Below are 70,355 nucleotides of genomic sequence, written 5' to 3'. Positions count from 1 at the left end.
GCTATGCTGTCCCATCCCCCATGCTTAGCTTAGCATTTCCCAACTCAGCGAGGCCTTTCTCCCACCCCTCGCCAAACTATCAACACAAACATCCAGGGTGCCTAATTGTGTTCATCAGGAGCAGAGTTGAGAGCCTTCCTTCCCAGCTTCAAGCAAGCAAATGTGTCTATTTCCTCTTCCTTCTTTGATTCCATGTCATTCAGCGCAAATTTAGAAACCTAAGAAGAGCCCTGCTGGATCACACCAAAGGTCCACCTAGTCCAATATCCTGCTTCCAACAGATGGCTAAACAAGATGCCTTTGGGACGTTCCCAAGCAGGACATGGAGGCCATAGCTCTCACTTGCTCCTCAGATTGGTCACTACAAAGTTCCCAGCAGAGCTCCTTAAACTCTGGACCATCTAGGCCTTATCTCACCATTAGGGATGGGAGAGAACAGAGAAATTCAATTCAGTTTACATTTCGAGCTGAATCTATCAAATTCACACTTTCTGAAGCAAATACAGGCATCCTTTGAAACTGGCACATATCCAAATTTTGTGATGCAGTTCTTTCACCCAGCAATGCTTACAAAAATGCATATATTACGGAAAAGTGTGCAGAAAATGAATACATTGGTGAAAATCACATACAAAAATGCATTGTATTAGGAGAAATTGCTTGCAAAAATGTGTACATTAGTCAAAACTAGGGATGGGAAACCCCCCACCCCGGAAAAAAAAACAGAAAAAGGATTTTTCAAGTTTTTTCCTGGGCTTGCACAGTCTAGTGAAAACTACCTGCAAAAATGCGTACTGGGAGAAATTCACACTGAAATGTTGGCGAACCTTTGTGAGAATTAAAAAAAGAAATTGCTGCAGAGATATGGAGAACTGAATTTTAAATTGGAAAAATGGAAAACGGAGAGAACCAAAATTCACATATCCTTCCATCCCAACTCACCATTGTACTTTCCTTGTTGAATTCTTGGCTTGTTGCACACCTCTTTGAGGCCCTGTAGCCTTGCCAGAAAGGGAGGAAATCTTACTTTGTCATAAGCATCTGTATTGATTTATCAGTAGCCAAAGGGTGGGACGACTGTGCTCTGCAAACCTCACAGAGGCTCCCCATGGACTCTAATCCTCATGGTTCTGTTCTTACATCAGACTTGTCCACCTGCATCCCCTGGGTCAGCTATTCCTCCTCTCCACTAATTTTACGAATGGACTTTTTTTTCCAGTCGAGGACAACCGTGGCTTGCAATTCCTGAATTAATGGCTACCATATCTTTTGATGTTGGATGGTGTGTGTTTCCGACGCTGGAGACAGACAGTAGTGCTTTTGTTTCGGGTGTCACAGTCAAGGCACCATTCGCCCATAGTGTGCACACCACCCTCTTCTTCTGTCACCTCTGCTCAAAGCATTTGCCTGCTGTTCGTAGTGCCTTTGGCCTGAAACAGATGGCCCCTCACCTTGGTCTCTCACCTTGCCTTTTTAGAGGATCTAAAGTAGATCCTTTCCTCTCCCCTTCTTTACTTTTTTCTCATCTTCCTGCACTTTCCTAGCCTCTTCTTTCTTGATAGCTTGCTTCCAATTTCTACCTCACTTTTCAATCCAGAAGGCTTTCCAAGGATGTTTACCCAAAATAATAACACACAGTTGCATCAGAGCTGCTTCCATGCCCTCTAACATGCACCATTATTTTATGACTGAATCCCTCCCCCTCCCCAGACAATAATCCAGATCCGACTGGGTTGTTTCGGCCGCTCCCATCCCCTTTCACTCCCACGACTGCTTGCAACTGGGTGAGCAGTTACCTGACTGTACCTCCCTTCAGAGTGTTGCAGCTTTTCTCACTGTCCAAGGGTAGGCAGGGAGGAGCCAGGTGCAGCAGCTATGTCTCAAGGATGGGGAAGAAATTTGATTCACTTTGCATGTAAAGGCAAACTTTCCTAATTCACACTTTCCAAAACAATACAAATTTTCAGTGCAGCTTTCAGACAAGGCAATGGGCTACAAAAATGCGTGAAATGGAAATGGACTGTCTTCAAGTCGATCCTGGCTTACGGCGACCCTATGAAGAGGGTTTTCATGGTAAGCGGTATTCAGAGGTGGTTTGCCATTGCCTTCCTCTGAGGCTGAGAGGCAGTGACTGGCCCAAGGTCACCCAGTGAGCTTCATGGCTGTATGGAAATTCGAACCCTGGTCTCCCAGGTCGTAGTCCAACACCACACTGGCTCTCACAAAAATGCGTAAAGTTGGCCTAAGTGCACATATTCTTGAAAATAACGTAGAAAAATACATTACACTAGGGGAAAATGCTTTGCGAAAATGTGTATATGAGGCAAAATTGCATACAAAACTTATTAGGAGAAATTTGCACTAAAATGATGGTAAAGTTTCAAGAGGACTTTAAAAAAAGCAAGCTGATGTGGAAATGTGGCAAACTAAACTTAAGACTGGACATATAATAAACTGAGAGAATCCTAAATTGCCAGATTCATTCATTCCTAGTCTCAGGGGAGCTGCTTATGGTTGATGGGATGGGTCAGTTGGCTGCCTTTAAAATCTTAGGCATACATCAAATAATAATAATGATAATGATGATGATGATGATGATAATAATAATAATAATAATAATTTCAGCACCTACTGAAGACCTCTTTCAACAAGCCTTTTAAATAGAGACCTTATCCCAGTCTGTGTCTGTGCTGGAATTGTTTTTTTAGAAGTTTTTAAAGTTGCTTTTTTTTTAAAAAAAGAGAGAGATGTTTTAAGATATTTTTGTTTTAATATGTTTTTGAAGATGTTTTGTTTTAAGATGTTTTAAAGTCTTTTGTTCTTAAGATGATTTAAAGTGCTTTTAGTGGGGTTTTTTGCCAACCAGGGGCTCCTTCTGGGGGGAAGGGCAGTGTTTATAATCATAATCATAATCATGGATAAAAAAGCCCTTAGAAGTAAGAGACCATTAACTTTTGTATCCTCTTCCATGGAAGCTGCTTCAAGCCCATTGTAGCTGTTCTTGCGAAGTGATTACAACCAATCACAAGGTACGTTTCTAATAATTTCAACCACTAAAAACCATCAAAGTGAAAAATAGATTCTCATTGGTGGCTAAGATTTTCATTGGTGTGGAGCTGTGGCCATTTCTTTAGACTACATTTCCTTAAACCCAAGGCCCCGCTCTTCCCTTATAGATTTCCACTGGCTGATAGATGTGGGAACTGGGACTGCAATCAAAGACATGCGACCTCCACCTTTCCTTGTATTCAACACCTCCTAGTCCAGCTGCAGGGTGTCAAGTAGAAAGGTCAACACAAAGGGCAAGTTTTAGCAGCTCCAGGTCATCCCTGGGGGCCTGCCATTTCAAAGAGGGAATCATAAACCCCAGTAAAGATTAAGTGCTTTAGCCCTTGTTCTTGCTGGAGCTGTGTTGAGGTCAGTGTAATGGCAGCAAGAGAGAGATGCCTTAGTCCAAATATTTTTTGCTGTGTACCTTTGTAGATCTTTTTTTGAAACGGATGTTTCTTATAGGACAATGTTCAGGCAAGCTCTGACAAGGTGTCGGTAGCAAGTCAGGGCCATAGCTAGGGATGGGGGCAACATTCAATTCAGTTTAAAGGCAAACCTACCTACTTTGCACTTTCCAAAACAAACACAAACCAAAGCGCAGTCATCCTTCAAAATTTTCATTTCTCTTTTGCAATGCATTTCTTCAGCAGAGTAATGCCACCCTGGACTCCTGCTGGGAGGAAGGGTGGGATATAAATCAAATAATAAATAAATAATGTGTTCAAAAATGCATATGCTATGGTAAAGCGTACATACAAATATATATATTAGAGAAATACTAACAATTAAAATGTATTATATTAGAGGAAAATTGTTTTGCAAATATATGTATATCAGGCAAAATGGCATACAAAAATGTGTATATTAGGAGAAACTCACTCTGAAATGCTGATGATGTTCATGGAGAATTTTAACATATATATTTATAAACTAATTTTCTCTCAAAATACACATTTTAAAAATAGCGATTGTTTGTTGTTGTTGCATTTTGGAGCTGAGAGCTGCATTGGAAAATTCAGGAAGTCTGAAAGCTGGTAGATAACTACGTTCCAGTCCCCACATTAGGCCCAGAGGAGCAAATCAGATCAGTTCATATTGAAATTTGTGATGGCTGAATTCCTCAAACATCCGTAGTACAGGCCAGCTATGTGAGCACATGCCTATATCACCTCACAGGCACAACCAGTTAATTCAACACTGCTGTGGTATAGACCAGAGGTAAAATCCAGGGGGGACTCGCCAGGCAGGCCCAGACTACCTAGGTCACCTCTGCACCTTACACTTAAAGCACTATTATACCACTTTCACAATCATGGCTTCCACCAAAGAATCATGGGAACTATAGCCTGTTAAGGGTGCTGAGAGCTCACAACTCCTATCCTATTCTCACAGAGCTACAATTTCCATGGTTCCCTGAGAAGAGGGATTGTTAAACCACTCTAGGAACGGTAGTTCTGTTAGGAGAATAAGGGTCTCCTAACACCGCTCAGCACCCTTAACAAAGTACGGTTTCCAAGATTCTTTGACAGAAACCATGACTGTTGAAGTGGTATAGCAGTGCTTGAAATGTAAGGTGCAGATGTTAATTATTAATTATTTTAAAGAGTGAGCCTACCAGGTTATTATCTTAAGAGTCCCAACGGATAACCTTTTACGTGTGTTATGTTAACAGACAACACTAAAAATATTTTAAAAACCTACTTTTATTGATTTTAATCACACGCCACTACTGCAGCAGGCTTTGGGAAATGCCTCAGTTTTTGTTATTCTTATTGATTATATTTATCAGTCACTTTTTTTCCAAACCGAAAACTCAAAGCGGCTTACAAATCAGGAGGGTTGTAGAGCCCCTTGCCCTGCCCTACAGCACAGCCGACCCAGCTCAGTGGCAGTTTCACCACTCAGCTACAGGTTCCTTCCTTTGCCGGTAGGAGGTGGAGGAGGCGGTAATGGAAGCAGTGGAGCTAGCAAGTGAATTCCCAGCATGTGAGGTGGTAAGAGTGGAGGAGCCCACAAATAGGGGGCTCACTCATCTATTCCCCCCCTTGCTGTTGCTTAGGGCCCATCCATACCTAAATGCAACATCCATCTTTTCCATATTCAGTTGGTGGCCTTGAGATCCACACATGTCCTGTTTGTGGTCGGATTATTGTGAAAACCCGATTATCAAGCATCCATACTTGTGGGTTTATTTATTTATTAGCTTTAGCATTGGCCATTCCCCTAAGTCAGTGATTCTCAAACGGTGCGCCCAGGCACACTGGTGCGCCCTAAGAGGTGGCGAGGCGTGCCTCAAATATTATGAAAGTATATTTTAAAAATATACCCATTTGTATAGGGTAAGTAATAGTTTTCTATAGTTCATTATTTTTATTCATAGTTTAAAAGATACTGTTTTTTTAATTTTGTACACGAAGTGCGCCAGAAATGTTTTGTATGTTTTACAGTGCACTGCAAACCAAAAAAGTTTGAGAACCACTGCCCTAAGTCCACCTCTTTTCAGTGATTAGTCCATAACGGTTGCTTTTCATGTGCTTTTTCTGAAGAGCACAGAAACTTTTTTTTTAATTCCCACACATGCTCAGGTTTATGCATGTGCTATTGGGTGGGAAGGAGACAGGGAGCTTGGCATATGATGGAGGAATGCCCATGGGCCACCTATTGCAGGAAAGTCTGCGGCGTTGCATCCAAGCAAACTAACATTAACATGATTGATTATCGATACAGGAAAGCATATCAGTTTTTCGGTGGTATTTCTAATGTGGATTTGTGAACGTGAAAATCCGTACTAGCTTGCAACATCATATGGACAACGGTGAATTCATGGGGACACATTAATATTATTTTATATTATGCATATTATACAGTCATGTGGACAGACCCTTACTCTCTTCTTCCTGATACAGGGAAACAAAACGTTCTCCCACCTCCACTTGTCTCCGGTTGTGGAGGGTTTTGCTCCTCAACAGGAGAAGGGGCAGAAGAAGGCGGTGGCAACAGAGCGGCCAGCCAATGACTGTGTTGGATTCGCTACTCAGTTACAGAGAAGACACATGTGCATTAAAAAGAGCACTCAGAGCACATTCTTGGTGGTGTATGAGCCTCTTCTGGGTGTTCACCTGTCTTTAAGTCCTTCGCGATACGTCTGAGGCAATATTTTCATGAGGGAAAAAACGCTGCATAGCCAGTGTTGCTCTTGCTCAGTTTTGGCAAGTGTCCTGAAGCTCACAAATTTTCCTTCGCCCAGCGCAGGGCCGCTTTCAATAATGTACAATAAGACCATTTTCTGTAGCAAAAGGAGGTCAGTCCCCCTGAAAGATTTATATTCTTTTGTGGGAGTTTTCCTGCTTTTGCACACTGTTGACAAAAGCATTTACATTTCTTTGGCCTCGAATTTTGTGTTGGGTCATTCCTTAGATTTCTTTTCTTTTTTTGCAATCCACAGACTTTTTTTTTTTTTTGCTAACTTCTTTCCAGCCTCACCTGCTAGACTTTGGGCATTTCCCTCCAAGGTTTTGTTTCAATACAAGCACTTTTCCTCCAGCACTTTTGATTTCTCCTCAACGTTTATGAGAAATATCGTTATTTTAGGTTGTGTTTGGATGAGAGTCATAAATCCAGCACTTCCATAGCATGTTTTGTCAAAGAACTGCAATTGTTCCTTCAAAAATGTAGATTTCTTTACCAGCTGGAAAACACGTTTTCAGATCCAGAATGTGGACTGCAGCATTATGTACAAATTCAATACATCCTAGGATGGGGTAGGCAAAATGAGACAAGGAGGAGTACATCTATGGACACCCTAACAAAAGCTTTTAACTGGCACTCCCCAAATGGTGATTTACCAATAGGGATGAGCAAATCTGTCAATTTAAGTCTTGAATCAAGTTAAGACTTAGGTCCCATTCTCCACATTTCCACATCAGTTTGTAAATCTTGTTTTAAAATGCCTCGTGAAAATTCTTCAGCATTTTTGTATGCAATTGTGCCTTTAATGCACATGTTTTTGCAAAGCAAATCTCCCTTATATGATGCATTTTTATTGCTGTTTATTTTTACAAGAACACTTTATACTAGTATATGCATTTTTGTTACACATTACTTGGCTCGATAACGGCATCACAAAATTTGGAGAAGTATGAATTTCGAAAGACGGCTGCGTTTCAGTCTGCACATTGTTTCAGGCAATGTGAATCAGGTTCAGCAGTAAATGTGAACTGAATCAAATTTTTTCCCCATCCCTATTTACTAGGAACAGGTACTAGAAAACAGGGGCTGTCCGTGACAAACATGGAGGCTTGAAGTGTCCTTCAGAACCGGAGAAGAACCTTTAAATGAGCCAATGCCAACCCTCCCCACTGCCTTCCCTGCGCTCATGTGTGTGGTTGGTTTCCCTCCCTTTGCTTTTCACCTGTGAACCCAGCCCAGTGGGAGCTGCGGAGACACACTCCAGCCTAGCAGGCAGGTAGTCTCGGCACAACTGCGAGCAGCGTGAGCCTTTTTTCTCCCCGAGTGACCTTTAAATCGGTCCCTAATCATCCCAACAGGAGGACAGGCCTTTTTCAATGCTTCCTGAGGAGAAGCCATTTTCTCCCCCCCCACCCTCCACCACAGAGGCCTTTGTTTGGGGCCTGGTTTGCATTCCAACAGGCTTCAGAGCCAACAAAGTGGGAAGCAAAGCACATCAAGGTCTGTATCCAAAAGGGGGAGAAAGTAAGAAATCCCCCTCCTTTGTGCCTCTGTCCACCTCCCACCTCCTCCCTGCAGGTGAGCAATGTCAAGGAGGGCATGGCATTTTCCGGGACCTGGTACTCCTCCACCCCCCCTCTTGGCAGCCTCCACATGATCCCCATAGCAACCACTCCCTCATGCTTCCCTCCCTCCACCCCCAGTTCTCATCCCTCCTCCAGCTCCTTCAACCTCCTTGCTGCCAAGCCTAAACTTATGAAAAGAGAAATAGAGTCTGCGGATGTTTCCCTGAGTTAGTTAAAGCAGAAAGTACGTCTCATTTGCGGGGCAGGCCTAGCAAAAGGGAAGCGTGTCTAAGGAGAAAGAGCTGGCCTTGGGAGGAGGTTTTTGTTGTGCTGCGTTAGGGGGAAAAGAGAGGGGGGGCTTCTGCTTGACTGCAGCTCAATGGAGGCGGCCCAGGCTCCAAGGGGAAGGGGCTTCTTTTTGTGACTCATTCCCAGCTGGCACTGAACAAAAGCAAGGCTGCCCAGAACCCCGGGTCTAATACTGATCCAGCTCTGCTTTGTTCCAGTTATTTTCCCACTCTGTGAGGAATGATTTTGGGGGGTGGGGGAGAGAGGGAGAAGGGGAGGGGGAGAAAAAAGAGAAATGGGCTGCTTTTCAGCACATTCAGGGGAAGAAGGAGCCTTAGAAAGGGTCTCAAAAGCCCTTGCTGGGCGGTTTCCTATGCAAGGCAGCCAGAGGACAGAAAGGAAACGGAGGTTATCCAGTGTTTTTAGGGAGGGAGCTGTGCAGGTAGCACAGCAAATAGGCGCCAGCACCGTTCTTGAAACTCAAAGCTACATGGAAGCCTCCCTGCTTTCCACATTGTTCTGTGCACCTCTAAAGCTTGCTACCTTTGCTTACCAGTTAACAGAAAGGATGGCCCAGCTGCACTAAACATTTAAAGCTGTATCATAGCACTTGAAAGAGTCATGGCTTCCTCCCGTGGATCCTGGGAACTATAGTTTGTTAAGGGTGCTGAGAGTCGTTAGGCACAGGGCCGGCTCCAGACATGCCGGGGCCCTTTGGCACCAGCTTGCCCTGGGCTCCGGCATGTACACACATGCGTGCGCACATGCACCTACCTGCCTCTTGCAGGGAGGGAGTGTCTTCCACTCGCCCTTTTGCTGGTTCCGTCTCTGTGTCTTTTGCGGCTGCTCAGGGTGCTACGTGCGTGCATCCCTGCCATCCATCAAGATGGCGCTGGAGGCTTCAGCCTCTTAGGGAAACCTTGGCTGCCATCTTGGTTAATGGCAGTCCTGCACAAGCAGCCCGCACAGCCTCAAAAGACAAGAGAGACGGGCGGGTGGAAGAAGCTCCCTCTCTGCGATCCACGGCAGCTACTCTCTGCCGCAGATTGTGGAAAAGGAGTGCTACTCCTCCCCCATCTTATTGAGAGGCCCCTCAGGGGCCTCTGTGGCTCCAGGGGCCCACAGCCAGGGCTCAACCTGGCTGCCCTTTGGGACCGGCCCTGGGTAGGAGACCCCTGTTCCCCTCTTAGAACAACAATTTCCAGAATTCCCTGAGAAGAAAGATTGATACAACCCCAGAGTCAGCTCCAGGGTTGAGGGCCTCCTCAGCAATGCTCCCTCCTATATCAGTGGGCCCTGTCCATGGGCTTAGGGGACGGTAGTGACAGGTGTCTAGGAGCCAGCATTTTAAATTCCCTACAGTCAACGGTGCAGCTAGGTAAATTCAGACTCTGGTCATAATGGTCTTGTGGGGGGAGGGGGCTTGAGCTGGCCATGTGTAAGAACATAAGAGCCCTGCTGGAACAGGCCCAAAGGCTCAGGTAGTCCATCATTCTGTTCTCACCAAGGTAGGGCTGGAAAGATCTGTCAATTTTGCTTCTCTTAATTTCTCATTTTTTTCAATCTTAAATTCAGCTCTCCACATTTCTGCAGCAATTTGCTGTGTTTTTTCTATTTTTCAAAAAGTCCTCATGAAAATTCTCCAGCATTTTAGTGTGAATTTCTCCTAATAAACACATTTTTGTAGGCAGTATTTTTTTTTACTAATGTACACATTTTTACAAGCCATTTCTCATCATTTAATGTGTTTTTGCATGTTATTTTCATTCATATATTCATTTTTATGCTTGCTTTCCCTAATATATGCATTTTTATAAACATTGGTTGTTTGGTGAACTGCATTGCAACTTTCAAACAAGTGTGAATTTTGAAGGATGGCTGTGTTTCGGTAAGTGCAAATTTGGTATATTCTGCCTGAAATGCAAATTGAATCGAAATTCTCGCCCATCCCTACATTATGGCCAACCAGATGGCAATGGGAAGCCCTTAAGCAGGACCTGAATGAAACAGCAGTCTTCTCACTTACAGTTCCCAACTGGTATTCAGAGGCTCACTAAAATTGTGTTTTAAATTGTTTTTAAAATATGTGTTTTAAATTGTATATTTGTTTTAATGTTTTTGATTGCTGTAAACTGCTCAGAGAGCTTCGGCTATGGGGAGGTATACAAGTCCAATAAATAAATAAATAAATAACTCCGACAGGGGAGGCAGAACATAGCCATCATGACTAGCAGCCATTGATAGCCTTATCCTCCATGAACTTGTCTGATCTTCTTGTAAAGCCATCCAAGTTCGAGGCCATCACTACATCTTATGGGAGCAAATTCCATAGTTTAACTATGGCCACATTCACACCATACATTTATTCCACTATGATTCCACTTTAAACAGTCGTGGCTTCCTCCAAAGAATCCTGGGAACTATAGTTTGAGAAGGGTGCTGAGAGTTGTTAAGAGAGACTCTATTCTTCTCACAGAGCTACAGTTCCCAGAGTGGAACAATTCTCTTTTTCTACCCCTTCTCACACCCTCTGTTCCATGTTCCACAGCTACTTCGACATTCCTGATACGACAGAGGAAAACAAAAATAAGTTTGCCAACCTTGATTTTAAAAAAGGAAATATTCTGAGCATGTCAGTTTCACATTTTAAAAACTCACTTAAATCGTAGCACCATACGATTACAGTAATAAAATGGAATTGATTCTCCTGGCCTGGTGCTGAACACATTTACTTGGGAATAAGTACCATGTTATTGCTGGAAAGGATAATACATATTTTAAAGCAAATATAATATAGTGAGCATCTATAACCATGTTCATTCCCGGCTGGCTCCCCTGACTATGACATGCTTTTTAAAAGGAGGAGAAAGGGTGCTGCAGTGACCAGCATCGGTCCTGTTGGTCCCAGCATGCCCATGCTTGCCAAGGTGCTGATCACTGGGTCTGTTTGCATTTGGGGAGGGGCTGGGCTGTTGGGCCATGGACTTTGACCCTAAGGTCCAGCCCTAGATGCATCATCATGCCTTGGAATGACACTACATTGGAAGCACTGCAATAAATTTAAAATACCAGCAAGCAGAGCCAGCTGTCTAGCATGTGAGGCCCAGGGCAGGTATCAGTGCTGGTGGGCTCTGCCAGGGCACTGTGACCCTGCCCACTGCCCAAGGGTGCCAGATTCAATGTGAGGCATGGCTTCTATTTTAGGTTAGCCATGTGTCCTACTTTACAGAGGACAGTCCTCTACTTGAAGGAGTCCTGTGTTTGAAGAGCTGTCTGGTCCGAGCCCAGTTTAAAGATCAAGAACCCTAAGAAGGGAGAATATGAGAAGGCTTGATGTTGCCCATCAGCAGGGAGCACTGAGAGAACAGACAGAGCAGGCACCCACAGCTCCCTTGGTCACTGAGACCATCCCACTGTGGTGCAATGCCTTGTATTTCAGTTTATAAATCAGCATCCTCTTTTGTCCTGTTTCTTGGCAATGCACAAGTGGAGTTATTCTATTTCAATCTTTTTATTCTGTTTGGATGTACTTTCATCTTAATGTAAATGGCTTCAGTTGTCTTGACAGGAAAAAAGCAGCATATAAATATGGAGGTCCATTCTGCACAATCTAGGAATGGCCTTTAGTGTGATGGCACTTGCCCTTTGAATTCTCTCCTGTTACGTATCAGACAAGCACTACCTCTATTATCTTTTTGCCACCTACTGAAGACCTTCCTTTTTCAACAAGCTGGTCGCTGTACGGGATCTGAAATTGTTTTAACATATAAAAATATATTTTTATACATGCAATTCTTTTGTTTGTATATTTGGAATTGTTTTTAATAGTTTTGTTTTTACTGTGAATTGCTTCAACATATTCTATAGGAAGCAATTCTTAAATTGAGAGAGAGAGAGAGAGAGAGAGAGAGAGAGAGAGAGAGAGAGAATGTGCATTAAAATGTTGGCTAATTTTTGTGAGTGCTTAACAATAATCACAAACTGATGCACATGTGGGAAACTGAGATTAAGATTGGAAAAATAAGAAAGGTAGAGAAACCAAAATTGACCAATTTGCTCATCTCAACTTTTAACATGCACTATGATTTTCTTATTTCTCCATGGCACCGTTGTCCCAATCCAGTGGGATCTCTTGTGGCTGCAGACATTCTTCAGGCAGTGCCAGAGTTTTGTTGCAGACAGACATGCTTCTCCCAGACAGATCCCAAGACCTGGGAGAGGGAACATGTGTCTGTGAGATTGGACATGCCTGTCGTATCCTATCACCATTGCTGATAAATACAGCTCTAGTGACTGTTCCTCTTGGCAGCCTCAATTAGACCACCCAGCTGCCACAGACATTTATTTCCCTTTGTGAATGAAATGCTGGTCAGCAACATCCCAGGATCCTTTGGGATGTCTCAAGAGGGAAGAAGGAGAATAGATACATTACATTTCTTGACATCAGGTTGGATTCGGACCAAGGTAGTTGAACTCAGTTTCCATTGGGTTATCTCCAACTAAATTCTATTCACAATAGACTTACTGCAATTAATAAACCTCAGTGAGTCATGTCCATTAATTTCCATGGGTCTGCCTTGAGTAGGACTAGCATTAGCTACAACCCATTGAAATCAATGGGACACATGATTTCAGGGGGAATTAAGCCAACATGGCCAATAGTCAAGGCTGATAAGCACTGTAGTCCAACAACACCTGGAGGGCCAAAGGTTCCCCACTCCTGCCCTAAGCCAATCTGATCCTAAAATCTTACTCTTTATGTTGCATCTAGATGGGTCTAACTAAGCAGAATGGGTGTCCTTTTCACCAGCACAACTTTGCAAATCCAGTCTGCAAGTTCTTTAGCCCACTTTGGTCCCATTCCACTCACCACAAAGCTGTTAGGAGTCAGCAAAGAGTGCAGTCTATATATACCTTGCTACCCACAGCGAGTATAAATGTAGCCTACCTTTCTCTAGGACATTCCATGTGCAGTTGGTTGTGTGCCACAGTTGTGGTTTTTCAACCTGTGTTCCTGAGCATCTTGGAGTTCCTTGAGTGCTTCTATGGAATTCCTTGATGAGAAGATGGGGCATGACAACCATGTACCCCTCAAAATAACATATTTACCAGTGTAGATCTTCCCCACAGTGCACAGCCATGGGGGTGTTTGACATACTCTAGGAGAGGTATGAGCAAAAAGGTAACTAAAAATCTACTAGTAGTTCTCTGAGTGATATGCAATAGACTGGCAAAGGGCTCTCTGTTGTCGAACAATAGCAACAGATATAAAGTTCCTTCCCCAAATTAGGCTGCTGGAAAAATGCATGGGGGGAAAGCTGGAGGCTGTATTGAGTGTTCTCTATCTGCCGGTGCAAGGGTGAGTTTTAATGTTTGCGCAACAGAGAAATGCAGCGCAACAGTTGCACTAACAAAAACTGTTGTGCAACAGATTAAACCATGTATTGTGCAACAAAGTTACCAGCAACCTGCTTATGCATGCTTTAGGGCAACAACGTTCTGATAGTGCAAAATATTTTTCCAGCACAACAAGTATACTGCTAAGTGACTGTAACTTAGCTCTACATGATTGGAGTGGATTTTTGTGTGAAAGGTTTTGTGAACTTGGTTCTGGTACCGATCACAAATTCCTGGGCTAATCATGTTCTCAGAGGTGTCCTGTCCCTTAATTTTTAGTAGAATGTCCACCCCCTTGAGTCACTATTTTCATAGAAGAATAGTAGAGTTGGAAGGGGCCTATAAGGCTATTAAGTCCAACCTCCTCCTCAGTGCAGGCTCCAGCTGGTGGATCTCCTCTTAGCACTCTCAATCAGCAAAAAACAAAATGGATCCCCCAAGCTTGAGGTCTGCCCAGCCTTGTTCTATGACACACAGCTTCCATGGGGCCCAGCAGTGCACACTACTGCCCAGACCACCCAAAGAGCCAATTTATATGCTCCAAAAAAGCAACTGATACAGCCTACCAGGGTATAAGGTACTGTAGCCCTTCTTAATGCCGATCAGGAGGCAGTAATCACCAGATTAAAAACAAAACACCTCCAGGCACATAGAAAGCTAACACACCAGGGACTAGGACTAGGGGAGAAGTTCACTTCGGTTTGCATTTTAACGCAACCTTTACCTAATTCTCAGTTCCTGAAACAATTCGCAAACTGAAACACAGCTATCCTTTGAAATTCCCCCTTTTCCTTATTTGGCAATGCAGTTCTCCAACCACAATAATCACCTTGAGATGCTTCATAGGAAGGGATGCATAAATGAAATAAATAAATACTACTGCTAATAATAATAAATGTGTAAAAACGATAAATGTCTTCAAAAGCACGGAGACTCGAGAGGTAACTGAGGTTAAGTGATTTACCAAAGGCTACTCAGCCACTCAGTGTCAGAGATGAGAACAGAGTCAACGCCTTGTTCATTGGGCCATGATGCTTTCCCAGCAGACAGTACTAAGCAATGGCGCAGCTTCCCGCACCCACATGCCCACACATTCCTCTGCAGCGCTGGCAAATGCCTCCTCCTCTTCTCTATCCCACCATCTCTACCTCAAAGCCATACAGGCCAGAACTAATAGGATTGACTCTGTTTCATTAATTCCCTTTCATGTGCTCCAGTTGCGTATCCACCACACGGAACACCATCTTTCCCAACATTTATCATGGATTAAGAAATGCAGTGAGCTAATGTGAATGGCGATACACTCTTCAAGCTGAGGCACAGGAAAGGAGGCACTCAAGTTTGGGGGGGGGGTTAAGGAAAAGATTAAATACTGCACCCGCTCCTTCCCACTCCCACCCTGATGCTCCCTTCTCCCACACAATAGTCTTTTCATAAGCAGTTTTAAATTCCTCTTGTTGTCCCCCACACTCTGCACAGTGGAACATTTTGAAAGGCAGGCAGGAAATTCTAATGGGAAGAACAGCAGGTGAGGTGTTGACAGCATAGCTGAGTATTTACACAAAGCAAAACTGAGCGGTTAGAAACTTACCCGGCTACTGCCAAGGTAGAAATGAAATGATTTGATCCCAAAATCCTCCTCTGAAAATGCTGGTATCCAGCATCCACCAGATATTTATTAAATACTCTGGCATTTGCTCCAGAAATTATCTGTATTTAATATCTGACAATGCTTATTTTCAAGTTCCAAAGCTAGCTGATAGTTTCACTGGTGGCGCTTGATAAATGGCATGCAATGGAATGTCATATTTGAACACATTCAATTATTAGAATGTTATGTTTAATTACTAAATAGTCAAATATTATTGACAGGCAATGGTATTTTGTCTCTAACAGCAGATGTGCAATGGTATGCAGTGTTTGACAGTGTTTGATAGCCAATAGCTTGTACCCAGTTCATAACTGATGCCACCCAAATTGAAAAGTATTTGCCAATGTCTAAACCACTTAAATGTAAAATTCAAAAATTGCATTATGAAGTCACATTGTAAATGTGGATGGAAATTTTGAAGATTTGGCAGATGGAGAACATTTGCAAATATCTATTTTAAGTCTATACCATTTGAAATGTTTCTCCAGAAGAACGTGAATGGAGGCCTGTAATTGTGTTGGTTAAACACATGTGGAATCTTCTACAGATTTTTGCACATCATTAACAAATGCCTCATCGTCCAATGAAAGTGTTACTGGATTTTACTGGTGGATGAGACATTCACCATTACAGTAAATTATGGCATTTTAAAAAAATTGCCTGGAACTTTCCCATTTACCACACATTTGATCATCCAAATGATGGAATTCCCTTCCTAAGTATCTGTGCCTTCCACCTTTTAGGTGCCATATGAAATTTGTCCTCTTCCTTTGGACTTCGAAAGGCATTTGATCTGCCTTTTAGGATATTTGCTCCCCCATTTCTGAGTTTTTTTACTGGCTCCCAATTTGTTATATTTATTCCATTATATATGGTGCTGTTTTCCGAAACTGCCTTGTATTGATCCATCTGTGCATTATAGCGGCCTATCTAGCTCAGTATGTTCTACCTATAAGGGATTCTGGAGAGGCTGAGGATGGGATCTTCTACGTGCAAAAGCATGCACTCTACCACTGAGCTGCAGCCCTTCCAACTCTTTTATTGTGCTTGATTATTTGCCACCTTGAATTTGCAAAAAGTCAGGATTTAGGAACATAAGACGCTGCCTTATAATGAGTCAAACCATCAGTGTATCTAACTCAGTATTGCCTGCACTGACTGGCAGCAGCTCTCCAGGGTTTCAGGCAGGGTCTGTCCCAGCCCTACCCAGAGATGCCAGGGATTGGATTTGGGACTTTTAGCATGCAAGGCTGTTGCTGTACCATTGAGCTATGGCCCTTCCAATGCATAAATAAGTAACAATAATCTTTATTGTTTCTTGTCTTTCTCTCTGTTGTGCATTAGTACTGATTGCAAATCATCTTTATCCCAATTATGACTTCATGGATACTATTTTTTTTTTTAGAAAAACCCACTGCACTGTACCCAATAACAATATTGACTTCTTGGGAGTGGGGAAACCTTTAAACATTTATGGAAACAATGATACAACTTCCTTAACCATTTCTGAAGATGTTTACGCTGAATTCAGGGTTTGGTAAGGTTTTACTGACATTTATTTTAATGTCGTCATCTTTCTCCATTCTCACCCCTCTTTATGGGCAAACAAATCTCTCAAGCAGTAGCAGCAAGAGAACCCTCTTTGCCTGAGTTTCTTACAGGAAAGGGCTCATGTGTCCATTCTATAACTGAAGATGTGGCATGATAGCGTTGATGAGATATGACTGATGAAGGGCATTGCTGCCCTAGCTCATCCGTCGCCCACCAATAATCTGCTGCTGCACAGTCAGGCCTGTAATACTCCAGATACCCTCTCACAGCATTCCTCTTGCCGTTTTCCAGCTCAGTAGAGGAGAGGCAAAACCACACTAAGGTATGTCAGTTTTCCTTTCCGTTTCTCATTTTTCCAGTCTTCAGTTCTCCTCATTTCCACATCAGTTTGCAATTTTTTTTAAAAAAAGTTCTCATCAGCATTTTACTGCAAATTTCTCCCACTATGCACATTTTCACTCGCAGTTTTGCCTGATGTACACACGTTTGCAAGCAATCTTTCCTAATATCATGCATTTTTGTTTTTATTTTCACCGTCTGCATTTTTATGCAAACTTTTCATTAATATATGCATTGTTGTGTGCATTATTGGGCTGGAGATCTGCATCACAAAATCTGCAGTGTTGCATAGTTTGAAGGATAGGTGTGTTTTGTTTGCATATTGTTCAGAGAGTACATATTGGGTAGAGTTACACTGAAATTCTACTAACTGAAGTGAATTTCTCCTCCATCCCGAATAAGGTACAGCAATCTCATAAGGGATGTAGTGTAAGCTAGAGTTGCACTACTTCGTGCTTTGGGCTTCACCACCTGATTTGGCAAAAAGTTTTGAGACCACTGGCCTATCTGCTCATACAGCTGTGAGCTGCTGATTCATGGTAAGTGCTGTGAATTTAGAACACAAGAATGTATGCAGAGCCTTCCTGGATCACGACTTTAAAAGCTCATTTGTTTTAGCACCCTGTTCCCCACAGTGGCCAATCAAATGCCTCATAGGAAGCCTGCAAGCAGGGCATACATGCAATAGCCCCTTCTCACTTGTCCCCCAGTGACAGGATGCTGTCTCTGAACCTAGAGGTTGGACAACATTGCACATGAGTTTGTACAACATTGCCACCTGCTGTTACCAATGACTGTCGTGAATGGGCAAGTGTGTGTAGAGGAGAGGAAAAAGGGAGAGATGGAGGACAATATGAACATAGGAAGCTGCCCAATACTGAGTCAGACCACTGGTCCATCTAGCTCAGTATTGTCTGCACTGACTGGCGGCAGCTCTCCAGGGTTTTAGGCAACAGTCGCTCTCCGCCCTACCTAGAGATGCCGGGGATTGAACTTGGGACCTTCTGCATGCAATGCATGTGCTCTCCCACTGAGCTACAGCCCTTCCCTTAAATATTTCATGCACCTGATAAAGAAGGCTCACTTTCACAAAAGATTTATGACACAATAAATTTGTTAGTTTTTAAGGTGCTACAAGACTCTTTGTTTTTTGTTACAACAGAGGGCTACAGCTCTAAAATTTGCAGCCTTTTGTCGAAGTTTATAAATGGAGCAATCCTAAAACTAGCCGAAGGGAATCAAGTGAGTCCATTATATCTTGGACTCTGCAGAGATCCAATCAACCTCCATTCTAAATGCACTAATTATATCGTAAGGATATAGTTGGATCTTTTGTGCCCCAAGTTGGAAAGCAGCTGGATCGGGTGATTTGGGGTGGAAAAAATGGACAATGGGGACAGGGTTAAGCATTCCCCCTCCCCTCTGCTGCTTTTACACTCCTGATTGTTGCCTCCCAAAGTTCCTTTTCATTTTCAAAAGCTTGTCAAGGGGACATTTAATTTACATTTAATTTGGTCCTTACAGCCACATTACACATTTTCCCCTACGCATCATTCAGTCACAAAAATGAGGTCTCACAGGCACTTTCTTCACTAACGTTTAATGCAATATATAACTTATGTTCATCTGACAAATACTGCAAAGCACATGTCTGCTTGGTATTTCATTCAAGCTAATGTCTACCCCATAGCCCTTCCTGCCAGGGTGAGGTGGGGAAAAATAAGCATGGCTGCTTGGTTGGCATCTTCAGCCACTGCATGGCTCCAGGGTCAAATCTGTTCCTGAATTGCTATCACAAGCCGGCTCTGCCTTCCACCTCACGAGTCCCAAGGAGCACCAGGCACCACCACTGCCTTCCCCTTCACGACAGATAAACCCAAGTGAACCATGAAATAGCTGAAATAGCTGCTATTACAGTAGTGGCTGATGCCCAATGGGACTGGCAGGGCAGACGGTAGGGAGCCCCAATTTGTGAAGCCAGAGTCAATGGCAGGTGGAGCCAACTAATTCCAGCTTTGCATCCCTCTCTCTGTTGAGTTCTACAATGGCAACACTGAGACTAAGCAGGAGGAAGCTGACAACCAGTGCCAGCCCCTGGACCGGTTGTAAGTAACAAGGCAGGCAGATGGGGGCTGAGCGAGGCTGGTGGGGCAGTGTCCCTTTTGCCCTAATGGATGAGCCTCCGCTGCTGCTATGGCTGGCGCATATGAACACATGAAGCTGCCTCGAACCATTTGTCCATTTAGCCTGGCATAATCTACCAGGGTTAGCTTTAAGGGTCAGCATCACACATCTCCCCAGACCTGCCCTTGCTCTCCACTGCTGCAACCAGCTTGCTTGCTCATCCACCTCTCACTCTGGCCCAGACAGCAATGGTGGCGAGACGGAGAATCGGGATATGTCGCTGCCTGCTTGCTCATAAGCTCTCTGCCTGACAAGCAAGCAGTCGGTAGTGATGCTGAGGAAAAGGAGGGGAGGAGCTGATAATAGTGGTGGTGAGGAGGTAGACTCACTGAGCAATGGGGTCCCATGGAGGACCTCCTGCTCAAGGTGACCCGCAGCAGGGCAACTGTTGTCCACTCTGATTGGCAGTGACTCCCCAGGTCTCAGCCAGGGTCCTCCTTTCCCAGCACTGCTACCTGAGATAGTTTTCTAAGTGGAGACATCAGGGTCTCAACCTGGGACCTTATGCATGCACAGCTAGGGGGCCTTCTGTGCTTGTGAAAAGACGAGCTTCAGCTTCTCTCTGCAGCGATCCAGCTCGGAAACCAGCATTCCATTTTTTTTGCAAAAGCCTGCGCTGTCTAGCACAAAAAGTCAGCCCCTGTGGGCATGCGTGCCCCCGCAGAAATAAGCTTACAGTCACACAAAACCTCCTTGCATGCAGTCTTATGGATGTCCCCAGGTCAATATGGGTCACCACACTTTCAGAAATGCCCCTTGACTCTGGCTGGATGCTAAACGGCAGATTGCCATGTGGGAGTCAGGTAGTGCACAGTGTGTCGGACTAGGTTCAAATCTCCACCTAGGAATAAAGCTCATTGGGTAAACTTTTGACCTAACCTGCCTCACAGGGTTGCTGGGAGGATAAAAGAGGGACCATCTATCCTGAGTTTTGGGAAGAAAGGGGTGATAAAAAAGTGAATAATAGTAAAATCATAGACGGTGTGCCTTGAAATAAAGGCCACATTCTCTGAAGTAAAATACCCTATTTTTGTTTTTAAAGAAAAGTATACTGCCTGGAGAGTGTGGGTAGAAAAACAGAAGCTGCCTTGTACTCTTTCAAATTATTTGTCCAACCAGTCCACTATTGTCTACTCTGACAGGCAGGGTCTGTAGACAAGCTTCTTCCCAAACTGAAGATACCGGGGATGGAGCCTTCTGCATGCAATCCCTGTGATTTTCCACTGAGCAGTGATCCTGTCCCAATAAATGCTTGCAAGGTATGAACAATGGTTGGACTGTCTTGCTCATGACTTGAGTCATGATCTGTTTCAAGAGGCTTTATAAAGCTAGGCACCTCTAGTCCAGGGCTCATGGACATTCTGAAACGGGCTGCATTTTCTTAACATTCTTCTGAATAAGGACAGGACAAGCTTGCAAGCATGTGAAGGTGGTGCCCCATATTAGTTTTTCACAGTACAGCTACAATGGTTTGTGCAGCCAACAACGGTTTGTAGCATTCCATGGGCTTGTAAGCAACTCATAATGAACAGGAGGGCATGGGGATATTTCAAGGCTGAAAGGGAAATCCTAGCCTTCAGAAAGAATTAGGTTTAGCTTTAGGGCATCCCTGATAACACCGAAGGCCAGAAGGCCACCAATGTGCATTGAGACATGTGACTTGTGGATGCATTCCCAATGGTTGCATTCTCCCATGCATCCCTGATGCATTGAAAAGTCTCAAAAGGCTTGGGCAGAAACACCAGACTTTAAGGCAATTAGTTGGGTGTCATTCCCGAACGCAACAGCTTTAATAACACCTGTGTGCTACTCTTTGGGTGTTACAAATAGCAAGTTAGTGCCTTTAGATCATATGGAAGCAGGAGCATTGAACCTACTGTAAACCTTTTAAAGTGGGTCCATCCAGCCAGTGGAACACTGTGTGATTCACCTTTTATCTACAAGCAGAGCCCAGGCACCTTCCCTTAAAAAGGAAACATGCGTTTGCATGTGCAAAAAAACGCCCAGCGCAAACCCACTGCTACCTCTGGAAACATTTGCAGGCACAGTGCGGCTTCCTCACTACATACACATAGACAGACACACACTGCCGGCTGCATTCAGGCATTGATTTCTGCAGTGCTGGCCTCCCCCTGCTGATCTCGAATGATATGAACTCCAGCAGTCCGCACCAAGAGTGTGGTGTTTGAGGTGCGCCCCAGCGAGCTGGGGGACCTAGTAGGAGATATGTGTGTTCTGGAGGTGGCCAGAGACCTGACTGGGGAGCGATGGTATCGACGAGCAGACCGCACAGGCAGTCCAGGTGATCTTCCAGGAGGAGGCGGAGAGCTAGAGTAGTTGGGTAGCGATGGTTCGGCAGCATTCCGGGACTCGGGAACAGATTCCTCTTCAGCTTCTGGAGAGTCCTTGTGGAAAGCAAGGGAACACAGTCAGAAGCTGGGTACAGAACCACAACCCACTCCAATGAGCTTCATTAGATCTTTGGAAGGGCAATTTATTTTATTTTTTATTTATTAAATTTATTAGTCACCCATCTGGCTGGCTGTCCAGCCACTCTGGGCAACGTACAAAATAAAAACATACAAATACATTAAAACATTAAAAATCTCAACAATAATAATAAAACCTAACCCACCCCAAGAGCCTGCCTGAAGAGCCAGGTCTTCAAGGCCTGGAAGAAGCTCATCATAGAGGGGGCATGGCGGAGATCATTTGGGAGGGAATTCCACAAAGTGGGGGCCACAATTGAAAAAGACCTCTCCCTAGTTCTCACCAGTCTAGCTGTTTTAACTGGTGGGATAGAGAGAAGGCCTTTTGAGGCTGACCTTGTTGAGCGGCATCCCTGATGATGTTGGAGGCGCTCCGTCAGATAGACTGGGCTGAAACCGTATAGGGTTTTAAAGGTCAGAAACAACACCTTGAATTGGGCCCAGAAAACAACCGGTAACCAGTGCAACTCCTTCAGCACTGGAGTGATGTGATCTCACCAGCGGCTGCCTTTAATCAGGTGAGCCGCTGCATTCTGTACCAGTTGCAGCTTTCGGACCTTTTTCAAGGGTAACCCCACGTAAAGCGCATTACAGTAGTCTAGGCGAGAGGAGACCAGGGCATGTACCACAGATGGGAGCAGATGGTTGGGAAAGTAGGGGCGCAGCCTCCATATCAGATGGAGTTGATACAGCGCTGCCTGGCTCACAGCTGAGACCGGAGCCTCCATGGACAGCTGGGAGTCAAGAATGACCTCCAGGCTGCAGACCTGGTCTCTCAGGGGCAATTGTACCCCATTGAGCACCAGGTCAACATCCCCCAATCTTCCCTTGTCTCCCACAAACAGTACCTCGGTTTTGTCAGGGTTCAGCTTCAGCTTATTCCTTCCCATCCAGCCACTCACCGACTCCAGGCACTTGGATAGGGTTTCTACAGCCAACCTCAGTGAAGATTTGAATGAGAGATAGAGCTGCGTGTCATCAGCATACTGGTGACACTGCAGCCCAAATCTTCTGATGATAGCCCCCAGCGGCTTTATATAGATGTTGAACAGCATCGGGGAGAGGATGGAGCCCTGTGGCACCCCACAAGTGAGAGGCCAAGGATCCGAAACCTCATCCCCCAATGCCACTCTCTGGTACCTACCAGAGAGGAAGGAACGGAACCACTGCAATACAGTGCCCCCTATGCCTAACCTCTTCAGGCGGTCCAGAGGATACCATGGTCAACGGTATCAAAAGCCACTGAGAGATCCAGGAGGATAAGGAAGGTGCATTTGCCCCTATCCAATGCCCTCCTCATATCATCCACCAAGGCCGTTTCAGTCCCATGTCCAGGCCTGAAGCCCGATTGAAATGGATCCAGATAATCCGCTTCCTCCAAATGCACTTGCAACTGCTTTGCCACCACTCGCTCAACCGCCTTGCCCAGGAATGGCAGATTTAATGTAAAAAAGATATAAATTTGCAGAGCCAGCCCTACCATTTGGCAAGATGAGCCCTCAGGCACAAGATCTTCAGTGTTGTGAGAGGGCAGCAAAAATGTAAGTTTTTTAATTTGTTATTGTTGTGCCAGGGAGGAGGAGAGCTGCTTGTGGGGTTTTCTGCCTGTGGGACCAAAATAATATGGCTGGCCTGGGGTATTATGGACTTTGACTTGTTGGGGTGGGGACAGGGTGCCATTTGGTGTTCTGTTTGATGAAGGGTGTTACTGTTATTCTGCAAACAGTCCGGTAGCACAGATGGCAGGCAGTCTGTGTTCAGCACAGTGAATGGTTATAAGAATTGCTACCAGAAGATGTCACTCATGCGTCATGGGAAAGTAGCTGATAAACATCTAGGGGACATACATATTGTACCATACATTTAAAGCACATTTAAAGCACATTTGAAGCACATCACTTCCCTCCCCCCCCCAAAAAAAAAAATCCTGGGAACTGTGGTTATTTAACTGGAAATCACAGCTCTGTAAAGGGCAAACTACATTTCCCAGAATACTTTGGGAGAAGGCGTGTGCTTTTAAGTGGAGGGTGGGTACACAGGCCAAGTAATGGGAACCCAATTTCTCAGTTTAATGTAATAAGACATTTAAATGTGAACTGAATCAAAACTCTCCCCCATCCCTATTTCTCTTGTCCGAATATTCTTAAATTACTAGATCATGAGCCTGAAGCATCCCCAAAGCACGGCACTTGAAACTTACTTTGTCTTTCAGGATGTACAAAGCAACAGGATTCTTCCGTTCATTCTCTCCACTCCTAGGAACAATCTCCACTGCGTTAAAGGGAAAATGGAAATAAGGTTTTTTTAAAAAAAGAATCATGTCTGAAAAGGATGCTGTAATATGAGTGAGCATGGGAAAGAGACAGGCAAACATAACAGCCTTGGTAGATTAGACCAAAGGGTCCCCCCCTCCAGATTTGTGGATTCCATCTTTTAAACTGAAGAACATTAAGAAGAGCCCTGCTGGTTCAGACCAAAGATCCATCTAGTCCAACATCCTGTTCTTGACATTGGCCAGCTAAATGCCTCCTGGAAAGCCTTTTTGTGCATTCCCTAACAAGTGTTATTCAGAGGTACACTGTCTCAAATGGGGCAATTTCATTTTCAGCTATTGCAAAGAGCCATCGATAGGCCTTTCCTACATGAGTTTGGCTGCATTCAGGCAAGGGGTTTATTGCATTAGTTTTGCTGATTATAATGGGAGAGCTTCTGTCCTGCTTCCTAAAATTCCTTTCACACTGCTGAAGCTCTTGCGTTATGGAACTGTGGCTTTTTAACCAATGCACTGCCATGCTGCGCTCAATTTTATTCACACCAATGGGCATTGTGACACAACAATGAATGTCATTGGACGTATTGCTATTCCCCTACTCTTTCTGCATATACGCACTTCTATTCCCCCATGGTTCAACCATGAAAATGGCAAGAAAGAACTCTATGCCGGTATACCACCCCAAATTCTGTCACTTCACTCTTTTCTGGGTTAATGAGGCTGCAAACAGATTTTTTTTCTGGAAGCAAATGACAGAAATGAGCACTAAACTTCCACTCAGGTACCACTGCCTCATCTGATGGACATGTTTCCAGAGCTGGCCCTGCATGCCCTCCCCCCTTCTGCTTCAAAGTCCTCATCCTCATCCCCTGAAGATGACAAATCTGACTCCAGAGTCATGACAACAACTCCCATCATCCTTGACCATTGGCCATGTTGGCTGGGGCTGATGGGAGTTGGAGTCCAAGAACATCTGGAGAGCCACAGCTTCCCTATTCCTGCTTTGATCTTTTGTTGTACATTCCCCTTGATCATGTCACCAGCTCTATGATATTCCAGACTGCAAGAACCTTATAGATAACTAATCTGGCTCCATTCCTCAGGTCAGATCCCCAATTCCTAGTTCCCTTCTGATTGCTACCTACAACCTAGCACTGATAATCATAAACCAGGCTCTGCAGATAACACGTGGCCAGTTCCCAGAAGATGCCAGGCCAAGATTCACAATTCAGAGACAATTCAGAGAAGGGACAATTGTTTACCATCCTGCTTTAAATGCTCTTCATTCTGACCCACATATTCGGAGGAACTTTGCTTCTCCATTTTCTGTTTGTTCCTAAAACAAAGACCCAAGAGTTTGCATTAGTCTGCTCAGCTTTGGAAGAGGCATCCTCACAGTTATTTGGTCTGCCACATGGGCACAACATGGGACCATCACCGCTGGCTCCTGGAAGTTTGCAAATCAATATCACATGTTACCATCTCCCAGCAAAGCTTCCCAAAAGTGAGTGGAATAGTGATGCATGGTAAATGCAGGGTGAGATGGAAATTCGGTGACACAATCGCATGATTGCTTCGTTAACATGTTGTATTCTGCAAAGAGCCATTCAACACACCTCTTCTTTGCTACAACTGGGTCATAATGGCCAACTGACAGAGGTTATGCATCTTTTCCCTTTGCAGCGAAAAGCAGCTAGAGGGAAAGGGGGTGATTTGGGGGGAAAGTGCTGGAATGGAAAGAGTTAAGAAAACCTCTCCAGTCTTCACTACAGATTGCAACTTCTGCAGCTACAAAAAAAGAAAAAAATATTGGTGGGAAACCACACAGAGCTGAGCATCAGTGCTCAAATCAGCTGCCCCGAAGTCCCAACTACCATATGCTTTGTGATAGCTTCTGTTTTTAAAAAGATTGTGGAGAGCATCACTGAGCAAAAATTACAGGAGACAGGGATCTCTGCAGGCTGTTTTTCAGTTTGAGTAAATATACATAGGCTATATGCAATTTGTATATAATCAATTTAGTTTGTTTTTAAATATTGACCATTCGTGTGATATATTGTCTTTGTTTTTATAGCCCCTGACGCAGGTCTTTAAATAACAATCAGCCAAAATGCATTGGGCTGTTTTGAAAATAAAATCCCCATTTCTTCAGCATCCTGAGATAACATCTCCTTTATTTTACAGATTTTACAGTGGGCATAATTCAAGCACTGGCTAAGTGTCCTGTGTACTTTTACCCTCGATCAAACTGCTGTGTTTGAGAAAGGAAGTCAGCAACAGTAAGCGGAGCAATGGCCTAAGTAAGGAGACTGTTTCAACCAGCACTGACTCAATTGCATCAAGCTGTCCATGGCATTTGAGGGGCATCAACTGAGCAGTCTGCTATAACTGATCAATTCAAACTACATTTTGTTAGAGAATGCTGGTCACTTCTGTGACATTGCATGGGATCTTCAGGGGGACAGAGACCCCTTGAAAGCAGTGGAGACTGGTGGCTCCAATGTCAGTAGCACAGTGAATCTTCTCCAGGTTTTAGTCTGAACTTTCAAAGAGCTATCCCAAGGTGCTGAACCTATTTTGGGAATAGGTTTCAGCACCCTGGACAACACCTTGAAAGTTTGGATTAAAACCCTGAGTGGATTCTCTGTCCCACTGGATATCAAAGCCACTAGTCTCAACTGTTTGAAGGTGACAGTTGCCTTCCCAATCATAAGCCATTTTATTCATGTTATCAGACACGCATATATTTTAAACTTCATACTTTTTGGATGGTTTCCAACAGGCACAGACAGTCACTAAGGTAACCAAAAGGAAAATGCCCCCAGTAGAGAGGATTATATAGAGGGAGCTCCTTCCTATAGAGACACAAAAGAGAAGCATTAGAGTAAATTCTCCATCTTAACATTTGCTTGTTCGTGGGAATTTCTATACCACTCAGTATATAAAATACCAGAACAGTGTATGTTTTATGATTTGAAAGCAGACACAAAATAAAATGCAGAAAAACATATGTTGGGAAACATCTTAAGCATCTACTTAAAACGTTTTTCTAGACACATAGATGCTGATGTGTTTTTAATCTCTTTTTAGTCTACTATTGGTTTTAATCACTCATTTTTGACTGTTTTTGTTTATCATTTTAATGTGTTTTGTAAACTGCTTAGAGCAGCCTTTTCCAACCTTTCAGCCCCCACATGTTGTTGGACTACAACTTCCATCAGCCCCAGCCAGCATGGCCAATGGTCAGAACTATGGGAACTGCAGTCCAGCAACATCTGGGGACCCAAAGGCTGGCTTACAGGTTTTTCACAATCAAGTTGCATATAAATTTTGTTAAATAAATACATAAATAAAAATACCCTACAACTCCCATCATCCCAGACTATTGGCCATGCCGGCTAAGGCTGATGACAATTGTCATTCACCAACATCTGGAGGGCCAAAGATTCCCCACACCTGCAATAAAACATCTTCAATAGTATGGACAATATGGATGGGTCACATTACGGGAAACCTGTTTATTGCAATTCATTCTGATCTTTTTGCAGGGAGATTAGATGATGCTTCATCAAAGCAAGTGCTACCCCACACTTTCTAGTGCATTTCCCCATCACTTTCCTTATCACAAGAAGTCCAAACTTTTGGGGAAGCGGGTTTGTTGCACAAGACCTCTCTTTCAACTCTAATTACATGACCTGAATTTGCCAGTATGGCATTGAATCCCACCCAAAAATAGCAACCGTCTGGAAGCACCTAAGTCTTTATCTATAGCAGGGAATGAGTGGCCCTCCAGATGTTTTTGTACTTCAACTCCCATCAGCTCCAGGCAACATGGCCAACGCTCAGGAACGATAGGAAAGGAAGTCCAATAACATATGAAGAGCCCCAGGTTACCCATCCCTAGTCTCATCCACCATTATAGACACTTGCTGGGTGTCCAAATGAGGGCATTCCACAAAATAGGTGCAGCAATGCTAAAAGCTCTACCCTGTGTAGCCACGGAGTGGAGCACAAGACCATGCCACACAGTCAAAAGTGATTCTCCCGAAGACTGCAGTGACTGGATAGGCACATGTGGAATAAGGCAGCTCTTCCAATAGGCTGGTCCCAAGACCTTAAACCATCAGCAAAACCTTAAATCTGGCCCGGTAGTTACAAATGGGTGAATCTGTCAATTTCGGCTTCTCTGTTTCTCATTTGTCCAGTCTTAAGTTCAGTTCTCCACATTTCCACGTCAGCATTTTGGTGCAAATTTCTCCTAATATACACATTTTTGCAAACACATTTCCTTCATATGATGCATTTTTGTATGTTATTTTCACTAACATATAAACTTTTATACACACTTTACCCTAGTAGGTGCATCTTCTGCACACGTTACTTTGCCAGAGAACTGCATTTCAGCACTCAGAAGTACATATTGGGAACGACGGCTGTGTTTCAGTTTGCGTATAGTTTCAGAAAGTGCTAATTAGGAAAGTTCACCTTGAAATATGAACTGAATTTCTCCACCATCCCTATCAGGAGCATATATGTTGTAGGAAATTCTATCCAACCTATTTGACCCAATCTGTCTCTGTGCTGGAATTGTTTTTTAAGATGTTTTCTTTTAATATGTTTTAAAGTGCTTTTAATGTTTTCGTTTGCCGCTCGGGAGGAAGGGCGGGATATAACTTTAATAAATAAAATAATAAAATAACAAGAACAATAATTTCCTTCAGCAAACATAGGTTCATACTCCATGAGAATCCAGTGAAGGAACGCTCACTGCCTGGTACCATCTGGACAAGGTCTGCACAGATCCAGCCTCAACCCTGATTTATAACTGCAGCCTGAGTTTTATAGGCAGTATTTCAAGCTGCTGTTCTTAAGGATGCCATGGAGACCCTGCCCACTGCCAGCTAGAAGCAATGGAGTTTCTCAGGGTTGACCCATTCTGCATGATGGTGCCAAGGGAGGTTGTACTTGGGTTACTTTCAAGCTCTTGAAACAAAAACGTTTGAGTGCTACCTTTTCTTTTCATGTTTTGCGTGTGCTGTCATGGTAGTGATGGTTTCCCAGCTGTAGAAAATGGAGCATGAGCAAAACGAAGAGAGTTGTTGTGACTAGGAATAGGTGAATCTGTCAGTCTTGGTTTTTCTGTTTCTCTTTTTTCCACTTTTAAGTTCAATTCTCCACATCAGTTTGACAATTTGTTTTTTAAAGAAGTCCTCATGAAAATTCATCAGCATTTTCATGTGGTGAATTTTGCCTAATATACACATTTTTGCAAAGCAATTTTACCTAACATAATGAGTTTTTTGTATATCATTTTCACTAAGAATATGCTTAGCTGGACAACTGCATTGCAAAAATTTGGAGAAGGGTGAATTTCGGAGGATGGCTGTGTTTCGCTTCATATATTGATCCATGAAGTGCACATTAGGTAGGTTCATCTTGAAATGGAAACTGAATCCAGTTTCTCCCCCACCCCTGGTTGTGACAAGCAAAGCACACCACTTATTTGAACAGGAGTGAGGGAGTGTCAGCTGCTCCTCCCACCCACCACACCAAGGCAACGGGTCACGAGGATGGGTAGATACCAGAAGAAGAAGGTGAAGGAGAGAGGAGGCTGAGTCAAAGGGTTGAACTGCAAAGGAAGCAGCAGCATAGCTGGGTAAGTAGTTCATGGGTGTCTGAAACATTTTCACATCATGCTATAAATCACAATCAAGGCAGATCCTGTTCCTGGTTTTCCCCATATCGCCCCTGCTGTGTAGGGTGTCTGCACCGACCATACTTACTGTACACGGTAAGTTTTATGGGGACGCTGCGTCCGTTGCTGATGGGGTTCTCCACCAGGCAACTGTAGGTGTCGTCATCAGACATCAGGACTCTGGTGATGGTCAGCACCTTCTGGTCGTGGGACAGGATCAGCCGGGAGTCATTGCTGAGGGGTTTGCTGTCCTTCAGCCACGTGTAGGTGGGCTTTGTGCCGTTTTCATGGGAGCAGTTTAGAGTGAAATATTCACTGAGCTCCAGCACGGTGGAAGAGGCCAGGGCAATGTGAGGTTTCGAAATGGGAACTAGAAAGGCAAGGAGAAAAAAACAAGCAGAGATGCTTTGCAAAGCAATCCCCCATCTGCACCATACATTGAAAGCACTGTTATAATACTTTGAACAGTCATGGCTTCCCCCAACAAATCCTGGGAGCTGTAGTTTGTTAAGAGTGCTGAGAGTGGTTCGGAGACCCCTATTCTCCTCGCAGAGCTACAATTCCCAAACTTCTCTGGGAAGAGGGATTGATTGTTAATCCACTCTGGGAATTGTAGCTCTGTGAGGGGAAGAGGGGTCTCCTGTTTGTAATTTTGATACAGTTGTAAACTGCCCTGAGAAACGGGGTTTTTTTTGGTGGTAAATAAATTTATCAAATAAATGTGAATGGCCAGAAGCTTCAGAGGCAGGGCAAGCATGTCAGATGTGAGAGGAGGTAAAACATGCTCTCACTCCTCACCAGGGATGTGCTAGAATTCTGCCCAATTTGGATGTGGTACCAAATTTTCCATTAATTTGCTTATTCGCTATCGTGGATCGGATTTTTATGTAGAGATTGTCTGTGGTTATTTTCAGAATCGGATTTTTTTTAAAATCCACATCTAAAATATTGATAGCAATAATAATTTTACCAATATTTCCTTTAAATATATCAGTATTAATATCAATATTTTTTTTTCCTAGGAGGAAAAAAATGATGGGTAAAAGCAGCAGCTTACCAACACAGAACAAACTGAAATTGGTACCAGCCTGTTAGATCAACGGAATGCTTTTGAACCGGCAACGGCCAATGGATCCCATCCCTACTCCTCACTAAGGATGGGTGAATCTGTCACTTTTGGTTTCTCTCAGTTTCTCATTTTTCCAATCTTAAGGTTAGTTCTCCACATTTCCACATCAGTTTGTGATTTAAAAAAAATTCACCATTTTGCTGTGAACTTCTCCAAATGGCCACAAAGCCCACTGGGTGATCTTAGGCCATTCACTACCTGTCTGCCTAACCTACCTCACAGGGTTGTAGTGAGGATAAAATGGAGTGGGGGAGACATGTATGGTACCTTGAGTTCCTTTGAGGAAAGGAGGTCTTGTAAATGTGATCATAAATGAATAAATAAGAGAAGAAAAATGTCCATTTCCCCCAAGGTCATGCTTACCATCCACTGTCAGGTTAATGTTCATCTCCCCTGTAAAAGTGTCATCTGTAATGGAGATCTCCACTTCATACATTCCCTCATCAGACAACTGCAACTCATTGATCAGCAGGGAGCCGTTCTCAAAGATTTTAATCCGATCCCTGTACTCTGGGCGCAAGTTACCAATGATCCCAGTGCCGATGGACTGAACTACCGTCACTGCCTTGTCACGCTTCACTTGCCATTTGATCACAGGTTTGTCACTGCTGGTGCTGGTGTATCTCACGGAGAGCAAGGCAGACTTGCCGACTGTACCGTGAATTAACAGCACTGGGCTGGTGATGTTGACTCCCTCCAGCAGATCTAGCGAGAAGAAGCAAATAAACGCTCGTCATTAGCAATAAGGGGGTAGATCACCTGAACATGAATGGTATGTGCACCCATGCTACCAGGCAAGGCAGGGTCTGAAACAAAGAGGGGTAGAACCAGGAGTCACCAGGTTGGTGCATGAGACCCCCCACCTGAGCAACAGGACAGAGCGGGCATGAGCCTTCCATATCTACAGTGCCCCCACCAGAGCTACAGGTTAGAGCTGATGTGGGGCCTCCAGAACTTTTTAAATTTATATATATATATATATATATATATATATATATATATATATATATATATATATATTATTTGATTTATATCCCACCCTTCCTCCCAGCAGGAGCCCAGGGTGGCAAACAAAAGCACCAAAACCACTAAAACATAAAAACAGATTTTAAAATACTTTAAAATTAAAACAAAACATCTTTAAAAACATTCCTTTAAAAAAGCTTTCCAAACATCTTTGAAAAAAAGGTTAAAAACATATTTTAAAAAAGGTTTAAAAATGTATTTATCTATTTATTTATTACTTGATTTATATCCCGCCCTTCCTCCCAGCAGGAGCCCAGGGCGGCATATTAAAAAGCAATTCCATCACAGACGCAGACTGGGATAAAGTCTCAACTTAAATGGCTTGTTGAAAGAGGAAGGTCCTCAATAGGCGCCGAAAAGATATCAAAGATGGCGCCTGTCTAATATTTAAGAGTAGGGAGTTCCACAGGGGAGGTGCTGCCACACTAAAGGTCCGTTTCCTATTTTGTGCAGAACGGACCTCCAGATAAGATGGTACAGTAGGGCCCCGCTTTCTGGGGCTTCCCTTCTCAGCACTTCGCTAATGCGGTGGTTTTCCCCGCGCTACAGCTGATTGATGTTCCACTTTTCTGCGGTTTTCACTTTTCAGCAGGGGTCTGGTCCCTAACCTGCCATATGAGTGGGGCCCTACTATATCTGCAGGAGGCCTTCACTTGCAGAACACGACTGGGTATATAAGGGGTAAGACGGTCTTTCAGGTATCCTGGTCCCGAGCTGTATAGGGCTTTGTACACCAAAACTAGAACCTTGAACTTGGCCCGGTAGCAAATGGGCAGCCAGTGCAATTCTTTCAGCAGCGGGGTGACATGTTGGCAATACCCTGCCCCAGTGAGCAGTCTCGCCGCCACATTTTGCACCAGCTGCAGCTTCTGGACCAACCTCAAGGACAGCCCCACATAGAGGTCATTACAGTAGGACAAGAGTGGTCAGGCTATCCCAGTCCAGAAACGGCCACAGCTGTCTTACCAGCCAAAGCTGGTAAAAGGCACTCCTAGCCACGGAGGTCACCTGGGCCTCTAGCAACAAAAATGGATCCAGGATCCCCATACTACAGACCTGCTTTTTCAGAGGGAGTACAACCCCATCCAAAGCAGGCAACTGACCAATTATCTGAACTCAGGAACCACAAACCCACAGCGTCTCTGTCTTGCTAGGATTCAGACAGTTTATTGGCCCTCATCCAACCCACCACCAAGTCCAGGCAGCTGTCCAGGGCTTGCATGGCCTCTCCCGATTGAGATGTTACAGAGAAATAGAGCTGGGTATCATCAGCGTACTGCTGACATCTTGCCCCAAAGCTCCTGATGACCACTCCCAAGGGCTTCATACAGATATTAAACAGCATGGGGGACAAGATAGTACCCTGTGGAACCCCACAGCACAACTGCCAGAGGGCTGAATGACAATCACCCAATGTATTCTCTGAAAACGATCTTGGAGATATGATCTGAACCACTGTAAAACAGTGCCTCCAATATCCATCTCACCAAGTCAGCCTAGAAGGATACCATGGTCAATGGTATCAAAAGCCGCTGAGATCAAGTAAGAGTAACAGGGTCACATTCCCCCTGTCCTTCTCCCAATAAAGGTCATCCATCAGGGCGACCAAGGCCGATTCAGTGTCATAACCAATCCTGAACCCAGACTGGAATGGGTCAAGATAATCTGTTTCATCCAAGAGTACTTGCAATCGCTGCACCACAACCCTCTCAATCACCTTCCCTAAGAAGGAGGTATTTGCAACCGGTTGGTAATTGTTGCAGACCAATGGGTCCAGGGTGGGCTTTTTCAGGAGTGGTCAGATCACTGCCTCTTTCAGGGTAGCTGGAACCACTCCCTCCTGCAATGATGCTTCAACCACACCCTGGATCCACTCGGTCAGACCCCCTCGGCAAGTTTTAATAAGCCAAGAAGGGCAAGGACACATTGCTGGCCGCATCATTCCAAGCACCTTGTCTACGTCATCAGGCTGCATCAACTGAAACCGCTCCCAAGGAGTTGCAGCAGACATTGCACTGGACACCTCATTGGGGACTACAGTAGATGTGGATGGGGCATCAAGACTGCTACGGAGGCAAACAATTTTACCCTCAAAGTGCCTTGCAAACAATTCACAGTGGGTCCGAAGGGTCTAAAACTCCATCTCCTGGAGTTGATGTCAACAGACCCGACAATACGGAAAAGCTCCACTGGATGGCTACTTGAGGATGCGACGGTAGCAGAGAAGTGAGCCTTCTTCGCAGCCCTCACCACCACACAGTAGGCATGGTCATGACGTTTTGCTCATGCCCAAACAGCCTCACAGCACGTCTTTCACCACTTGCACTCTAGCCGTCATCCAGCCTGTTTCATTGCCCTTAGCTCACTGGTGTACCAAGGTGCAAACTGGGCTCCATAATGCCAGAAAGGGCGTTCGGGGGCAACTGTGTCAAGAGCCTCGCTGTTCCATAGCATGACAAGGGCTTCAACAGGATCACTTGCTCTATCTACTGGGAACTCCCCCAGGGCATTCAGGAATCCTGTGGAAGCACAGCCATCCTTCAAAATGTGTACTTATTCGAATTTTGCAGTGCAGTTCGCCAACCAAGGCTTAAAAAAATGTCTATGTTAGGGGAAAGTGTGCATAAAAATGCATAAATGAGTAAAAATAACATACAACAAATGCATTACAGCACGAGAAATTGTTTGCAAAAATGTGATCATTGGTCAAAACTGCAGACAAACATTTGTTTATTAAGAGAAATTCGCACAAAAAATGCTAGAAATATTTTCATGAGGATTTTAAAAAACACACAAATTGTTGGATTTTTTATCCTGGCTTTGGTCCTTAATTTGCAAGGCTTTAGGTATCAATGGCCTCTTTTAATGTGGCCGGTCTTGCAAGACCTGTCTTTATGTGTACTGATCTGCTTTTCGGTTGTGCTGTGTCTGTTGTTTTAATAGGTTTGTTTGTTATAATTGGGTTAATCTTATTGTAGCTAGTTGCTCTGCAAGGAAAGTAACTAATGAATATAAATAGTAATAATGTTAGTCATGTCTATTCAGCTGATCTATTCTGAGCAGGGCTAACATGCAAGACCATCTAGTACTTATACTGTGATATTGACACAGCACATATTTCATTTTATCGTACTTTAGCTTTGTGATTTTATAATAATGATAATAATAATAAATTTAATTTATAAGTCGCCTATCTGGCCAATGGCCACTCTAGGCGACGTACATAAAAGAATTAAAATACAATACAGTAAAATACAATAATACAAATGACAATGCAGCAGCAAGTAATAATAATACAGGGTACGAGGCATTTAATCATAAGAGTTAACCCTCCCCGGAGGTCCCAAAGGCCTGTTGAAAGAGCCAGGTCTTTAAGGCTTTGCAAAATGCATTTAGGGAAGAGGCGTGCCGTAGATCTTGTGGGAGGGAGTTCCAAAGAGTGGGGGCCGCCACTGAGAATGCCCTCTCTCTAGTTCCTGCCAATCTAGCTGTTTTTGTCAGCGGGATTGAGAGAAGGCCCTGTGTGGCCGATCGTGTCGGGCGGCATAATTGGTGGCGTTTCAGGCGCTCCTTTAGATAGACTGGGCCGAAACCGTATAGGGATTTGAAGGTTAATACCAACACCTTGAATTGGGCCCGGAAAACAACAGGAAGCCAGTGTAGATCAAACAACACAGGTGTGATGTGATCCCGGCGGCGACTATTCATAAGTAATCGAGCCGCCACGTTTTGTATAAGTTGTAGTTTCTGGACCGTTTTCAAGGGTAACCCCACGTAGAGCGCGTTACAGTAATCCAATCGAGAGGTGACCAGGGCATGTACTACCAGTGGGAGCTGATGAGCAGGAAGGTAGGGTTGCAGCCTTCGTATGAGGTGTAGTTGATACCAGGCCGCCCGGCTCACTGCCGAAATCTGAGCCTCCATGGACAGCCTGGAATCAAGTACAACCCCAAGGCTACGGACCTGGTCCTTCAGGGGTAGACTCACCCCGTTGAACTTCAGGTCAACATCTCCCAACCTTCTCTTGTCCCCCACGAGCAGTACCTCGGTCTTATTGGGGTTCAACTTCAGCCTGTTCCTTCCCATCCATCCACTCACGGATTCCAGGCACTTGGACAAGGTCTCCACAGCCGACTCTGGTGAAGATTTAAATGAGAGATAGAGCTGAGTGTCATCTGCATGTTGGTGACACTGCAGCCCAAATCTCCTAATGATTGTCCCCAGCGGCTTTATATAAATGTTAAATAGCATGGGAGAGAGGATAGAGCCCCATGGCACACCACAATTGAGAGGCCAAGGGTCTGAAACCTCCTCCCCCAATGCTACCTGTTGGTACCTATCGGAGAGAAAGGAACGGAACCACTGCAATACAGTACCTCCAATTCCCCATCCCTCCAGGCGATGTAAAAGGATACTGTGGTCGACAGTATCAAAAGCCGCTGAGAGATCGAGGAGGACAAGAAAGGTGAATTTATGGTTTTTACTCGGGTTGCACACCAGCTCTAGCCAAATCCTAGATCCTGAACCAAATCAGGTAGATTTGGATCAACCAAGGATTTGGCTAGAACAGGTAGAGGCAGCCCCAGGTTGGATTGAGTTGACCCAGAGTGATCCATGGCTGTCAAAAGGGGGAGGCAGTTGGTGAGAAGGGAGGAGAAGGAGATTTTCACAGACAGCCTATGTGCAACTCCTTCTATCCCACCCCCATAGACTGCATGCTTAATCAGTGTTTAAAGCCCTAATTAAAGACTGTGCAAGGCCCCCAATTTGGTTCAGAGCCCGGATCCATGTTGGGTCTGCCCTGGAACATATCGCGGGGGGGCGTGCACGGCCCTAGTTTTTACTCTGTAAACAGCTTAGAGATTTTTCTGCATAAAGCAGTCTAAACATTGATTAAGTAAGTAATATTAAAACATGTCATTTACTGTTATATACATTTTAAAAGGAAAAACAAGTAACAGAATAAGATGCCATAGAATAACAGATGTGCTATGAGAGAATGTGAACAGATATCATTTGTTGGCTCGTGGCTGCCAACAAGAGGGTACAGACCTATCGTCTTGCAAAATGCAGCACAGCCCCACCAGCAGGGAGGAGAGAGATCAGCAGCACAGCGGCCACCATTCCTAAGTCCTACCAGCCAGGTGGAAAGTGTGTATGTGTGTTTCTTGTTTTGGTTCTCTTCCATTTCCTACAATTGGAGAGATTTAACTACACCAGTTCTCTGGCTTTGTTTGGAATGTGCGCCGGGGAACCTAGGACGCTGCAGCTTCCCTGACATGCCCCCAAACCACCTCTGTTTTGGCCTCTGGTGGGCAGCCACGATGATGGAAAGCTTCAGCACTGTTCTAGGGAGAACCTCCCACAGAGGACCTTCCTCTTTGCCCATGGCCCCTAACAGCCCCCCCACCATAAGATTGCATCTTTAAACAGCATTTATTTATTTTTATTTAATATTTATGCTGAGCCTTTCCTCCAAAGACCTCAAAACGACATACACAACAACCCAATGAGGTAGGCTACGTATCCTCGTGGCAAGCCTGTGAGGTAAGGCTAGGCTGAGTGAGAGTGACTGGCCCCAGAGTCACCTAATGGACTTTATGGCTGAGTGGGGATTACAACTCGGGTCCTCTCATCCAGCACTCTAAGCACACCATGCTGGCACACTATTTATTTAGCACTAAATAGTACTATAATTAGATGATCAAACCTCTTGATGACCAACAGCAAACAATTACAACAAAAATAAAGATTAATTAAAAAGAAGAAAAATCTTTTAACAGTCTAAAATTGTCTATTATTTTTACAATGTTTTAATGATGTTTTGTTTTATCACTTTTTGTTTGCTGCCCTGGGCTCCTTTTGGGAGGAAGGGGGACATAACAGTGGAGTAGACTAGGTTGCGGTTATGTGCCTGAACTAGGGACAGAAAGATCTGTCGATTTCAGTTCTTTCAGTTTCTCATTTTTCCAGTCTTAAATTCGGTTCTCCCCATTTCCTCAGCAATTCTGCAGCAATTTGCAAATCTTCACAAAAATTCTAGTGTGAATTTTAGTGCAAACTTCTCCTAAGAAACACATTTTTGTCTGCTGCTTTCACTAATGTGCTATTTTTGCAAGCAATTTCTCCTAGTATAATGCATTTGTGTAGGTTATTTTCACTAATATATTCATTTTTATGCACACTTTCCCCTAATACATGCATTTTTAGTAAGCATTATTTGGGTGGAGAACTTCAAAATTCAGATATGTGCGGATTTCAAAGGATGACTGTGGTTTGATTTTCTTTTCTTTTTTCCAGCTTAGTTTCATTTATTACAGTATGCAATAACCAACCAGGCTTTTTGCATGCATGCTAAAAGAAAAAGACACAGGAAAAGCATTAAAATAATGATTACAAAAAAAGAAGTAAATAATTCAGTATAAATATACAACAATACTGTAAAAATTGATAATAATAATTATTATAAAAAAGCTCTCTAACTCTGGATATTATCAACTGAAGGAATTAAAACTTTTTTATATTGTTTCAGAAAGTATGAATTTGAAAGATTCAGCTTAAAATGCAAACTGAATCGAATTCCTCTTCCATCCCTAGCCTGAATACTGCCTAGTATTTATATTGTGATATTGACAGCACATATTTCATTTTATTGTACTTTAGTTAAATCACTGTGCCTGAATACAACACAGTTTAGCTGATGCTGAACAAACTGTTCTGTTCACAGCCCTAGTTCTAAATGGCATGAGACAAGGCTGTGGGTGAACTGGCCTTCACGATGGTTATCCTAGAGACAAACTCTCATAGTCTCCCAAACGTTTAACAGAGAAGGAGGCAAGAGAGTGGTGAGAGACAGAGCTTGCTTGACCTTTCTTTTCCTTAGCACCCCGATGAGCAAGAATATGAAGGGCTGCTATAGTTTCACGCTGTTGGCTCGGGTATGTGCTCCTGTGCAAAGGAATGAATCCATCGGCATTTGGGCTGACGCTGGGGTGATGTCGAACAGACCAAGGAGTGCGCAGGAAGGAAAGGTTTCAGCTTCCAAAAGAAGGATCCTTGGCCAAGAAGGGATGAAACAGAGGCTTCCAGAATCAAAGACCTAAAGGCAGGCTGGCAAAATGTGGCCAGCCAGCTCTCTCTCCCCAGACCTCAGGTGTTTGGCTACACCACATCTCCTCTCCACTGACCTTGCTTTGCACCCTTGAGAGTTTTTCCCTGTCCGGAAAGGGTGCTGGAACTCACATTGCGTCTTGCTTGCCTGGATGGAGGACAGAGAGGGGTATATGAATGTGTATCGCAGGGATAGGCCTAGGGGCCAAATGCAGCCCTCCAAGAGTCTCTGTCTGGCCCTTGGGACTCTCACCAGGCCACACCACTCGCTGGCCCTGCTGCACCTTCTCCTTGAGTGTTTTTGCCTGGCTGGAATGTGTCCGTGAACTCTGACTCTGTCTCTTGCTTGCCCAGATAGAGGACAGAGTGTGGTGCGCGAGTCTGTATCGGAACACCTACTGCACAGAAGGTACAACTGACACTCGCCGATTGCTCTGTTGGCTTGTGCCTCTGGCCCTGCCTGCCACAAGCAGGTGGGCCTTGGAAGGTGGCCCAGGAGGGAATGCGGCCCTCTGACTGAAATGGGTTCCCCACCCCTGGCCTAAAGGATGCCATACCACCAGGAACTTCTCCTGTGCATGGGCCACTTGCTTTTTGCATAGTTCTCATTCATTCCAATATGTTGTCTGGAGGTGCCAGCTAGAATACATACCCTTGTGAAGCTCACACTCATTTCAAAAGGCCCTTGATGAAGAGAGAGCTGGGCCGCACATCCTGCTTACCACAGGAAAAATAGTGATGGAACTCCCCTCAGTTTGTATTCAAAAGTACTGGGTTCAACAAATTAAGGTATTCTTTTTCCCTGCTCCCGTTTTCCAAACGTGGACCTTGTCCCGTTCCTGATGATGTCATCAGGAGCAGAACAGGGTTCAAAGGCATTCCATGAGGCCGTGAATCCTTCCTCATCACTCCCTTCCCACTTGATGACAGGGAACAGGATATAACTAATTAAGAGGGCAACTGAAAGGCAATTCATCTCAAATTCCACATGAAATGAGAGGCAGAAAGCAGGAGGAAGCTTCTAAAAGCCAGGGCGGTGTAATGATTAGGGTGTTGGAGACCAGGGTTCAAATCCCCACTCAGTCATGAAACTCACTGTGTGACTTTGGGCCAGTCACCGTCTCTCAATCTAACCTCCCTCACAGGGTTGTTGTGAGGATAAAATGGGGATGGGAGAACCATGTACACCACCTTGAACTCCTTGGAGGAAAGGTAAGATATGAATGTAAGAAAATAATAAATGAATAATTTAAAGTAAAGGAGTCATAAGAAACCTCAGTCATGCTTTGATATTGATTGACATTACATGGCATACTTTGATATTGATTGGCATTACATAGGCTGGCACTGCATTTTAAGAAGGGTGGGTCGGTGGGAGAATCACAACGTATCAAGTCTGAAAAAGATGGGAAGAGAGTACAGTAAACTCTGGATTGCAATGGATTGGCACAATCTGGATTCTGGATAAAAAGCGAGTGAAGAAAGAATGTTTGTTCCAGAGTAAACAGCTGATGTGAATGCAACCTTGAAGGGGCAAGATTTTCCATGTGAAGATGGTAATGCTGCTGGATAAAGCATCACTGCCAAGGAAAACATACTTGGTAGGTCTTTCATGGATTTTGCAAGAGACTCCTGATTTCTTTGACACAATCAGGGATCATGCCACGGTGTATGAACTTGTATGACCCATTGTACTTTAAACTGGCAGGTAAGCTCTGAGTGTTTTGCGGCTTAATCCTTTGACCTGTTACTGTTGCACCATGCCTACAGTCCCGCTGCAACTAACGTTACAACTTTGGGCATCATAAATTGTCTCAGACCCTTCTGTGCTAGGATGAAGAATACTGGAAAGCAAGAATTGCCATTGCTGGGGTGTTGTGTACTGGCAACAAGCAGGCACAAAAAGATGGGGCTGGGAAGAGTTTAAGGCAATCCATACACGCCACCACAACTCCAGATTTAAGCAGAACATCTGATAAATTTCACTCTGTAGTTTCCTTAAACAGGAGCTCAGCTGGATGGAACAAACTCACTTGTCTTACCTAAGCTGTAGCTTCATTGGTGTAAAGTTTACCCTGCATTGTAACACCTAAACATATCTTTCACTATTTTAGGCAGGGGAAGCAGATGGAGACAGACTGGCCATAATGATTAAGAAATTGCCTTATACTAAGTCACGCCCATGATGGCTCATTCAATCATTCAACTATATCTGCATCCCACTTTCCTATTGCCCTCCTTCTAATAGCAAAAGGGTGGTGAATTTCATGCAAATCTGTGTCCTGTTTTGTCATTTTTTGAAGGTGATGATGATGCATTTCCTCCCCCCACACACACAAAATGTCAGATTGCCTACTTCTCAGAGTGTTTGGCCACCCAAAGTGAGGTGGATGGAGGGCAAGCAGGGATAGGGCCTTCTCGACTGTGACTCCCCAGCTATGGAATATCCCTCAGCATGGAGGTTCACCTAGTGCTACATCAATGTCTTTTTGGTTCCAGGCAAAGGCCTTTTTTATTTTCCCAGGCTTTCTAAAATACCTGTGAGTTTTAATTCCCCTCTAATAGTTTATAATTCATAATTATATTATATTATGTAATATTATTTTATTGTTTTTCTTTGTAAACAACTCTAAAATACTTATTAAAGAATGGTGTATGAATTCAGAAAATAAAAATATCTTTCACAGTTCCATTAGAGCACCTGCACTTTGGAATTTAGACGGATCAGATCACTCCCTACAGTCCAGCAGAGCTTTCAGCTCTTGATGCACCTCCTGGTCTTAAGAAAGATTTGCCGCCTGTGGCTGCATTGATGGGCTTCTTTTTGGTTATGCTCTGCTTAGAAACTGCAGTCTGGAACTCAAGTTATATGAGCGCGGCAGGGGCGAGAGGGGCATGTGGCTTTTGCTCTGAGGTTGGGAGAGTGAGAGAGTAGATGCTCGCTATCAGATGAGCCGCCTCCAAAATGGCTTCGGCCTGCAGCCTGGGTGCTGAGATCGAAACAAAACCAGTATTGATATGCAGCAGAGGGAAACATGAATCATCCGAGTGACAATTAAAGTCATGAGTCCTATTAATATGCAAACCTCTCTCTCTCTGCCTGATGCAAACAGAAGGGAAAAGCTAACAATGTTGAGGGGCAAAAAACAACTAGTGGAAATATAAATTTCTTTTTTAATTGTATACTGTCTGGGCCTAATTGATTGCAACATGGGAGATCTGGAGTCAGAACTCCTGGAGTCTTTGCCCTTCCCTAAAAGCAGCCACACAAGGGCAGGAGTGAGATTGGATGGCCATGGTGCTGGGGAGACGAGTTTAACCCTTTTCTCTCATGCCATTTCTCCAATGGAAATCCTCCCCCAAAGCTGCTACAATTGCAGAGCACCTGCCTTCCATGGTTAATCGTATCTTTCGGGAGATGGCAATTTCCGTTGGGAAACTGGTGAAAGGCAAAGGGTTCAGCCTCTGTCCTTCTGTGCAAGAGCCCTAATCCAATCCTACCCCTTCCAGGTCATGGATCTCCAGCGTCACATCAAGATTGCTCCACCACTCTCAAGAGCAGAATGAGTCCTATAACCAAAATTCAGGACTAATATGTTGAACCACTGCCTGTTAACAGTTCAGCAATGTTGATGATGAACAGGGCATGTTCATTTAGAAGGGCTGAAGCCCTGCTTGTGTATTATGTGGGAAGGGACCACAGAAGAGCACACATACTTTGCATTCACAAGGTACCAGGTTCAATTTCTGCTATATACATTTAAAAGGATCAGGTAGCAGGAGATGGGATCAGGCCAGCCCTACCACTAGGCAGAGTGAGGTGGCTGCCTCAGGTGGCACATGATGGGAGGGGGATTCTACCTGAGTCTTCTAAGGTAGCATACTCTGTGCACTCAAAGCTAACCTGCTGCCCTCTATCAGAGCTTGGAAAAGTTAATTTTTTGAACGACAACTCCCATCAGCCCCAGCCAGCATGGCCACTGGATTGGGCTGATGGGAGCTGTAGTTCAAAAAAGTAACTTTTCCAAGCTCTGCCCTCTATAGTGGGAAGACATCCTGTCACCATTAGGGACAGGGGAGAAATTCAATGTGTTTAAAGGTGAATCTACCAAATTCACACTTTTTGAAACACTATATAAATCAAAGCACAGCCATCTTCAGAAATTCACACTTCTCTGCATTTTGCAGTGCAATTCTCCAGCCACGTAATGGGTACAAAAATGCATATACTAGGGTAGAGCAAGCATAAAAATCTGTTTATCAGGACAAATTCACACTAAAATGCTGATGAATTTTCATGAGGACTTTATTTAATTGCAAATTGTTGCAGAAATGTGGAGAATTGAATTAGAAAAATGAGAAACTTGGAGAACCTTAAATATTAGACAGGCACCATCGCTGTTGTCTTTTTCAGCACCTGCTGAAGACCCTCCTCTTTCAACAAGCCTTTGAAGTAGATACTTTATACCATCTGCATCTGTTTTGGAATTGTTTATTAAGGTGGTTTTTAAGATGTTTTGTTTTTATGATGCTTTTTAATATGTTTTGGGTTTAATATGTTTTTTAAGAACTTAAGACCAAAAGAAAAGCCTGTTGAATCAGGCCAGTGGCCCATTTAATCCAACAACCTGTTCTCACAATGGACAGCCAGATACCCATGGGAAGCCCACATGGAGGACCTGAATGCAAGAGCACTCTCCCCTCCTGCTGCCACCAGCAACTGGTTTTCAGAAGCATACTGCTTCTGACTATGGTGGCAGAACACAGCCATCATGGCTAGTAACCATTGATAGCCTTATCTTCCATGAATTTGTCTAATCTTTTAAAGCTATCCAAGTTGGTGGCCATCACTGCCTGTTGTGGAATTCCATAGTTTAACTATGCACTGTGTGAAAAAGCATTTTCTTTTGCCTGCCCTGAACCTTCCAGACATTTTTTGTGCTTTATCATTTGTTTGCTGCCCTGGGCTCCCTTTTGCAGGAAGCTTGGGATATACATTTTAATCATCATCAACAACAACAACAACAACAACAACATGGACAGATTTATCCACCCCTAGTCACCAGTATCGAAGTAGTCGGCTTTTGTATGTAATGAAGGAGGCGGGGACAGAGAGAGAGAGATGTCTTCTTTGTCCTTTGCCTCAAGCAGGAAAATATCTGTCTGACCACGGGAAGACCTCTTCCTGAGAGTTGCTGCCAGTCAGAGTAGCCCACACTGGGCTAGATAGACAAATGGTCTGTCCTGATATAAAACAGCTTCCTCTGTTCAAATTGGCCACTAATTGCTTCCTATGTATATCTCACTGTGTGAACTTTAAAAATCAACAGGGAAGTCTTTTCACAGCAAGGAAATAAAATACACACGATCCTATATGCTAACAGTGAACCCCTTCTTTAAATGTAGATAATCACACATGCAAAATAACAACATCCATGCACACAAAGGAATCATCAGCAGGCTTGGGGGAACCCCAAGTTTTCCAAAAGTACAAAAAATTAGACAAAACACTAAGGAGATGGCCCAAAATAATCCACTGAGCACATTGGGCATAGAACATTGAATATCTCCTGGGGAAAATGGAAAACTGGTGTGGTGCTGGTGGAATTGAATCTCCTGAAAAGGGCATAGTTGGTCAGCTGGTATCCTGAACAAGGGCACCACAACTACAACATTTTGTTGCAGGTCCATTTGTCCCTGCTAATACCTGCAATATCAAGCTGTTGTAAAAAGCATATGTGCAACGGCTGATTGAAAAGTGGGCAAGCCTACCATCTTGTGTCCTGGAGTCCATGAAGGTGAACTATTCTCTGCCCTCCCCACCAACAAGACTACAGACAACAATAACTTGGAATTTGAAATGCCAAGGCACCATCAATGGGATTGCCAGCTGTTGGACTGTTTGGTATGATTTTCTGGTACTGCTAAAAATGTCCCTGTCAACTGCATTACAACTCACAGAGAGGAGGGGAAATATACAAGTGTCTTGTCTTTTCTCCCACAGGAAAAAATGCAACTGGGGGAGGGACAAATGGCAGGAAGGGTAAAGGTTTAGCAGTCTTCACCCACCCTCACTGTTTTTCCGCTACCAGCCTAAGCCTCCTAAAGGCTGCTTTTCTTTAAATATATATATATAAATCACTTAGTAAAAGTTTGTAGCTAGGCAAATATTGGCTCTGTATTCACCTCCCAGCACTGTTTACAAAGAAAGAGTAAAAACAGTAGGACAGCCAAAGGTTTGTGGTACACAGGAGCTTCTGGGCATTAGGATATTATGTAAGGACATGCCAGGAAATGCTTGCCAAGCTACTATTGTGGGTTTCAGTCACCTGCAGAGAGTGACACTTTATTTTGCTCCTGGAGGAGGGAGAGTTACACAATCAACATGCAGAGGCAGGCAGATTCAGCCAGCCACACACAATATCATGCACCACTGAACTGTTTTACCATCAAAACCGTTATGACATGAAGTAGGATGAATTGTGGTTGCCTTTGCAGTATCATCTGGAGAAGAGCTAGGTAAATTCTCCTACTACTACTACAATATGGCAATGAAGTCACCACCAGATGACTTTGGCAGGGTTTCTTTCTTTGTTTTTGCCATAGCATTGTAAATCACCCCATTCTGATTTAACCAATTTTTGATGATTTACCAGGGTATCACAAATTGCCATGTCACAAGGCTAGTTCACAAGGATAAATCCCCATTCCAAAAGATAGGGACATAGCTCCATGGTCGTAGAATGTACTAAGGGTGTGCAATGGATTCAGAAGAATCCTGAATTGAATTGAACCAATTTGGAGAGCTTCAGGATACCATGCTGCAAATTTCATCCATTTCTGCCAAATATATATAAAAAATGATAGTCATTGTTGATAGTGAATGAGGAGGCATGACACTTCGTTTTTCCCAGATGGAGGCTCCAAGCTGAATCTGGACAATTTCCAAAGTGCAAAATCAGAGTTTGAGCCAAATCTTGTGGTCAATGCACACCCTTAGCACATACAGTTTGTATGTATAAAAGCCATGGTTCACTGAATACAGCTATTTTCCCTGCAGCAAGGTTATTGCTCTTTGTCATTATGATGGGGACAGGATACATATACTGGATCTATGCTAGTAGAGCATGGTGTACTGATTAGTGTGTTTGATTAGAGCATGGGGACCAGGGTTCAAATCTCCAATCAACTGTGAAACCCACTGTGTGACTTCGGGCCAGTCAACCCTCTCAGCCTAAATAACCTCTCAGGATTGCTGCAGGATTAAAGGAGAAGAGGAAGAATAACGTTCCCCATCTTGGCAGAAAGGTGGGATATAACTGTAATAAATAAATAAATAAATAACATAAGAAGATCCCTGCCAGATCAAACCAAAGGTCTATCTTTTTCAGCAGCATCTTTCCACATTGTTCGGCCAGCTGCAGAATCAGGGTTTGAAGGCAATAAACACTCCATTCTGATTGTTTGGTAAGGCCTTTGAATGGCACGCCCATTGAAATGAATGAACCCCCTGGAAGAACTTTACACTTCTTTTATGTTGCACAAGACATTCCTGCAAATATATCCATTTTCTTCTGCAAAAGGTCTATAGACTGTAATGGAATTACCTCTCAATCTTCTTTTTTAGCTGTTAATGCAGTCCCTTCACACTTTGTACAAATGCAGCTTGCACTCATCAGAGTCCCTTAGTCTCAGGCACCAAAGTTTTTTTAAAGCTCTTCCCACCCCTATTATGGAAGTGTTGGCACTGGCTATGAAGAAATTGCATTCAGTTTCCTCAGTGTAGCAGCCGTAGAGTGCCTGTGGCCAAATCTCATTTATCAAAGTGGGCATGATAGTTAGACAACGTTATATGTCAATTTCAGTTGTAAATCTTAACTTGAACTTCATGGGAAAGAACGGTTTCTTAGCTCTACTCATTTCATAAGGGAGGTAAACACAAGCCCAGGAAAAAAAGGAGTCACAAACCAAAACATTGATTGCTAAAATATATATTGGGTTGGGTGCTAAGTAGGAATGGATGAGAAATTTGATTCAGTTTGCATTTCAAGCCGAATCAATCAAATTTGCACTTTCCAGAAGAATATGAGAACTGGAACACAGCCAACCTTTGAAATGCACACTTTTCCAAATTTTGTGATGCATTTCCCTAACCAAACAACGTTTACAAAAATGCATAGACTAGGGAAAGTGTGCATAAAAATGAATACATTAGTGGAAATAGCATACAAAAATGCATTTTATTAGGATAACTTGCTTGCAAAAATGTGTGCATTAGTCAAAACTGCAGACAAAAAAGGTGTTTATTAGGAGAAATTTGCACTAAACTGCTGGAGAATTTTCATGAGGATTTTTGTAAAAAAAAAACACAATGCAAATTGCTGCAGAAATGTGGAGAACTGAATTTAAGATTGGAACAATAAGAAACGGAGAGAACTAATACTGACAGATCTTTCCATCCCTAGTCCAAGATAAGAAAGAAGTTAATGGAAGGAATGTTTTCTGTCCTCCTTCCCTATCAGTGCCCCAAAGGGTCTTTTCCAAAGGTCATGGGCCCTTCCTGATAGATCAGAAGCAGAGGGATGTTGAGAAAGGGGAGATTGCCCAAAATTGGGCCTTCCTCCAGCAACTAACCACACTCTTCTACATTTGTGGGCACAACTCCATGCCACCAAATGTTCTAATGTTGCCATTTGGGATCACAATTGCTCCTGAAAAATCTCAAAGGAAGATGATGGAACACTTCAGAGATTAAAAGAATCACTGTCTTCGTGGCTGACATCCTAATACAGGATATTTTATTTATTTATTTATTTGTTAGATTTTTATACCGCCCCACTAGCATAGCTCTCTGGGCGGTGTACAACAAAGAATACAAATATATACAATAAAATTCCATAATATGATACAACAGAAACATATAAAAGAATAAGAAATCTAAAATCAATTACAGCAGACTTAAAACAAATTTAAAGTTAGATTAAAATGCCATAGAAAAGAGGAAGGTTTTAACTTGGCGCCGAAAAGATAGCAATGTCGCCGCCAAGCGCACCTCATCGGGAAGACTATTCCACAGTTCGGGGGCCACCACTGAGAAGGCCCTAGTTCTTGTTACCACCCTCCGAGCCTCTCTGTGAGTCGGAACTCGGAGGAGGGCCTTCGATGTAGGATAGCCAATACGGTGTCCTCCTGATGTTAAATAATAAGAAATGTGTTTTTCACCAAATTGAAATAGAGTTCTTCGGACAGTCACATAATATGGGACAAAGCTATGTCCAGAGAAACCAAATCCCATCAAAGAGCTGAAAACACCACTTAACATTACAGCACCCAGACACTTTTTGTGAATGATGAACTCTTTAAGTTGATACTTATAAAACATCTCTACAGAGGCACAGCCACAGATCTATTTCTAAAATCCACCATTGACTGGTTTGGGGGACCAGATCTAGAGGATGACTTTACAAAGTTAAAGGGCATGATCTCCAATGCCCAAATCTTTGTTTGATGATAACAACAAGCTAACAATGGTTAGTACTGATGCAAGCAGCTATGAACTAGATGGGCTACTTTTACAACTGCATCACTGACAATGGATGACCAGTTGCATTCTGCCCAAGAACTCTTACCAAAGCAGCTGCATGATGCACAAAATTGAAAAGGAGTGCCTTGCTAGTGTTTGGCCATGCAAAAACTTTTACAAATGTCTATGAAGTCCACTTTCTTTCAGACTCCTCACAGACTGTTAAACCCTTGGTGATCCTGATAAAAGAAAAAAGATTTGGGCCAAATGCCATTATGCTGCCAATGTCTTCTAATAAGACTGATAAGATTCAAAAGGGTTGCCTCAAATGTTTAAGGATTGGTCATGAAAACACCTTGCCACAAAGCTGCACAACACAAGTGAGATTCATGGTGTGCACATGGCTGTCCCAGCATCTGAAAACAGGCTTCATTAGATCCAAATTGCTACTCATGGAAATCAAGAAGTTCCTCAACTACCTTGAGAAAGATACAAATGAGGCAGACATACAGGATACCCCACTCAGGGCAAAACCTTCAGTCCCTACTCCTGTGTCCTCCCAGACTGAGGGCATGGCCATTCCACCTTCTTCAGACTCAGAGGACACGTTCCCAATAACATCTTCATCCCTTCTGCCACATAGTAGCTAGTGGTTGCTATAATAGGCAAGGGCCCTTTAAAAAGCATAGACAGCTATTCCAAGGAAGTGGAGCCAACTGCTGTACAGGCCTTGGCAGTTAAACTTCAGATGGCTTCAGCTCTCTGCTAAGACAACATATCTCCATTTTAGCTACAATAGGTGAGAGAACTGCAGCCAACAGGGTTCACTTAGAGCTTTCCATGGTCCTGATGTCTGTGATACACACAGAGACATGATGGTGTTTCTCAGTAGAGCAGGACATACAGTATATCAGATTAGGCTACAGAAATGCTTCAAGAAGAGCAAAAAATACTTTACTGACCATGAACAACTCAGTGAACTGGAAGACCTAATAATAAAAGGGGGTTGTATGGTTGTATCACAGTTGATGAGGAAGGAAATCCAAGACCACATCCACCAAAGGCATCAAGTTCCAACAAAATGTAGCAAGTGAGCAGACACCATGGTAGGAAATTGAAATGACATAAGGGGCAAACTCTTACACTGTGACTGTGAATATAATGCACACCCAGGTCCATTTACTGAGGACACTTCCAGACTGTCAGGTAGGATTAAATCACATACCAACAAATTCAGGTTCCACGATTATAACTTATTGGGAGGTCTTGCACAGCAAATCCACTCCTTGAAAAATTGGACTTCTTGTGATAAGAAAAATGATGGGGAAATGCATCGGAAAGTGTGGGACAACACTCGCTTTGATGCAACATCATCTAACCTCCCCCAAAACAAGTAAGAATGAATGCTCATTAAATAGCCACTGATGTTTAATCTCCTTGCAAACAAATCAGGATGAGTGCTCAATCAATGGGTTGTCTGGAAGTGGCCTGAGAATCTGCCTGAGCAACCTCATAAGACTAACAGCAATGGTAGGTACTTAAATCATCACTGACTCAGAGTTATTCAAGAGCCTTCAAGATTTAGAAACAATCCACTGATTGTTGTAATTTTTTCTGTTGGTGCATTACTGTCACTTCTACTTTATTGCTTGTTTGGGAGCATTATGTTTTAGCTGTTGTTATTATTATTACTATTATTAATTTAATTTGTGTGCCACTTCATACTTAAAAAGAAGTCTCTAAACGGTTTAGTGTTGAAAAAGAAATCAAACCAAATTACACATTTAGAATAATACAAAACATTTAAAAGAAACCATCTTAAACAGTAACATTTTAACATTAACAATAAACATCATAAAAACTAAATTACACATTTAAAACAATACAAAACATTTTTTTAAAAAAATCTTAAACATTAATATAACCTAAAATAACTAACATAATAAATAATAATCACCACTAACAGATTAAAACACAAATATACCAGGAAGACAAAACAACCGCACCCACCAAACACACAAGTGTGTGTATACAGGTAGCAGGATCACTCCTAATTCTGCTACTACCACCCCAATTTACGCTCTCACCAAAAGGTGGGGCCACACTACACACTTCCCACCCCTGGAGCTCCCTCCTCTCACCCAGGGAGCACCCACAATCATTCCACCCCCACACAACACCCATAACAAAGGAGTAACACCATCCTCCTGAATATAATGCACAAAGTGATCTGCAGGAGCACAGGTTGTATGTTCATGGACAGGGATTTGAAGATGCATCATGTTGAAACCATCCAGTGACTATATTTGTCTTTCCCACCAGTAAGCTGCCACTCTTCATTAATGCCTTATAGGCCAGAATCTTGTGCTCAGGCTGCTCACCCCTGGCTGACAGCCGCAGGACGAGAGCCCTTTTGCTCTCGCCCTTCAGTTCGCACCAAGGGTTCGTGCCCTTGGCAGGCACGAGTTTAAATAGGAACCTGGAGAGAGGGAAAATGCAGCCTTCAGTCAGGGTCCCAGCTGCACCTTCTTTCACTAACACACACACTACCAGCTCCACCCATAGTAAAACTCAAGTTTTACTATGTACTTGACTCCTAGTTGGGTGTTGCACACATGTAGGGCACTCCTATTGAAGCAAGTCTGCACTGTAGGCCCTGCCCCAGGCATCTTTGTGTTGAGGGTGGATGTCCTAGTCTAAGTATGGGATGTTAAGGACAGGGCCAGCAGCATAACCCCACCCCTACTTCAACATGTGAACTCCCTACATGTGTATAACATGTGAACACTGCTTTGGTTTTTTTGAACACTGTTAGCTGCCATTAGAGCAGCGGTGAGGAACCTCTGGCCCTCTGGATGCTGCTGGACTCCAACTCTTATCAACCCCAGCCAACATGGTCAACGGCCAAGGATGATGGGTGTTGTAGTCCAATAACATCTGGAGGGCCAGAGGTCCCCCACCTCTGCTCTATAGAATGAAAATCAGGTGTGGGAAACCTTTGGTTCTCCAGATGTTGCTGAACTACAACTCCTATCAGCCCCAGCAAGCATAGCCAATTGCCAGAGATGATGGAGTTGTAGTTCAGCAACATCTGGAAGGGACAGGTTTCCCACACCTGATGTAAATGCTCAAAAGTGATTTACAACAGAAAAACCCATTGGGGTTTTACTACTCCTGTTTGTGTGTTCTGGCCTCAGTGGGTGATTGATTGATTTATTAACACCTGTTTCAGGTAAGGCTGATTCCCATATGGTTTGACCCAGGTCAGGTCTGCCATGAATTCACCAGGTGACCTTAAAACGAGCCACTCCCTCTCATTCTTAGAGTGGTAAGTGGTAAGCGGCGGTAACGCAGCCAAAGCTCTGCTCACGGCCGGAGTTCGATTCCAACAGAAGGAGGAAGTCGAATCTCCGGTAAAAGGGGTCGAGGTCCACTCAGCCTTCCATCCATCCGTGGTCGGTAAAATGAGTACCCGGCATATGCTGGGGGGTAAAGAAAGGCCGGGGAAGGAACTGGCAATCCCACCCCATATATACGGTCTGCCTAGTAAACGTCGCAGGATGTCACCCTAAGAGTTGGAAACGACTCGCACTATAAGTGCGGGGACACCTTTACCACCTTTACCTTTTTTACATCTACAATATAGGGTTAATAATATTCACTTACTTTACAGGTTGTTGTAACATATACAGTAACACAATAATGGATATGAAGCTCTTGCAACACTTGAAAGAGCTCTATAAATACTAAATGACATTAGAAGGCTTCCTGGGAAGTGTGGCTTCTACTTAAGATGCAAGCACCTTTCTACAGAATGGCACCTGCTTTCTGCTTGTTGCACAGAATGGCCTGGACTCAGAGTCAGCCCTGTTTCAGAGGCAAAGTGTCCTCTGGTTGGGGCCCCTCCAATGTTAGTGGGCCCTTGGCCACAGGCTTAACTGGTGGTGGCAGTGGTGGGTGGCTTTGAGTTGCTTTTTTAAATACCCGTCAATGCAGCATCATTTCAGGGCATTACAGGAAATTTCATATGGCAGGCCACTAGGCTACATCAGAGGTATTGTGGGGAAATTTAACATGGCAGCTCTCTCAGACCCAGGGTAGGACCTGCTGGTAGTATGGAGCCCAAGCAGCTGCCCAAAGGTGCCAGATGCTGCCGCCAAGCATGTTTATGTTGATGGTAAGGGGGAAAGTGGATGAGTGATCCTGCCTCCTGGTAGGTGGGTAAGCCTAGCTGTTCTTTTTGTGAAGTCTTCCACTGCTAGGACACCGTGAACAGAATCAGATGTATTCATTCCTTGGAACAGGGAGAGGGGGAAAACAAACGTTGGCAATAGTTGAGAATGACTGTTTAGAAGCCTGGGTTCTTTCAGTACATTTTGTATCCTGAGTATAGCCGCTTCCCTGCAGGAAAAGGGAGGGAAGGGGACTGGTCTCCTAGGCACCAGCTCCAGCTTATGGGGGGCAGTAAAGAGACTGCCAGGAGCCCAGGACAAAGCTTTCAGTTGTTGGGCTTTGGCTCCTTCCTGGCCCAAGTTTAAAAGCCTGCAGTATAAGGAACATCAGCATTTGTGATTCACTAGGCTGCATCAAAGCCCTGGCGAATGTACTAATCAGCAGCTGGACAAAGGCAGTTGAGACAGATGAGCCTTCCCAGCCCTTGTGGTTGGGCACAGCCTGAGAATAACCCAGAAGAGACCTTTCGAATGGCTTTCTTAGAAACTCACCTGGTTTTCTTTTTTGTACCCCAATCTCCACAACAGTAGCAGGGGCGTCTAATCGTCTAAAGCAGAAATAAAGACATCAGAAGGCATTTGTGTGAGTTCAAAGTATTTTTGGACTCTCAGGGCCACTTCGTGCACTGTTTCGGGCCCTCAAGTGGATATCCCACACACACACACACACACACACACATCATATGTGGTGACAGAGTAGAGTGGGAATCCCCCTTTTCAAGTAGGAATGGACAAATCTATCAATTTTGGTTTCTCTCTCTTTCTCGTTTTCCGTTCTTAACTTCAGTTCTCCGCATTTCTGCATCAATTTGTGTTTTTTAAGTGTGAACGAAAATTCACTGGCACTTTAGTGCCCGTTTTTCCTAATGTACACATTTTTGTATGCAATTTTGCCTAGTAGATACATTTTTTGCAAGCACTTTTCCGAAATACGATGCACTTTTGTATGTTCACTAATATATGAATTTTTTTAATCCAGTTTCCCAAAATATATACATTTTTGTACGCATAGTTTGGTTTGGAGAAATGTATCACAAAATCTAGAGAGGTGTGAATTTCACAATATAATTGTGGTTGGACTTGCATATTGTTTCAGGAACTGTGAATTAAGCAGGCTCACATTAAAATGTGAACTGAATCATTTTTTCCGTCATCTCCCTCTGGGAGGAAAGGCGGGATATTAAATAAATAAATAATAGTAAGAAAGATGGTTTATTTTTAAGGTATTTTAAAGATTTTTTTTTGTTTGATCACTTGTTTGCTGCCCTGGGTTCCTTTTGGGAGGAAGGGCAGGATATAACAACAACATCAATAAGAATAGCAGTAATAAGTTTGAACTCCACCCTCTGTAGTTACATGAACAAACTGTTCTCATTTAAGCTGTAACTGAATCATAAACTGGAAATTAAATTTACATTAAATTAAAATAAGGCTGTAATCGTAAGCATTTTATTTAACAGGATTTACATACCGCTTAATCATCAAAATCTCTAAGTGATTTACAAAGTGTATATATACATATTTATTTGTTTTTATAAAAAATCTGTACCTCCCTTCAACAATAACAGAATGGCAGTTCACAACAAAAATGTAATTGTATGAATATTAACATACATCACAGAATACATACTAACATATATTCACAGATGTGCAGTCAGATAACACCCTGGCTTGAAATTAACAACCTGTGAATGTCAAATTAACCTGCCTGTGTGTTGAGATCATTGGCAGGGGCTCTCCTGTAGAGGCCCTTGTCATCTGGGGTGGGTGGCAACCAGGAAGCAGTGGGGGCTGACCCAAACGGGCACTGCCCCACCAAGCTCAGTCTGCCCTCAACTCGTCCCTCCCTGCCTGCCTTCCTACTTACAGATAGGGATGAACAAATCTGTCTGTTTTAGTGCTCCCAATTTCTATATTTTCCAGTCTTAAATTCAGTTCCCCACATTTCTGCAGCAATTGGCAAAAAATGGTTTAAAAAATATCCACATGACAAACCATCAGTATTTTAATGTGAATTTCTCCTAATAAACACACTTTTGTACGCAGGTTTGACAAATATACATTTTTACAAGATATTTTCCCTAATATAGTGCATTTTATGTTATTTTCAGTAATACATGCATTTATGTGCATACTTTCCCCTACTATATGCATTTTCTACACATTATTTGTCTGGAAAACAGCATTGCAAAATTCCATTTAGAATTACTGTGTTTCAATTCACATATTCGTAAGCTGAGTTTTAATGCAAACGGAACCAAATTTCTACCACATGTCTGACAGTGCCTGTCAGTTTCTTTCTCCTCCTTAGTTCTCAGTGTTGCCATTGAGGGCTTCATCTAAGCTTTTTTTCCTACTGCACAAGCAGCCAGCACACTGCACATCCCCAAACTAGGCAGTCAGTCCCATAAATAATATCCTATTAGCAAGGCTTTTTTTGTAACCGTACTCACCAGTATGGAGTACTGGCACCTCTCTTTTTTTGCTGCCTGCGCTAGCCGTTCTGTGCTGGCACCCACAGTACTTTTATCAAGATATGAGTACTAGTACCTCATTTTAATTTTTTGAAATAAAAAAGCACTGAATAGAAGTATAAGGTTATGAAGATTTGGAAGGAGCCAGTATTTATCTTCATTTTCTACCTCTTTTTAACTTTTCTCATCGATTTCTTTTTTAGAAACTACCTCGCTCCTTTTTAAATCCCATATGCCCAACTGCACAAAAACTTATTTGATCCTGCACATTTTTTTGGCACTGCATGAGCTGCACATTAAAATAAACCTGAACTCAACAGGTAGAAGGAGGAGGGCAAAACCAGAATTAGTTAGCTCTGCCTGTCATTGGTTCTGGCTCCATCTGCCATTGGCTTCCAAGCTTACTGCCCCGCCAGTCCCAATGAGCATCAACTACCACTGCCAAGAACAGAGCCTTTTTGGTGGCCACACCCTACTCACAGAATTTGCTCCCTTGGGAGGATTGCCTAGATGTCTAATCTGTTACATCTTTCCCATCAAAGACATTTGTCACCCAGGCTTTTAAAATGTCTAGACCGTAAATTATTCTCATTGATGCTTTCTTCCTTGCTGCATTTTGATTGGTTTGCTTTGCTGTATTGTCTTTACTTTATTGATTTTATCATCTGAATTTCATTATTATCAGTAATTTATCATGAAGCCATTTTATCATGAAGCCATTGGGCTGAAGGCCAGTATCAAAAATATATACTTTGTTTGTTTGTGTGTTTTCTGGGTAGATTTAAGAACTGCACCAGAAGCAAGCCCTCACAATTCTGAAATGGAACTGGAACCAAACCTGAGTTTTGCCTTAAAATTTCCCAGCCTTATCTTTTTCTACAAAATGCCCTCCATCAATAAAGTCCATGAGCTGCAAGTTGGAAGATGGCACATCTCTGTTTCCCAAATGCGAGTTACAGACTGCCATCCCAGTGGATGAATGGCTCTATTCACCAAAAAGACATTTCATGGTGTATGTCTCTCCCTTGGGTCCAAGGATTCTTAATAGTGAGTGGCAACCATAACACATCCAGCCGCACCTATTCATGACTTCATGGGAATGAATAAAGGCTAGCACCTTGAATAGTGAATGGCCAGGCGTTACCTAGGAAACAATAAGCCCTGGAAGGCAGGGTATGTCACGATGAACCAGTTTTGGAAAACAGCATATAGCAGAGTTTTGGAAAGGGATATGATTGACTGACAAATAATTGTCCTCAAGCAGGGGCCCCTCATATGTGGCTAACAAGTCAAAAGCTCTTAAATGGGGAGAGAATATTTGATGGAATTAAAATCTATAACGTGTTTGTGAATGAAAGAAGAGATTAGAGTTAAAAAAAACAATTCAAACTTTTGGTTGAATGGTGGGAGCAGCAGTACTGCCCTGTTCCCTACACCTGTCAGCTGCTTTACCTTTTAGGTCTGGCCAATGCATACAAGCTGAATGTGGGGGTAGAATGGATTGTACCATTTCATATTGATGGTGGGGAGAAATCACCCTTTTTGAATGTTTTTATTATTAATAATAATAATTGTTGTTATTGTTATGTGCCTTCAAGCCGATTACGACTTATGGTGACCCTATGAATCAGTGACCTCCAAGAGCATCTGTCATGGACCACCCTGTTCAGATCTTGTAAGTTCAGGTCTGTGGCTACTTTTATGGAATCAATCCATCTCTTGTTTGGTCTTCCTCTTTTTCTACTCCATTCTGTTTTCCCCAGCATTATTGTCTTCTCTAGTGAATCAGGTCTTCCCATTAAGTGTTCAAAGTATGATAACCTCAATTTCATCATTTTAGCTTCTAGTGACAGTTCTAGTTTAATTTGTTCTAACACCCAATTATTTGTCTTTTTCGCAGTCCATGGTATCTGCAAAGCTCTCCTTCAGCACCACATTTCAAATGAGTTAATTTTTCTCTTATCCCCTTTTTTCATTGTCCAACTTTCACATCCATACATAGAGATCAGGAATACCATGGTCTGAATGATCCTGACTTTCGTGTTCAGTGATACATCTTTGCATTTGAGGACCGTTTCTAGTTCTCTCATAGCTTCCCTCCCCAGTCCTAGCTTTCTTCTGATTTCTTGACTATTGTCTCCATTTTGGTTAATGACTGTGCCAAGGTATTGATAATTCTTGATAAATTCTATGTCCTCATTGTCAACTGTAAAGTTACATAAATCTTCTGTTGTCATTACTTTAGACTTTTGACATTCAGCTGTAGTCCTGCTTTTGTACTTTCCTTTTTAACTTTCATCAGAATTCGTTTCAAATCATTACTGGTTTCTGTTAGTAGTATGGTATCGTCTGCATATCTTAAATTATTGATATTTCTCCCTCCAGTTTTCATACCTCCTTCATCTTGGTCCAATCCCACTTTCTGTATGATATGTTCTGCATACAGATTAAACAAACAGCGTGATAAAATACACTCCTGTCTCACACCCTTTCTGATGGGGAACCAATCGGTTTCTCCATATTCTGTCCTTACAGTAGCCTCTTGTCCAGTGTATAGGTTGCGTATCAGGACAATCAGATGCAGTGGCTCCCCCATTTCTTTTAAAGCATTCCATAGCTTTTCATGATCTAGACAGTCAAAGGCTTTGCTGTAGTCTATAAAGCACAAGGTGATTTTCTTCTGAAATTCCTTGGTACGTTCTATTATCCAACGTACGTTTGTGATCTCTGGTGCCTCTTCCCTTTCAAAATCCAGCTTGGACATCTGGCATTTCTCGCTCCATATATGGTAAGCGCCTTTGTTGTAGAATCTTGAGCATTACTTTAGTTGCATGGGATATTAAGGCAATAGTTCGATAATTACTGCATTCCCTGGAATCCCCTTTCTTTGGAATTGGGATGTATACTGAACGCTTCCAGTCTATGGGCCATTTTTTAGTTTTCCATATTTCTTGACAAATTTTTGTCAGAATATGGACAGATTCAATCTCAGTAGATTGTAGCAACTCTATTGGTATGCCATCTGTTCCTGGTGATTTGTTTCTTCCAAGTATTCTAAGAGCAGCTTTCACCTCACATTCTAACATTTCTGGTTCTCCATCATACGTTTCCTCCTTGAATGAATCTGTCATCCTGGCATCTCTTTTATAGAGTTCTTCAGTGTATTGCTTCTATTTTCCTTTTATTTCATCTCGGTCTGTCAGTGTGTTTCTCTGTTGATTATTCAACATCCCTACTCTTGGTTTAAATTTCCCTTTCATTTCTCTAATCTTTTGGAATAGGGCTCTTGTTCTTCCCTTTTTGTTGTCCTCTTCTATTTCTATACAATAACTATTGTAATAGTTCTTTGTCCCTACATACTAGTTGCTGTATTGTTGCATTTAGGGTTCTGACTGTGTTTCTATCGCCTTTTGCTTTCCTTCTCTCTCTAACCATTTTAAGAGTTTCTTCAATCATCCATTGAGGTCTTTCTCTCTTTTTAACTAGAGGTATTGTCTTTTTGCATTCTTCCCTAATCATGTCTCTGATTTCACTTCATAGTTCTTCTGGTTCCCTGTCAACTAAGTTTAAAGCCTCAAATCTGTTCCTTATTTGATCTTTATATTCTTCTGGGATGTAATTCAAATTGTATTTTGGCATTATGGTTGCTTTGTTGTTCTTCTTTAGCTTTACTTTGATTTTCGATACGACCAGTTCATGATCTGTACCGCAGTCTACTCCTGGTCTTGTTTTCGCAGAAAGTATGGAATTTCTCCATCTTCTGCTACCAATTATATAATCAATTTGATTCCTATATTGACCATTTGATGATGTCCATGTGTACAGTCGTCTTTTCAGTTGCTCAAAAAATGTGTTCGCAAGAAACAAATTATTGGCTTCACAGAATTCAATAAGCCTTTCTCCTGCTTCATTTCTGTCTCCTAAGCCCCATTTCCCCACAATTCCTAGTTGTTCTCTGTTCCCTACTTTTGCATTCCAATCCCCCATGATTATCAGAACATCTTGTTTTGGTGTGTGATCAGTTTATTCCTGTACTTATGCATAAAATCTCTCCAATTCCTCTTCTTCTGTGTTTGCCGTTGGAGCATAGACTTGGAAGATAGCTATGTTAATAGGTTTCCCATTTAATCTCATTGGTATCGCTCACTCAGACCTTGCAGTGTAGCTCCTAATTGCTTTTGCTACATCACTTCCCACTATTAAAGCAACCTCATTTCTTCTTAATTTCTCATTTCCTGCATAAAATATTTTGGAGTTGCCTGATTGAAAATGTCCCATTCCTGTCCATTTTAATTCACTCACGCCAAGTATTGTAATGTTGATACGTTCCATTTTTTGCTTGACAATTCTAACTTTCCCTGCTTCATGCTTCTCACATTCCATGTTCCTATTAAGAGTGGAAAAATGAGAAACTGAAATGAACAGATTAACCAGTCCCTAATCACATTGTAAGCCTGGAGGCAGGGACTGTCATAGCTTTTGAGTGCTTATACATATTAGGTGGTATATAAGCACTGTTAAAAGCCATGATAGCCCCTGCCTCCAGGCTTACAATGTGATTAGGGACAGGTGCATCTGTCCATTTCAGTTTCTCATTTTTCCACTCTTCAGTTTTCTCACATTAGTTTCCATTTTTTTTTAAAAGTCCTCATGAAAATTCACCAGCCTTTTAGTGCAAATGTCTCTTAAAATACACATCTTTGTATGCAATTGTGCCTGATAGACACATTTTTGCAAAGCAATTTCCCTTAAGTGCATTTTTGTATGCCAGTTTCACTAATATATGCATTTTTAGGCTCACGTTACCCTGGTCTATGCATTTTTATACACATTACCTGGCTGGAGAACTGTGTTGCAAAATTCAGAGAAGTGTGAAGGATGGCTGTGATTTGGTTCGCATACTGCTTTGGAAAATGGAAACTAGGTAAGCTTATTTATTTTATTTTTATTTATTATTACATTTATATTCCACCTTTCCTCCAAGCACCTCAAGGCAGCACACAAACATGGTCCTTCCCCATCCAATTTTATCCTCACAACAACCCTGTGAGGCAGGTTAGACTGAGAGACAGTGACTGGCCCAAGATCACCCAGTGAGCTTCATGGCTGAGTGGGGATTTGAAACCTGGTCTCCCAGGTCCCAGTCTCACACTCTAACCACTACACCACACTGGCTCTGCATACAAATGCCAAATGAGTCAAAGCTCTCTCCCATCCATAAATGAGATATACATGGTACAAAAGGAAAAAAGGAAATGGGGAGAGAAGGGGAATATAAAGCCTTGGAGAAACTGTTCTTTCAGCAGCCAATGGATGGAGCCAGACTGATCTCCTCTTTGCCGTGAACTTCCTGAAGGCAGGGGGTACAGCTTCCCAGTGCCCTGCCTAGTGGCAGAGGCCAGGGTATGCCTCCCTTTGAGTCTGCAGTTCTAGGGATAACTGCTCTTCTATATTAAAAAAAGAAAGTTAAATAACTCCTTGGATATGGAGAGCCAGCACAGCACAGTAAGAACCATTTCTTTCTCATATGCTGGATTGTTTTATTTGGGTGGGATTTTCTGAGGCATCCTCAACCAGCAGCCTGAAGTTGTAGTAGCCCTTTCCGTCACCTCAGTCTGCTGCAGGTTAACACAGCCATGCATAGCACTTTTACAGTACAGCTGTATGCATTTCTACTACGGATGTGTCCAACCCCTCAGAGTCACCTTATATCTGCATCTGGGCATTTTAAAACATTCTGGTCTATTTCTGAGTCACTCTGTGCACTCTCCATTTCAATCTGCAATTTGGCTCCTGAGCCGCTATATACAAATGAAGCTCTGTGTGCCTCCCATTCACTATAATGGGGCATCTAAAAAAATGCCTACAACTTTTCTCCCTTTTGGCCAAATGGATGAAATTTATAAGCATGGGATTAAGTCTGCCAAACTGCAAATAGGGCTAGGGTCTTTTTGCAGGGGAAGTAAAAGGAATCACTTTCCTCCATAACCCCTTGGGGGGAAGGGTGGTTGTCTCTTGTTCTTTCTTACCTGAAAATAATTGATAGGTATTTGAATAGTGTGTATTCCTGCTTGCATATTTTTAAAAAACTTTGCAGTTTCATACCAGCCTTACTTTCTGGTGAATCCAATAGGCCACAGGCCTCCTATATGGGCTTTACAACATGACACTGTCTGTTACAATGCTTGCAGAGTCCTGAAGAGCTCTGGGTTTTTCCTGATTTTTTGTTTTTTTATTTTGATAAAGGAGAGGAATGTAAGATATTTTTTAAAAATTAAATGAATCTTCTAACTTTTTAAAAAACCCTCTGTAGTTCTGTTTAACAAAAAACAACTGAGTAACATTTTGGACAGCCTTACTTCTTGTAAAGCCCATGGACCTAGGAAAACAGAGTTCTTTTATTATTGCAAATACACCGCTTGATTATAATAAAACCTCTAAGTAGTTTACAAGAAATAGTGAACTCTAAGCAGTTTCCAATAATATTTATTTTATTTATTACATTTATACCCCACCTTTCTTTCCGTGATAGAAACCAAGACAGCTTACATATGGTTCCCAGGCGGTCTCCCATCCAGGCACTGACCACACCTGACCCTGCTTGGTTTCAGCTGGGAGCTGGCCTTATGTGCCTTCAGACCACAGCCTGGGACCAGCATACAGCTATTCTAAATGAAAAAATACAGAAAGCAGGGCAACAGAGCACTCTGCAGCATTGTGGGGACCCTGATCCGACTGCAGGGGTTTTATTGACATCGTGCTTCAACTCAGGAGGAATAAAAGACCGCAAAATCATCCCAATTTGCCTCATTATTTGTCCTCTGCCAGAACCAATGCACACTCCCTAGTATCTATTCAGAAGTCTTCTTGAATTTAATTGAATTTAATTGGACTTTCACTCATGTAAGTTTGTATACAATTGAACTTTATTTGGCAAAATGTTTTACAATCTTTATTATGGCTTATCCTTACATTTTCCTTAGGAAACTACCCCCCCCCCCCAGTTGTTGTTGGACTACAATTCCCATCATCACTGACCATTGCCTATTATTTATTTTATTTATTTTTATTTGATGTATATCCCGCCCTTCCTCCCAGCAGGAGCTCATTGTGGCTGATACTGATGGTAACTGAAGTCCAACAACATTTGCAGAGCCACAGGTTCCTCATCCCTGCCCTAAGAGGTTGGTCACTTATTTCAGTCTGGGAACTGAGGCTGAGAGATAATAATGGGTAATGATGGGACTTGAACCCATGTCTCCCAGTTTCAAGTCCAACTTGCTAGTCACTGCATGGAGAAAAGTAATATCAGAACTCATTCTCAGATGTTGTTTGGTATGCATAGGATACTGCTGTGAAGGAAAAAAACCTTTGGGTGATATTCTACCCAAGCCTACTCAGAATAGACCCATTGAAGTTACTGGACATGACTGAGGTTCATTAATTTCAATGGGTCTATTCTGAGTGGGACTTAGTTGAATGCCACACTTTAAGTTATTGTGGGCAATGGGTTGTATTCAACTAAGTCTTACTTAGGACACTTAGTATTAAGCCTTTTTTAAACATCACAAAATCCTGACACAAATCACACTTCTGTGCAGAAATGAATATGAAACCAGTAGCATTCAACAGCAGCCTCCGAATGATGACTGTACTGTAGTAGGGGGCTGCCTCCTACAAGTTGCAGCATCCAAGGATATGTAAACAGAGGGAAAGACCCATGCAATGGTCACATTACAACTTCAGATTTCTGACCTGCAGATTTCTCATATGTTCCTGTACAGAAGCACCACCCATGTAGGGATTTTGGACTGTGTAACGTGGCTTCTGAGGAAGCACGGGTTCAGAGCTATTTTCACATACGAGGCACCAAAGTCTTTCGTGCGCTAGAGAAACACATCTTCATTCAACTTTCTGCAGATGAAAAGCCTGGGACATGGTGTTCCAGGAATGCTTGCAGCACAACGGATAAAAGAAAAAAAAAACCACAGCCTTAAGTGGCAAGAAAAGATTAGCATGAGCATAACATAGTGCCAAGAGGAGCACTTTCAAAGGTAAATTGATTGAAGAAGTGGAAAGAAAATGTGGCGGAACATATTCCAGGCTTTGAGCAATATATAGATTACATCACACTCTCCTTGTTTCCTTGGATAACATTTATTTATATGGCTACAGTTGTGACACTATGTTAAAGGAGAGTCAACTGGATTGCATCCTGCCATTATATTGACAAATCAGGTTGGGGGGGAAATAGGCCATATGGAAGGAGTAGTGAATTAATTCCCCATTCCCAACAGGCCAACTTTAACAGGTGGGCAAAAAATCCAGGGACCAAAAGATTGGGAAAGGCTGCCAGATTCCATGGCATGGCATAAACAGTAGTGAAAAAGACAGGACAGCTTAAGTCATAACAGTGGCAATGATAACCCGCTAGGAACATGATTAACTCTTGTGGAGCTACACAATAGATTTTAAGTGGTAGTTAGAGGAGTGCAATCACTATTATCTATGTTAATATGTTACATTGTAGTTCCGAGCATGTTATTTGCAAAAAACAAGTCTTCATTCAGTTTCATGCAGGAGAAAAGCATGCTTACTGTACACTGGAAGACATGCAGGTACCCCATCGATTACAGCCTTAGTGGGACATATTACATTTTGGGTGTAATCCAGCAAGGGGTAGTCATTCACAGCTAACATAATACTATACATAATAGATCAGAAGCAGGTCCAACTGAGTTCAATAAGCCTTACTCTCAAGTAAATTTGTATAGATTGCAGCCGAAGTCACAATGAAATGAATGAGAACTAAGGCTGCAGTTCTATGCATCCCTCACTTGAGAGTAAACATGCATAGGCTTGCATCATCATGACAATAACACGACTAAGTCCCACTCTTTTTTCAGTGGGAGCAACATCACCACTGACTGGAATGTGCCCCATAGTTTTAGGATCTGGGCACTATATCATTTAGCATTTATTGACTGATTTAGAGTTTGCAAAACAATTTACATATATTATTTTATTCTCATACTTTACAATAACCTCATAAGGCATGTCTGTTATTTTCCCTGTATTGCAGATTTGGGAGACAGGACTAAGCATGAGAGTAAATCACCTGGTGAATTTATAGCTGTGGTAAAATTCAAACTGAGGACTTCCTGAGTCATAGCTACAGTCTGTCACTATTTCACCCCAATTCCACAGATGATTTTTTTTTTTTTGCAGTAATGAGATTTTAATCATCATAATCATCTACAACATTTCTGGGTCAATATTAAATCAGGTAAACCACAATTTGCTTTCAGACCTACACAATGTATTTTACGCTGCCAAACCCTGAGCCAAAGTTCAGGATGGGCTGCCAAAGCCTCGGCTCTCTAAGACATTTTGTCTGAGCGTTACAGTATTTTTCAGAGAAGCACTGTTGAATTTTGGGTCTCTCTGCCAACTTGAATTATTTTCCACAAACATGCCAGATTATTTGCAAGATCAAAGTGCTGTGTTTTCTTGAAAATAAAAAACAGCTCCTCCAAGCAGATCAAGCACTCAGAAGGCACATGGCTCAGTGTTCCCCCAATTTCCAAGGGCACAGATCAATAATCTCCTCTATAAAGAATGCCTTGATTACATCTTTTCTCACTACATTGAAATGCAAAGGAAGAAATTCCTCCCCGGTGCCAGAGACCCTGTTAAGTGAGGCGACACAGAAGGTGTTCAGGGCTGTCACTTGAATGACTCTCACCTCTGGGACTGGGCAGCTCAGCAGCTCACTCATACAGCATTCTGCACTTCTGAACCAAACCCTCACCCCTTCAGAGGAGCATCTACCAAACCCCACAGCCTTTCTTCTCAAAGGCTTTTAAGAGTGCCATTTTCCTACCTGTATAGTAGATTACAAGAAGGAAAGCTATGTGCACGAAACCCGACACACTGAGAACTCTGGACAAGACTTCTCTTTCTCTCTTCATTTTGGGTTTAGCTTTAGGTCCTTCTCGCACACAATTAGCATGATTTGTCCACTCTGGGCACGTCTCTTTGTACCACTTGGAGTTGTTCTGCTACCACTGCCAAGTCCTCTTTCAATAGACAGAGCTCTGTGTGTTGTTGTGGAGTTTTTCTACCCCCCTTTTCTTCTCTTTGGGTCAGACCTGATGTTTTCTCATTTCATGAGCCCTACATCCTCCATTTCAAGGGATTAGCTAACTATGCTTTGAAAAACACATGAGCAATATTCCCAAACTTGCAAAGATAATATCACAGCAGCGAGGTGGCTCAAAACTCCAGATCACTGTCTGCATGCTGCCTCTCCCACAGTTCTTAGGGTGTTTGACCCATGCTGCACTGTACCACGACTCTCTGAAATGGTTTGGCAAGCAAGGGGAATTATGGGAGCTCTTTGCATGTCCTTGCCTTGAAAAAGGACTGTGTGTGTGTGTGTTCCTTATGGTAGCAGTTCTGTGTTGCTGCCTGGGGTTTTACTATTCACTGGTAAATCTGCCCTAGGGAGTCATATCAATTGGGGCTGGGGGAAAGGATTTCTGCAGAGGATTGACATATGCAGGCGTGACAGCTTCCTCACAAAAGCCCCGAAGCAAGATTTGTTAAACCAATAGTCTAATATGGCTATAACTGACTACTAGCCATGATGGCTATGCCCTGGTTCTATAGTTAGATGCAGTATACTTCGGGATACCAGTTGCTGGAATCCACAGGAGGGGTGAGTTCAGCTGTTGCACTCAGTTCCTACCTGCATGCTTCCCATAGGCATCTGGTTGGCCAACTGTGAGAACAGAATGCTGGACTAGAAGGGCTTTTGGCCTGATCCAGCATGCTTTTCTTGTGTTCTTATGTGTAAGGAGCCACCCTCAGCCCAAACACGCATTATTTATTTATTGGAAAGAGGTATAACCCACCTTTCAATCGAATGACCCTTGTGGTGGCTTAGATTCTAGCAACACAAACACATCTTATACACAAATCCCAAACGCACACAACCTAGCAATCCTTAATTCTAGGAATATTAGAGAATTCCATCAGAATGTGCATCTGAGGTAAGAAATGGAAATCCTCCATGCTGAGGACACATGGTGTTTAAAGTGTCAAGCTGTAGGGTTCAGTTCTCATTACCAACATGTTTGAATCATTTGGCAGCTCTACTACAACAACTGATAAATCAGAGAGGTTTGTGATTAAGAGTTTTGCAACTCGTTGTTTCAAAACATATTTGTAAAGACTGCAGATATATGGTTCGGAAATTATATGCACAGATAGGACAGTTGTTTTATCAATGTACTGAATATGGGCATATCGTGTATTTTGCATAGAGACACACTTTCTTACTGTTCTGCCGATAGAGACACACTAAGAGTATATAACTAATGGTAAAGACACACATATTGTTCTGCCGGTTCCATTGTGCCTTCACTTCTCTTTTCTGAAAATGGGGGCACCCAACGCTAGTCAAACCCCACCCCTTTTTACTTTAAAACATGGTGGGATCAGCTTGAACGTGTTTTTTTAAAAATTCGCTTCAAAGAGATTTCACAGCTGATTGACAGATCAACCCATTCCCCCTCCAAGTGTGGCCAATGGAAACACTTTGCTGTAGGCGACTAGTGTGCTCACAGCCTAAGTTACATTGTAATACCTTCAGATGTTTTGTTTCATAAGACACATGGGGCAAGATGTACTACTAACCTTATAATCCACCCAGGAAAGAACACCAATATTAAAATAGTAAATGTTTATTTATTTATAGAAAATAATGCCCAGATTAAGTTGCCATTTTATTATACAGAATACTAAATTAAGAGTTCTAATATCCGAATATTCTCTACTCTCTTTACCTATGTTTTTATTCTTTGTCCAAGCTCTCACACACAGCAACTCTTCAACAGTCATCCTCTCAACATACACTTTCTAGCTGCCGACAGTGGTGGTAAAAATCTACACCATGCGTGCAGAATACAGACAATTAAATAACTACATGGTAGAAAGCCATACCATGTGGTAACCTAGTTGTCTGCATTCACCAACAAGTGCTCTTTATTGGAAAGGCAAGTGGAAGCCTTACTATCAGAAAACAAGATTAATACAAAAACCAAATTTAAAAGCCAACATGCAAATTCTAATTATATATTACATCACGGCTGTGGAATCTCCAGCCTGTGGCCCTAATTAAACTCACCAGGGACCCCAATTTGGACTGCAAGACTGTTTTACCAAAACCTTGCCCAACTGCCCAACATACCTGACATCATGTTTGGGGCAGGTACAGCCATGGCTGCAAAGTAACAGTCGGGAGCATTACAGTGCATTCCCGATTTTTCCTCTGTAAGGGAGGCTTGCATTAATTTAATTTAAGTGTCCTATGATGTCAGGTGATTGGCACATGGGTGACCCTGCCCACCTGTCTAAAATGGCCCATAGAGGGTGGGCCAGTTCTGGATCTAATTCCCCACCCATGGACTACCCTATATTTTTATTGTTTGTTGTATTTCTAAAATTCCAAAGTATCTCCTAAGGCAGAGCTGGGCTCCAGATGTTGTGCTACAACTCCCATAATCCCTGGCCAATTGCTGTGCCACCTTGGGCAGATGAAAATTGGAATCTAACATCATCTGGAGGGTCATTATCTTCCCATCCCCAGTTATGAGGGGTGGAAAATTTTCCAAAACAGGGGTTTTCCCCTCCTAGAAAACTTTCTAGTGCTTTATATTTCTGTGGGGAAAAATCAACTTCATAACTTCATGAGTAACAATAAATGGATGCCGATTCCAAATACAATACTGGTCAAGCTTGGCAGTTTCAAAGAGTAAGATAAATATGCTAAATTAGATCACTCTTTAAGACATCAGAAAAAAAATTCCAATGCAAGAGTTTTCCATGCAAATTTTCCCTAATAAAGTTAACCTAGCTTGCATAGGATTGTTGGGAGGAATGTTTTCCAGTTTAAAAATTTCTGAAAAACTCACATCACTCCTCATCCCTGTCCTGCTTTTCATTGGCAATGAATGGCCCAAAGATTGCATTATACTACCTGGAAATTCACTTTCTTGAATTCACAGAAAAACTGGTTTCAGTACTTCACAGGATATGCTTTAGAAGGAAGGTAAATTTGCATGAACAATGATGAAATAAACACAGCAATAGCCACCTTAGAGAAGTTATCAGAAATAATGAAACACTTGTCAGCTTCATATTTAAGAGCAATGTAATGGCAATCGTTCAAAACCAACCAACTTCAGCAAACTAACAGACCTTTCTCTTTGACAGTGTTCAATTTCCACTCTTGTTGAGCTTTGCTGCTTTGAACTTCAGCACTGGCTCCACAGTCCTTCCTACACTTCCTAACTAGGGCAGAATTCCAGGCTTGAAGTGCCAATTACTCTCCTTTTGTCGTCCCAAATTTTTTGAATAAGACACTGTTACTAGGCGCAGCCAATAGCTGAAACGAAATAAACACTTTTATCATTCCAGCTCTGTTGCCGTTAATAAAATTCATTATTTACTATCAAGTAGAACATGCCAGTTGTTCTAAACTGGCTGATTAAAGTACGTCGTGGTGGTCCTCCAAAAACTCATTTGATCCCCCCGGGGCTCAGTTGTTTGTGTATTCCAAATCCTAGCAATCAAAGCTCTTGTCTTTGGACATTTTCACAGGGCCACGGGCTTGGGAGGCTGGTGATTAGTGCATTTTAATGCATTTTGATCTATTCCTATGAAGGCATTTTTAGGGAGATATATTTTTTTCTCCCAGCAGTATTTTTGGTCTGTTTTTAAACTGAAACAGCTAATCTCCACAGTCTTTTCTGCTGCTGGAGCTCTTGGCCTCGATACAGTGCAAAGTCACAAACAAAAGCTTTGTTTTCATCAAGGCAAGCCAATGCCTTGCCGAATGCTGTAGGCCTTCATTCCAGCTGGCCTGTCTACCCTTTCTGTGATGTTTTGATGATATGGTCAGATAAACCCCCTATGCACACCCAGCCTGCTGCCAGACATGAGAAGGAATGTACATTGCTAAAGACTGTCAGAAATGCTGTTACTGTGATGCAGACTTGTAAGGAGAGCTGTAGTGGTAAATCCTGAAGTGTAGGAGCTCATCATGACAGTCCCCTTGTAGCCCCCTACACTAAGGAGAATTTGAGAGTCCACAAATTCAGGCAGCTGTGCTGATCCATTATCACTTGCTCATGCACACATGTAACAGCAGTAGTAAATAGCACAATATCCAAGTTGTTAGGATCAGCATGACTGTAACCTTATGCACAGTTTTCTGGGAGTAGGAATGGGTGAGAAATTGGATTCGGTTTGCATTTAAAGCCAATCTGTCAATTCATACTTTCCAAAACAATGTGAGAACCAAAACACAGGCATCCTTCAAAATTCACTTATCCAAACTTTGCAATGCGGTTCTCCATCCCCCCCAAAATGCATGAGTTAGGGGGAAATGTGCACAGAACGAATATATTACTGGAAATAACATAAAAAACCCATTATATTACGAGAAATTTCTTGCAAAAATGTGCGAGTCAAAACATCATACAAAAATGTGCTTAGTAGGGGAAATTTGCACTAAAATGCTGAAGAATTTTAATGGATTTTTTTTTAAAAAAAAATTACAATTGCTGCAGAAATGTGGAGAATTGAATTTAAGATTGGAAAAACGAGCACCAAAATTGACAGATCTTGTCATCCCTAACTAGAAGTAGGCTCCACGGAACTGAGTGGTGCTCAGTTACAACTAGATAGGCTTGACTTGTAAAATGTATTGAGCTTTAATAAAAGTTCTTCAGCCTTTAGCTTTTAATTAGAAACAAAAATAATCTTACAAAACATTGTTGCTATTTAAGCTAATATGAAGTAGGAACTCTTTCAACGGAACATGGGGCAATTGCTTATACGAAGTCAGGCCACTGCTTCATTAGTTTGATATTGTCAACACTGATTGGCAGCGGTTCACCAGTGTTTCAAGCAGGGGACAATTCCCAGTTCTACCTAGATATGACAGGGATCGAACCTAGGACTTTTTAAACACAAGAGCTATGGCTGAGAAAAGGCCTCTGCTGCTTTTCCTCATTCCCTGACTTGCTCATTGCTAATGTGTCACAAACAAACTTGAAAGCTTCATTATTGCTTAATTCGTTCCCCAAAGAAAGGAAGGTCTGTCAGTTACTCTGTCCCAGAG

At 42.8% G+C, this 70,355-nt stretch overlaps 1 protein-coding gene across 1 annotated transcript; it reads right to left on the bottom strand.

The window, feature by feature from the left end:
* Positions 1-21,247: 21,247 nt before the first annotated feature.
* Positions 21,248-67,485, bottom strand: HEPACAM (hepatic and glial cell adhesion molecule). The gene is made up of 7 exons (XM_061593379.1): positions 67,419-67,485; positions 31,164-31,505; positions 29,760-30,041; positions 26,738-26,831; positions 25,239-25,312; positions 23,905-23,975; positions 21,248-21,620 (listed from the first exon to the last, which is right to left on the bottom strand). Exons 1-7 carry the CDS (start codon positions 67,483-67,485, stop codon positions 21,315-21,317), a joined length of 1,236 nt encoding a protein of 411 aa, XP_061449363.1. The 3' UTR covers positions 21,248-21,314.
* Between the last annotated feature and the right edge of the window lie 2,870 nt (positions 67,486-70,355).

Source organism: Rhineura floridana, chromosome 12 (assembly GCF_030035675.1).
Source record: "Rhineura floridana isolate rRhiFlo1 chromosome 12, rRhiFlo1.hap2, whole genome shotgun sequence".
Taxonomy (NCBI): Eukaryota; Metazoa; Chordata; class Lepidosauria; order Squamata; family Rhineuridae; genus Rhineura; species Rhineura floridana.
This window is presented reverse-complemented; position numbering and strand designations above follow the sequence as displayed.

Bases quoted from the DNA above. Each gene is read 5' to 3' on its own strand.
- HEPACAM (XM_061593379.1), bottom strand. From the start codon at position 67,485: ATGCACTGTAATGCTCCCGACTGTTACTTTGCAGCCATGGCTGTACCT. The intron at 31,506-67,418 runs GTATGTTGGGCA...TCTTCTCGCTAG, and splicing joins TGCCCCAAACATGATGTCAG to ATCTGCTGGAGGGAGTCAAC. The intron at 21,621-23,904 runs GTAAGTTTCAAG...GCTTTCCACAAG, and splicing joins TGTACATCCTGAAAGACAAA to GACTCTCCAGAAGCTGAAGA.